The sequence below is a fragment of the Aphelocoma coerulescens genome, chromosome 1A, assembly GCF_041296385.1.
Source record: "Aphelocoma coerulescens isolate FSJ_1873_10779 chromosome 1A, UR_Acoe_1.0, whole genome shotgun sequence".
Classification (NCBI taxonomy): Eukaryota; Metazoa; Chordata; class Aves; order Passeriformes; family Corvidae; genus Aphelocoma; species Aphelocoma coerulescens.
This window is the reverse complement of record NC_091014.1, coordinates 18,468,143-18,540,231: the sequence shown is the minus strand read 5'-3', so window position 1 is coordinate 18,540,231 and position 72,089 is coordinate 18,468,143.

The window sequence follows — 72,089 nt, the reverse complement described above, 5'->3', positions numbered from 1 at the left end:
CAGCAGTAGGTGACAAGTCTACCTGGGGTAATAAATCAGTAGCTGTTTCTGTGCTAACTCATGTTGTCTATTTGAGTGGTATGCATGCCATAAGAAGAGGCACACAATCCTTCAAGAAATAATGAGTTAGAACAAAATTATATGTGTCCAGATGTTGGTGTTCCCTATTCTTTTTTTTTTTTTTTTCAGACAGTCTCTGGAAGCCTGAACTAAGGCCCAAAGACTTGTGTATGTTTGCAATAGCTTTCATTTGCACTTTGCAAATCTCTTGTTTCTTGAGATAGATAGACAGATAGAACAAACTCTATTTGTCTGTCTGTCTATCTATCTATCTATCTATCTATCTATCTATCTATCTATCTCAGAGTATATAACTATCTGAGAACAGAGTAGTTATTGGCCTATATTTATTCAGTCATGTGAGAACATTTCTGAAACACTCATAGATGTAAAAGGTTCTATGAAATCTCATCAGCTTCTTGGGCATTTTGAGACACTCAACACCACTCATTACTTCAGCAACTTGCAGAGTTGATTCCTTCCTAATTTGAACATGTTATTTCACTACCTCAGTACTAGCTTGCTTTCCTCTGACTCTCTGACACTGATTCTTCTTTTGAACCATGTAGTGTATTAGCAGAAGCTGTGATAATATTGATTTGATATAATTTAAAGTTGGGCATACTGCAAAGTACGGTCCCTCACAGGGGCAGGTAATTCCTTTAGTTTCATTCTGGTCTTAGGTTAATGTTACTGGCAGATTTGTTGTTGTTAACAGATTTATGAAGTAATGGAATAGTCTCTGGGGATAATTATTACAACTGTTTGTGGTAAATAATTAAACTATAGGGCAGAAATAATTTTAATTACTTTTACTCTACGTCACATGGGAAGGCTGAGTGTTTCCTATTTCCAGATGTCTTATGTGATTTGTTGTATTACATCTCCACAATTATCTTTATCCTTGTTCCCCAATCCTCAGTTAAGATTTCCTCCTAAAAGGACTTTTAATTTTCAGCTTGGTTCATATTACTGATTTTGTTCTAGTAAAGGAGTAGTAGAAAGAATAGGAAAACATGATTAAATTTCTTTGCAACATACAGAATACTAAAATAGCTTTGTTGCTAAGAGCTTGTATCTAGCCTCACTTTTGCAGCCCAATGCGTGAGTTAGGAAGGTTTGATTTTTATTGTTTTCTTTCATTTTCTCCCCTCCTGTCATTTCTCAGCACTAAGCTGTTTGGATTCACATTGCTGTAATTGCTTTAAAAACAGTGGTTTTCCTGCAGAGGGTGAATTTGGCCACAAATGCCTAATTAGAAAGATGTAATAGTTGCCCACAAAATGCCATGTTAAAAAAAGATCTACAGCCTGTATTTATGTCAAGTTAAAACAACCAATAGAACGGGCACCACAATCCAACAACCTGGAAATCATATAGAATTTATATAACCACTTAATTTGATTATTTTCTTCTTCATTTTTATATTATTTTGGAGGATTTAGCTGCACATCTTCAAGACTGTCACACACATGTAATTTAACAAGGCCAATGTCAAGTTTCATGATTCCTTAAGAGTAATTTTCATAAAAAACAAAAAGTTACAGATTTTTGGTTTAAGATGAATAAAGAAATGGCTTTATAACAAAGAGCTAAAGGTATGTGTGGTCATTCTCCGCGATGAAATAGATTTAAGGAATGATACATAGCAAGAATTTTTGCATGAGTGTGACTGTGTTTGTGCTTATCTGCCTTTGATGAGAAAGAGGAAATCATGGGTACCAAAGTCCTCTTCAGACAACTAGAGAAAACACCTCATACCTGTAGGTGATTTTAACTACCTCAACATCTGCCTAAGAACAATACTGGACATAATCCCAGTGGGTTTTGGGGAGCTGAAAATAATCTCTAGACACAGCAAATTCATGACCTAAGTGAGGCACTTTATTGAACCTTATCAGATCACAGGGTTTGGGATCAGATGATGTAGAGTGTCCTTCCAAACTTACTTGAAAATCCTCACAATTGACAAAATAAAGAACCAAGTATTTTTGTATTCTATAATTAAAATAAGCAATACTTCTGTATATGCATAAATGCATTCCATTTTTTCAAGCATAAATTATGTAAAAAGAGCTATATTTTTTCCCCACCCTGCTGGGTTTTTTTCCACAATTTTTAGTCATTTTCATCATAGATTTTATTATGTCTGCTTGAACTTTGACAGACTTATATTTTAGTTTTTCAGCTATTCATTTTTTTCATCCTTAAAGCATCACAGAATTAAAAGATACCTGCAGTTGACAGGGACCTCTGGGCATTGCCTAATTGAACTCATCTGCTCAAAGCAAATTCAGTCAGAGCAGGTTGTCCAGAGCTGTGTCCAGTTAGCTCTTGAATATCTCTGCAGATGGAGATTGCCCAACTCTCAGCAAGCCGTTCCTGTATGTGATGAACTTTGTATTAGAAACATTTTTTTTCTTATGATTAAACTAATTTTGCTGCATTTCTATTTGTGTTTATTGCATTTTTTCCTGTCACTGGATACCACAGGAGAGATGCTCTTTACACCATTCTATCAGATATTTATATAGATATTTACATAGTAAAGAATGCTTGAATATTATATTGCAAAGCTTTATGTTAATTCTATTTTTAAATTTCATATCAAAACTTTAGAAAGAGGAAATGAAGGAAACTAGGTGGATTTTGTAGATTTTTTTCTTTCTTTTTGCTTTAATTAAATGATCCTGACAGAAAACCAACTCAGAAATCCAAATCAAATCCATTCAAATTCTTTCAGCTAATTTTACAAATTAAAATGTTTTGGAGGTTAATGGGAGGGAGTATTCTGCATATATTCCTTGTATGTTTGTGCAGAACTTCCTGCAGAATTAGATGAACAGTATTTCATTTCAAAGAATATATTCCAGATAGTTAAACAGATATTAGATTTTTTATTTGTTGATAATGTGCTGATAAGTTTAGATTATGTATTTTGAGGCAAATGTAGTTCAAGGTCAATGTTACCATTTAAAATTAATATTTTTAAAAACACCTTTGAACAAATAGATAATACTTTGGTATAGCCTTATAATCAATGATTGTTATACTACTTTCATTTGCAAATCCTGGCTCTTCATGGAAAGCAATCTTTCCTGAGAACTAATAAGAGTAATGTGTAGATAAAAAAACAAGGCCTTATTACTAATTTCTCTGCTACCAAGAGAGAGAATGAGTCGTTTATATCTAATATTTAATTTCTTTAAAACCTTTTCTGTGGGATGCTATGTAGAAATGAAGAACATCAAACTAATAAACAGTATAGACCCACCTCTTATGTTAAACAGATCTGCCTGAAAAGCTGTCCCACCATTCCTACCATAAAAGTGGTGGCAAAACCTCACTATGTCTCCAAACTGTGAAGCGTTGCAGCACAGCTTATACTCAATTTGGCTTTCCTTAAGCACTGAGATCGTTCATTTACTGCATTTAGGCATCCCAAGGTTTTTCTGGACTTTATTGATCATCTGTTCCTAGATAAGACAGCTATTAGGTAGGACCCTGATTGTCCTGTCCCCTTAGGAACCCAGACTAAAAGATCAAACAGAAACCAGTCCAAGAAACTAAAGCAATATGTTTCAAGTGATATGTGGTCACCCTAGTTAAGTGGTTTCTGTTAGTGAAGCACACAAAATCTCTGTTGATTTGCATGTAATTTTGGTCTTCTGATATAACTTAAAATTAATCTTGCTCACGTTCATTTTATGTAAACAACTTCATATCCTATATAGGGAAATAAAGGCTGAAGTCTTTGTAAGGAGTGTGGACACTGTTTGAAACTCAAACATTAGTCTGGCTTCCCTTTAAACTTAATAGACTGAATACGTACATCCTAATGACACTGTTGTCCTTAGCTTTAAAACAATTTTATTTAATTGTAATAATATTCCACATATCCTTATAAGAACAAGCAAATTGCCATCACACTAATCATCTTTCTTTTATGAGCAGATATGTTTTACTAGCAGATACTTTAAACAGAGGAAAACTGTCACCAGATAATTGCTAAAAGGATGGGAATAAGTCATATTGTTTGTCTAATTCTTATGTTACTGGCTTGTGGCCTAATTTAATCTATTTTGAATGCACAGTAAATGCAACACAGTCATTTTAAAATCATAAACCTCTCAAAAAAGTCAGGCAGAGGTCTGCTAATGTGCTAGGTGATGGATATCCTATTTACTATTGATCTCTGAGTTCAGAACAATCCACTCTGTACTAGCAAACATTTTTCATATATTTTTAGAAAATATTGAATGTCTCTTAATCAGTGACAAGACTGTTTTGTGTGTTACTGCTCAAAGTAGATTAGCAACTATGTACAGCATTTCACCAGAAAAACAAAGCTTTTGGAGGCTGAATCTTGTGTGATATAACTTGAATGAACTGACTTCACATTCATATACCCTTGAATTAGAGGAAAGCTCAGAGTAAGAAATCCAGATGTAGTGGGAAATGTGCTGTAGGATTTGCATATGGAGATCTACCTAATCTTATATTGTATGGACAGAGTATACACTGTAGTCTGAATCATTGCTGGGGAGGACTTAATTTAATTAACTTCTTGATTTTTATAGTTGGTTTCTGTGTTATCTGTCTCAAGAAGCTTCTGTTATATCCCACTCTCTACTCATTCTATTTTCTCTTCTTCAAACTACCCCATTCCAATGACCAGGTTCCTGTATCTCTTTTATTTTTTTTCTATTCAAGCTTGAATGCAGAAATCCCCAATATACTAACCTAATCTCATTTTTGTGCTCATGGGCCACTGGTCCAGGCTTGGATGACATTAAAACAATATCACACATATGGTCTAGCTAAATATGGAATACAAGTGGATATGTACTTGTATTTAATAAAATAATATAATCAGTTTTTGACTCTTAAAATCTTTCAGAAACCTTGCCCTGCTCTTGAAATCTATTACTTCCTCCTTTACATCTGCTTAACATCTTTTTCCTATAAAGACTGTGTTATTATACTGTGAGAAGACTCAGAAGTGGCTAAGAATAGAGAGTATGAATATAAGAATGTGATTCAGTTCACTGGTTAAGGACTCTAATTTTAAGTATCTATCAGCACATTTTTGGTAGATGTTTATCCTCCTATTATAGCCAATAGAAGTTGAGGGTAGGACTAAATTGTGTAAAAGCAGGTATGTAGCCCCACACAATTCTCCCTAAGATGTCCAAGATATCCACACAGGACTAGCAGGCGAGATAGATAACAGACGGGAAGCCTCAACCCTTCTGATGCACTTGAAGAATGCCACACAGCATATTCTATGGCATTTCACATGCCTTTTCACTCTTGTTTTTATTTCCCTTGTTTTCAGCATATCCAGTTTATCACAGAAAATATCTGGGGACATTATCCCCTAGATATTGTCTACCTCAGAATAAAATAAATCCCCTCAAAGAATTTTCAGAACAAAGAAACAACCCCCCAAACAATAAGCAATAATGATTGAACAACAGCCTCTTTGCAAGGTTTTTAAAAATGACACATTTCTTTTAATTGTCCTCTTATTTGTAAGGGAAGGGTTTGTTTCTGTGCATGAAGAATGACAGATACTGACTGAAGAAAAACAAAACTACAGATGCTATGTAAGAAAACGAAATTCAGTGAAATATTTCTGAAGTTAGCTACCCCATCATGTTCAGTTACAGGGGAGTCAGGCTGTGTCTGAAGGTATTTCAGTTACACTTCTTGCATTGATATTAACATTCAATAAAAGTACCAACTTCTAACCCCAGTGTAGTGAGGAAATCTTTTCTGCCATCAGTCCATAGTCAATTCATTACAAACTATCATAGTTTCTGATAATTTAGTTTTCAAAATGTCATTAGAAGGCCTATGTACATGAACAGTAAATGCTTGCAGTTAGGAAAATAAGTATAGTGAATATTCTGAAAGTATGAAGTCTTCAAAAAAGTTTTACTCTATCTAACTGACTTTCTAACTATTTCCAAAACAAATAAAAAAAGAAAAATTTTGAAAATCCTGTGGCAGATGTATGAAAATCTTTTAAATGTCAGTCCTTAATTTTTATTTTTTTTTATAGATTGAAGATATGCCAAATTGAATTGATCATATATTACTTTTTTCTTCATGAATGTCATGCTCACAAAAAACCTTCTTGACATTAAACCACATGAAAGAAATAGTACTGTTGCTGGCTCGAAAATGCCTCTAAATCAGCCTACAGAGTAACTGTTCTCTCTATTGTTAAAGAGATGGAGCAGAAATTCGTTCCTCATCTCCCAGCTATATCACTATACCAACATTAATGCCAGCTAGTATCAAAAGGTTCTTTTTTGACTCTTCCAATCATTAAGCATTGAAAGAAAGTTTTCAGGTTTAAAGAATGCAAGTACCACAATAATCTGAGTTTTCATTACATTTAATTACATTGTCTCTTTTTTTCTACCTTGATAATACACTTTTTTTATTTCCTCTAAAAAATAATATTCCTGAAACACAATTCACTTAAATAGGTTTTTTTTTGTCATAGAATGAAAACATTTGAAGCTTTTAAAAGTATTTTGTCAAAATATAAATAAAAATTTCCTTTCCAAAGTAATTTAGAAGGATTTAGAAGGAAAAAAATGAAATCTTTTTCCTATAGTGACAAAACATGATGTTTCAATTCTAAAACATTGTAGATTTTTTTCTGCTTTCCTTTTAACTTATGGATTATCTCCTAGGAGAAGACACTTTACATTGTCAAACCAATTTAATACAAAATGATCAGTACTGCCTAGACTTATTTCAATTAAATGTGAAAGCTTGTGAAGACTGCAATCTAAGCAGGTGGCAAAAAATATTTCACGTAACAATGCCCTGAATAATAAAGGACAGTTATGTCTGCTGATATGGCTGGATGTGTCAGAAGCTGTTGTCACAATTTCTCAATTACCTGTATGCAAGATAATGTGAGGCTGGACTTGGCCATCCCTCTTGCTGTCAGGCAGTCTCTTACACCCTTTCCCTAAGAGTGCTGATCTTCAGTGTCCTACAGGACACTGACATGTCTCTTTTTTGAAGGGCTTTTTCAGAAGTAAATAATTTCATTTACTGGACTGAAGTGAGTCAATCACACACAACTTACAGACATGGCACCAGGCACTGGAGGGCTCCTCCAACAAGATATAGGCAACAGCAGCAGGGAGAGAAAAATGTTTTCAGAAACTTGAAAGGCTTTAATTTAGTATATCTCCTCATTATAAAAGTAATAAAGATTTAAAGGATTATTGAGTTCATCTCTAGACCATGACAAATAAATGTACAACTTTTCTTCCCACTATGTGTCCTCTGCGGTAGACATTTTTTTCACCCTTAATTTAATTATTAAAATGCTTTATCATGTAGATAATGCAAAAGACAATTGGAAAGTCCAAATATATACTATGTATCAACTCATCTTGAAAATGAGATCTAGGAGAAAGCAGCCTAAAAAAATCCTCTTCCTTTTTTCTGATTTCCTTATTTATTCAGGATTCTTAGTCTGGCTCCCAAAGAGAGTACAATCTGGAATGAGACGATGTTACAGAAAGACTTACTATCAAACTTGGAATCATAACTCTTTTTAGGGCACTATCTACACAAATAACCTCCAACCCAATGAATAATATTACACTTTGAGTAAACAAAAGATACTAAATTGTTTGTGAGGTTGAGAATTGAGGGGGTGGGAAAGCAGAGTACATTTTTAATATTTTTCCCTTCTCAAAGGCATCAGAAGCTGCAGAAGACTTGATATGGGGTATTTGACTGGCTGGTGCATCTAAAATTTTCATGTAGGCTAAATTTTAGTGTATGTTCTTTAAATTGCTGTACTTGCATCCACATTATGATTCTGCCTAGACATGACAAAAAAAATGGAGGAAATGAAAATATTATCAATGCTTTGAAGCCTATAAAACCATGAACATCATCTGTTAATAATTTCATTATAAGCTATTTATGCATAAAAAGATATTTTTCATTATATGTTCTATGTTTCATTTGACCTTTATTCTTGCTCGTCTCTTTTTCTTCTGGATAATTTTTCTAGGTCAGAAGTAGCTCATGAACCATGGGGCTTAGGAGTAATGGATTTAATGGAAAGACATTTTATTTGGAAGAATGGGAAATCAAGTAAACCAGAATCGTACTTGAACACTGTTACAAGAATAAACCTCTCAGTTTGATACCTGATTGTCTCGAGATCATAGATTACTAAACCAATATGGGTTGACATGGTCAAATTGTTTATTGCCTTGCAGACAATGAACAGGGTGGTATATGTTATTAGAACATTTTTCCTACAAGCAATGAAGCATCAAAGATAAAATAGTCTGAGCAAAATGGAAGAACAGAGACGTGAAAAGCAATGAAAGAGAAAACAGAACACAGAGTTCAATTTAACCTCTTTGTCATCAAAAAATATGATATTTAGGTCAGACAACACATCCTGATATTTGCCAATGACAGCATTCTAAAGTGAGAAAACTATGTTCTCTTCAATAATGCATAAGGTGCATTTGATCTGCTTAAAAAAAAATGTTTTTGGGATATAACATCAGAAGACAGTTTCAGTGAGTTAGGAGAAAAACAATATAAAAATAGTTTTGATTTTTTTAATCAATTTGAAAATTCAGACTAAAATCTTTTGTAGATTTGCTGAACATGTTCAAAGTTCAGTCCATTGAAAAAGTGACAGCAATAGACATTATTTGGGCCCCATACTGTAGCTCTGGTGCCTGCAACATAAGGACATGGACCTGCTGAAATGAGTCCAGAGGAGGCTGCAAAGATGATCTGAGGGCTGGAACACCTCTCCTATGAAGACAGACTGAGAGAGTTGGGGCTATTCAGCCTGGAGAAGAGAAGGCTTTGGGGCGACTTCATTGCGGCTTTCCAGTACCTAAATGGGACTAGAAGACAGCTAGAGGACTTCTTATGAGTGCATGCAGGTAAGGGGGAGTCGCTGTAAACTGAAAGAGGGGAGATTTAGATTACCTAATAGGAGAAATTCTGTACCATGAAGATGGTGAAACACCAGCACAGGTTGCCCAGAGAAGTGGTGGATGCCCCATTCCTGGAAGTGTTCAAGGCCAGGTTGGATGGGACCCTAACAAACCTGTCTAGTGAAAGGTGTCCCTGCTCATGGCAGGGGGTTGGAACGACATGATCTTTACGGTGGAATACACTACAAGTTACTCCGTAACATCTTACAGGATCTGAACTTTGCTCTAAAAGATATGCAGTGTTTTGCAACATTCAGAGTTCACAAACATCAAATAATGAAATAAATTATGTTTATGTTATTCAAGTAGAAGCTATGACTTTCTGCAGACTTGGCAGTAGACAATTTAAAGTACTGTTATTCATTTCTTCAGCTAAAATTTTTTACCAAATCCAAGAAAGTTATAAATAAATTTATGTTTAAAATCTATTCTGCTCCTACCTTGTCTTTTCTCAGAAAAAATTCTGTTGCAATAAGTGAGTAATTTTGTAGGTACTATGTACAAACAAGACCCAGATAATTGTTCTATTAGATTGTCGTCTTTTTAATTTTTTCATTAAAATTAATTTAAAACAACCTGCTAACTGTATATAATTGTTCCAGCACAGCCCACAATGATAGTTTTTATGAACACTCCCACTCTCAACTTCAAAACTAGGACTTTCTGTGGTAGTCTAAGAAGTGAAAAATGGCCAGCACAGGTCTCAGACTTTTCAAGTCTCTCGAACTGGCTGTGGGACCTGGACTATTTTTGCATTCCATAGAGGTAATCTCTCCTGGTTAAACAAACCTAAATTTTACAGGTGCCCTGCTGTAAAATACATGGAAAGCCATGAAACATTGTTTGCAACTGAACATCTTTCACAAATCCTTAAAAAAAAAAAAATTAAAAGTCTACTTATTATTTTATCTTTTTAAGTATTATGATTGTAATACTTGTTATATAACTTGATTTGCCCATATTGACACATATTGGTTTCATAATCTATGATCTAAGGACAACCAGTCAGTGAGCTAAGGGCTTTGTTCTTGCAATAGCATGCATGTGCAGTACTCATCAACCTTAACAAGTGTTGTTCAAGCATGCCAGTTGCTGAAAAGTCCCCCTGAAGTCTTAACATAGGACAAAACAAACAAATCAAGCAACAATATGATTGCAGCTACAGATGTTATTCCATGAACAAAAATTGCAATTGCGAAACTGAAAAATTGGAAAGCATACACACAAACAATCAGATCTCACAATCAAATTTTCTTTCCTTTTAGCATTAGTACTACTGTCTCTGCATTTAATAACATAATTTAATTTTATGTACAAAATTTCCTGAAAGAAAAAAATGCATTTGAGCTCTGTGCAGTGGTAAATCAGTTTTAAACCATGCCTAAAAACTCAGTAAAGAGCAAAATGCTAATAGGCTGTATATGAGCTATGACTTTTCCTAGCTATTTTTCAATATTTTTCAACAGTTAAGAAACAGTCACTGAAATACATTGAGAGTCTCTTAGTCTATTATTTACTTTAGAAAAATGAATGTTTATCAAATGCATTTGAATTGATAATAATATGATAGTTCATGCTTGAGAACCTCACAATTGCCAGTGTGAAGAACTGGGTATTGTCTTTCTGACATAATCACATGGTGAGTGGATTGCATTTACACTTTGCATGACCTTGAAAACAGTTTCCCAGACCAATGTCAGAAACATTTCTTTAGTATTGCTGCTGCTGCCAAGTGTATAGACTAGACAAGTAAAATGAAAAAGGTATAGTAAACATACTGATAGTAAGTTAAACAGTTAAGCTCTTTTTTCAGTTTTAGGATGAAAAAATCCTTGTAATTATGAACTATAATTTAAATTACAGATTTTGTAAGACATTTCATAAATAAAATTTAATATTGATGAGTTCTTATATATTGTAAACCAAAATTTGAATGGTTAATATTTTTTAAATGTGTTTTTAAATATTCACTGAGATTCCTTGATTTCATGATCCCAAGTTTCAGACATTAGATTTGATTCACAGTTTGCTCCATATTAAATGCTTTCAGTAGTTTTGACTTCTTTGCTCCACAATATATTCCTAAATTTATCAGAATATAATTTTCTTTATTTTCATGGCATTTTTCTCTTGAATGTATTCTATATAAGCATATTTTTGTCATTCTCTGGATATTTTACTGCTACATTTGACAGCTGCTAATAAAACTCTTGTGAGTTACAAAATATCTTATTTTTTTATTATAAAAAAATTTTTGCACCTTAAAATCAATATTTATCTATGCTGTATTTATTGATCTGTTACTCAGCAGTTCTAGTGTCCTTCTCTGAAGAAGACCAAGGAAGTCTTTATTTTCCCCATATTCATACCTCAACTTTACTGTAATATGATTCAGAATTATAAAATATTGCAACTATAGCTGGAAGAAGGTTAAATGTTCCATGTGAATATAAGAGCAGTCTTGCTTCCTGATGGAGACAACAAGAAGGCTCCATAGGTTGTTACCATGGAAGAAAGAAAACTGGATTTATGTGCAGCTATGAAATTCCTAAGCCTTACAAAGTTGTCTATTTCATCTTTGGATTTCACTGGTCTATTTTTCAACTGAATTTTTATTTCACCTGTTTATATTGCAGGCATGACAGATCCCTTTATCTATATGCTATTATATCCATATAGCCCATATTTTTATTTTATTCAAACTCTCAATACTGTTAAGTTATACAAATGTTCCATCATATTTAAAACTTGAATAGATTACCATATATTACTAAAGAAACATTCTTGATTTGAAATGGGGATTGGAGTTACAGACCTGTTAAAGATTTGTTGGTTTTGGACAAGAACATAAAGCAGATCAGTGTTTCTGAATTATATCCCCATTTAGAGGGAATCAAGCTCTTTGAGAAATAACAATCTACTTCACAATCATATTACAGCTATAGTTACAGTTTATGATGATTTATTAATGCAGTCTTGTTTGGGTTGCTCAAGCATTTTATTTTGCTTGATCTGAATGCTATCTTTGACACTGTTGATCATAACACTCTGCTTTGTCATTTATGAAATTATGTAGAATAATCTGGCGGTTTTTTGAGTTGGTGTCATTCTTATTTTTTAAAACACATGTCCATCTGTGCCATTATATATTAGATTTTTTTTATGTACTACCTTGTCAGATCCTTCAGTTTTTACACCAATTCATTTTTACTTAGTAAATCATATAGTCTTTTCTTTAGGTAACTCCATTCATCATTTAGGTATTTCTTCCTTCATGTAAGGTAATAAAGAACGTGGGGTAATGACATTGTACAGCTGTATAGAACACTACCAAACACTGGAAAGAACATATTTGCAGTTTAAAGATGTGTACAAGAGCAGAGGAATATGTGTGCATGTCCTAGGGCAGTGGTAAAAATGTTTTTCTACTTTAGATGAAGTTAAACAGGAAAATATTATGAAACTGGGATATGTCACAGGACAACATCATAAATCTGGGATGTCACAGCTGCAATAGACTTTATCAGGGGAAATTATGAGAGTTTTCACAAGTCTAAATCTATATGTACGTAATTCTTTAGAACATTTTTCATTACAAATACAATCTTTATTGATAAATAAGGTAAAATTAACTGCTGTAGCAATGCACATGGGACAGAAAAGGGAAATCAGGTTTCACTTATCACAGTGTTTATTTATTCACAGAAAAATCTGCATGCATGGCTTCAATTTGGTTTAAATAAAGTATTTACAGTGATTTCTCTTCAAGAACTGAATAGATACAAATATATGTGTAACCGAGCGGTAACACTGGTTTTCACTGTATGTCTTGAGCAACAAAATATTTAGGACACTCTAGACATTTATTTTCACATGGCAATCTTTTTTACTCTGTGAAACTGATGTGTTAATGGGACAAAAATGCTGTTGTGCTCAGGACATGAACTGTCACTTAGGAAATGACTTTGCCCTCCTCATGTTTCTAAACTGTGGTAGACCACTCAAACAGAACACGAGGCTGAGCCAAGATGTGTACAATAAACAAGACAACTCCAAGCTCCTTTGTCACTGTGGTTATTATGCCTTGGGTCTACCCCAGAAACTTTGCCTGGCACAACATTATCAGCTATAGATATTTGTGAATTTTTTATGATACTGCTTAGACCACTCAAGGGCCTAGAGCAGACACAGCAATTCTGAACAAAGAAAATTCTCTCTTTCTCACATAGCTTATTTTCTGTGGGAACCTGGTATCTGCAACATCCAAAGAAACATATTTTTATCAGTAAAAGCTGCATCTCCTTTTAAAACTTTTGCTGAAACAGATGTGTTAGCAATCCCCCTCTAGTTTAGACTAGCCCTTAGCAGTATAAAGCAATTAAAGATAATCCTGGCATGCCTTGAAAAAGGATAATGTTTTCTGCAGCTCTTTTGTTCATGATTTTCAGGTGTGTGCTTTTCTCTACTGCCTCTGCAGATCGTGTAATATAGATTGCATACTGATAATGCAGGCTGTTATCTGTAGGTGTTCCTAAATAATGAATAGTCCACTGTAACAGCTTTTCTTATAAATAACTAGCAAAATCTGGCTTCAGTCTGTTTTTTGAACAAAATAATTTATAACATTTCTGAAATAGAAGCCTACCTCTAGGCTTTTGAATCCATTCTTGGGCACCTAAGGGTGTCTTTCAAGTTCCATTCATTTCAACTTTTAAATTATATTTTGTCCAAAAATGGCAATATTTCTTTAGACTACACTGCGCCTGGACAAGCATAAATTCTTGTCCTGAAGTGTATTGTGTTTGTATGGGCTGGTTTTTATTAGTAGGGTGGCCACAGAGGTGGCTTCTGTGAGAAGCTGCTGGAAGCTTCCATTGTGTCCAGCAGAGCTAATCCTTGATGGCTCCAAAGACAGACGTGCCTATGTCCAAGGCTGGGCCTATTAGAGAAGTTGGTAACCCCTCTGTGATAACAGATTTAAGAGGAAAACAAAACAAAGTTGTTGTGCAGTTTTAATTCCAGATAGAGAAGAGGGGGAGGTGAGAACATGTGAGGGAAAACATGGAGACAGCAAGGTCAATGAAGAAGGAGAGGGAGGAGGTGTTCCAGGCGCTGGAGCTGAGATTCCTCTGCAGGCCGTGGTGCAGACCATGGTGAAGCCGCTGTGCCCCTGCAGCCCATGGGGATCCACAGGGGATGCAGAGATCCACCCGCAGCCTGTAGGGGAGGTGCCTGTGATGGAGCAGGTGGATGCCTGGAGGAGGCTGTGATCCAGTGGGAGACGCGGTGGAGAGAGAGGGCCCTGCTTCCAGGCTGGAGCAGCCTGTTCATGGAGGACTGCACCCCTTGGAAGAGTGACCCACATTGCAGCAGTTTGAGGGGTACTGTTTCCAGTGGGATGGACTCACATTGCAGCAGTTCACAGGAAACTGTTGTTCTCATGTTGGAGAAGTTTGTAGAGAACTGTCTTCCATGGGAGGGACCCCACGGTGCAGCAGAGGAACAACTACTTTCCCTGAGAAGCAGGAGAAACAATGGGTGATGAAGTGACCATAATGCTCTTTCCCATCTCCCTGTGTCGCTGGGGTAGGCAGTAGAGCTGGGAAGGAAGGAGGGGTGGGGAGAAAATGTTTTTAAGGGCTTATTTTACTTCTCATTATCCTGCTTTGATTTTGTTAGTAATAAATCCACTTCATATTTCTAAGTTGGGCCTGTTTTGCTCTTGATGATATTTGATGAGTGAACTCTCCCAGTCCTTATCTCAACCCATGAACCCTTTGCTAATTTTTCTCTCCTCTGTCCAGCTGCAGAGGGGAGTCAGTGAGTAACCTTGGTGGGTGCCTGGCATCTGACCTGGGTCAACCCACGATGTGAAGCTACAAGGACCCTTATACAACATTTCAGTCTGTAGGGAAACAAATCTAAGCACAACATTCTCTAAATATTCCCATCTTACATATCCATATGTGAGAGGCAGACAGAAGTTAGATGATGGCACATACAGAAACATGTTCTCTCTCAAGTGTAAATATGTGTCACACATCGCATTGCGATAATATTTATGTCTTATCACATCCTTTGGGAATTACTATGAAAAACCTTTGTAATGTGCTGGGTTGGAGAAGGTTCTGGGTTTCTTCTCAGCATGAGCTTGCTTTAGCTACTTTCTCAACAGGAACTCTCGTGTTATTACTGGCCATGACTATGTACATAGTAAGAGAAATCTCAAAACAGGGGGGAACACAGTGTTTTTAGTAACAATTTTGCCCCCTAATCCATTGACCTGTTCTTTGTTCCATCAATGTGACTCATGGGGTTTCTCTCAGAAAAGAATAATTTCTGAAAAAGCTGTACTCATTGTTCTGGTCTGTCCTTTATTTTAGACTAGAGATGTAACTTTTTGTAGTCCTTGGTGTTTAATTGATTTAATAGAAGATTTTCCTTATGGAAATTATGCCTGCATTGACTCAGATAATGTGAATACTTCAGGATAAGTGAGAGGAGCAGACTCTAATGATAGTTTGCACAACTGGAAATTGATGATCAGAATTTCTTCAAGCTCTAATTTACTATTAGATAGAGCCTATTAACTACACCTATGATTATGACATCACTACTTTCATTTATTTCTATGTCTTTCTATAACCATGATTCCATAGGAACATAACGAAGGATGAAATCTCCTTTTTTTTTTTGTCACAAACTTGCCTCTGTCTACCCAAAGAATTATTTCAATACATCATTAGTCATCTTGGAATTAATTTAAAAATTCTTCCTGGGTGATCATAAGGGATTTCAGCACACTTAATTTATTGATTCTTTTCTCTGCTATTCTCATCAGACTAAAATATACGAACCCTTGTTTATAAAAGAAAGCATTTCAAATTATACTCTTTTCATTCCCTATAAGAAACAGTTTTAACACAAGCACAAGTGTCTTAGTTAAAATCAACTTATAGCACGTCTACACTAAGAAGAAAGGAAATCAAATAACATAAATTAGGTAAAAAAGTGAAATATCAGAGAAAAAAATCAAAATGTCAGCATTTTCATTATATATCCTTATTTTTAGAGGTTTTTTTCCATGTTAAAAAGGCTATGTAAAGACTAAATAAAACCTGGCATATGAAATATGACATTTCATGTCTAGACATAATTTTATATCACATATATTTTTAATAGATAATTTGTGGCATTTTGATAAGATTATATGGTTGAATGAAAGGTGGCATCACAAGCTGGAGTAATTTCAAGAATTTCAATAAAGGCTAGCATAAAAAGTATCTGCAAGAGGAATATCACATCTTTAAATTTGGGTTTTCTTAATAAGTTTTGGGGTTTGTGATTGGAACTCTGGTATCACTTTTTTCTATCAGTATAATATCACTCAGTAGTACAGTCATTGTATGTTAGCTTTATTTATTTATTCTTATTGTGCTTTACAGTCAAGTTGCCCTCACAGTTAATGAATTATGTGTCTGCATGTATGCATGTAGTATAGGATGCTTGACACTCTGCTCTCACTTTAATTCCATTTTCTTTGCCAATAATCTTGTATTTGACTGCTGTATTGCTGAAGAGAACCCAGGATATTAGAAAACCTTCTGGTGTGTTATATACAGAGCCATCATGTCTCACAACATGAGCACGAGACTCAGACAAGTGGCACTTCGTTTGCACCTTCTCACAGTAACACCTCTGTACCATATGTTTTTACAGCACAAAACCAGATCATTTGTCATACTTTGTGATCCCACATGGCAATCACAACTGCATGCCTTAGCTGTGATCTGTCAAACTGTTATGCCTGTCACATAGGGGTCGGAAGAAGGAGAAATACCTTGCTGCTGTGCTTCAGCTAGAGGGAAGAAGGAAAGAGGTCAATGCACCATCTCAAAGGAGCTCCACTGCAGAGTAACATTACCCATCTCCAAGTTAGTGCTATTACACTCTTTCACCACTTGAATGTCTTGAAGAAAAAATTTAGTGGCCACCGAAACACAATTTATTTCCATGCAATCCCTTTAAGCAAAATGCTCATGCAGACGCACTACAGGGCTTTGAATGGAGTTTCAAAGTTTTGTTGTTGAAACACCACAGAAACTTCCATCTACTGATGCTTTGGCTGAAGCTGAAATATAAAGAAGGAATTTAGCTTTCCACAGAATATTGAAAGTGCAGTTTTCTGTGCAGATTAGTACATGGTTGCTAGCATAGCTACACATCCATTGTTCACATTCCTTGGAGTATGGCAATCAAATATTTCTGTTCAACATGGCAGACAGAATTCAGAGAGAAGCAGAATAAACACATGAAATTCCTTTCTGCCCACCAGAAGAAGCTATATACATATAGCTGAGATGTCTGATTATATTCCGGGTTTTCTTCTTCACCAGTTAACATCTCCTGCCTTTACCTTCTCTCTCAAGCTGCACACACAATAACACCTTTTCCTTTATGATAAATGTTACTTCCTTGGCTCCAAAGTTTTCCTTTGAAAGGTCTGAAATATTCTGAACCTACTTGGTAATTTCATGAAAATATCAGTTGATTCACTTTTATTCTTCTGTTCCTTAATGTATACATACAGAAACACATGTTTTAAAAAGGAAAACAAAAAATTTTTAAAAAACTACTATGCAGATATAGTCGTAAAAAAATCCATGTCTCTAAAGGACATCTGGAACTCATTTCTCAATGAATTGCAAACTGCTGCCTTACATGTCTCAATATAGGACAGAATAGTGAGTCACAAATTCTTTGCTGAGTGAGTAGTTCCATGCTCATGACCATTCAAAAGGGCTGGGTGAATTCTAAATAATTCGAAACCCTTTTAGCATGAGGTTTTAAACTGTTGAGTTTGGTAACCCTGCAGTGCTTTTTTCAGAAGAACTTAGGTGATTAAAAAGAACAATTACTATTGATATTACAAATAATCTAAACAATTTGGTCAAAATAATGTAGAGATGTTATGATATTTCCCAGGAAATGTCTAGAACACAGACATTTTAAAGAATGAGAAGTGGAAGGCAAAGGGAGCTTTAATGATCTAGACAGATCCAGTGCCTCTGTATGGTTGTTAGATGTAACTTATCCTTTCAATGAAGGACAGTTAAAAATTGAAAGTCACCAGAATGCCTAAGATATGCACCTTTGTCATTTGCTTGTCTGCACAAATAAACTTACAAAAAATCTGCAGTACTCTTGTGAGTCCTGCTGGTAACTCTTTTGAAAATTCTTCTTATATACTTGTAATTATTGACCTGTCCTTTAGGTATTTTATATATTTTCTGGACAGCAGCCACCACAATCATCCTTTAAATAAGCACCTGGTTACTTTATAAATTCTATATTGCCACTTACTATGTGTTTTTACAGTGCCTATCAGCATGATCCCTTATTGGACATTATTGTAATTTGTGTGATGTATTAATAGCAATTCAACGAATTAATATTTCCTGCAAAGGGAAATAAAATTGGTAACATGCATCAAGCCTAAAAGAGTCCAAGAAGAACATGGACAATACTGTCAGTCACTCCTGGGGATGGTGCTGAGAGTTGGACACTATAATCTTTGTGGGTCCCTTCCAACTCAATATATTCTCTGACTGCGGTTCTGTGAAGTAAAGACATGGGAAATTTTCTTACAAATCTGAACTACAATATAATATCCATGTATCTCTAGTGACAGACTCCAGACCTTCACAAAGACCTCTCCTCTGTCTCCTTCAGATACAGAAACACACAGCATAAATAAATCTTTATTGCATCAATGAAAGGTAATTATAACTTTAGTGGCATCAACAAAATTTGAGACTGAAACACCTGCATGCATTCAGTTTGTGATGTATTAGCCATTTAGGAGACAAGTGTGAAATAGGTCACAATTAAGGTTGTGACTACTTTGTTTCTTCCAACCTGACTTGCCCTTTGATTTTAGGATATCAAATGATTAATTTGACAAGCTATAAACAATTAACTCCTAAATTGTTGCCTTTTTTCAAGCATTGATGTCTGACCTAAGATTAGATTGAGTGATCTGAGAGACCCACAGCCAAACCTTGATATAATAATTTAGGGATCCTTCTAAAACAAGGAAGGAAATAGCTAATTTATGTCATCTTTCAATAAGACTAAGGGGCTTAGAAAATCAAGACAAAATCTAAAATTTCCAATTCATTTCCACTACTTATGCTTATACCATTAAAATTTGTATAAAGGATATCATATGTCAAACACTGAATTTTTTCAAAATGAAAGCATAAATAATATTTCCAGAGGACTTGAAGGAAATGGCTGTTGATCTGCTTTGAACTGTTACCAGCTGTTAACTATTCAAAGTCTTGATTATGTATTCAATTCCCACTTCAAATTCAATTCCACCTACATTAAATCCATACGCATCATGTCTTTCATGAGCAAACATGCAATAGCCTCACCTTCCTCTTTTTCTCAATATAAATTGTCATTCTCACATCTGATCTCAGCTTTGCCTGTATTTTCTTACTTGACTTCATAGTCCTAACCTATACATTCCCTGAGCTTTTCCATAGCTTCCTTCTCCCAACTGATTCCATATCTGCCATTATTTGTCTTCACAACTGCAGAGCCACAGCCCCATCCCCCATCTCACATCGTTTCTTCAGCATTTTCTTTGACACTTGCCATCACCAAGCTTCACTGCTTCTCTTGCTCACATTCCAGCCTAACATCTTTAGCACTTTAGTTTTATCTCCTCACGTTCCCAGACAGTAATTCTTTGCATGATTTTACTTATTCATTTTTGTTTTGACTACTTGCTGTGTTCTATTTGGGCAAGGAACATTATATAATCATGTATGTTTACAGGTTACTGTCAGTCATCCCAGAAAGGTGGGGTAAAAGTACTATTTTGAATTAATTTTCTTCCACCTGCAAAGACTACATTACCTATGTTGTCCATGGCTGTAATGAAAGATTCCCAGCATCATAGAAATTATGTTGGAAATATATCTCTAAAAGCTAGATAGTAGATTTCCTCCCAGGAGCATTCTTTGAGAAACTTCATTGATTTAGACAAAATGGTGGAGAGCTTGCTGAGAAACTATTAAACATTTTCTCTCCAAAGATATCTCTAAGTTTTACCATGATTAGTTCAAAAAATAATTAGATCAAGTTAAGGTAACCCCAAGATTGGTTTTTACTGTCCTCCAGAAAAATAAGTAAGATTCTTAAGCACAAAAAAAATGTACTTATCTTTTTTATATATCAAAATTGGTGTCTTACATGAGACAAAGTGAGTTGAATCAAAGAGAAAGTTTACACTTTAAAAAATGTTGCCTGTTTAAAATTCTAAGATAACTTTTTACTAATGCAAGTGTTCTTAATAAAAACAATTGATTTATAGCTCTTTTAAATATTGTTTATAAGTTAAGGACTTTGAAAATCAAGGCACTTTTGACAAGGAATTTTTTTTTCTGCAACGCGTCCTTCTGTAAATCTTATATTTTATAAGCACTTCCTGACTTGAGACAGTAAGGAAAATTTCAGTTATTTGAGACCATTTCAGACTGGAAATTTCCAAAAATATATTATTTCCCTTTGGAGGTATTTAAAATTAATCCCTTTTGAACTACGGCAGTGGATTTTAATTAAGCTAGAATTAGTACTCCTGACAAGAGGAAGAAACACTATAAGCTTTGTCTCTTGACCTTTAAAATAATAGTTAACTTCAGCTTAAGCAGACACTTTAAACAAGACTGGAATTAGGGGATACTGTTAGTGCTGAAAACCAGGAGATTGTATCTGACTTAAGCTTATTAGCCATAAAATTTGCTTTGTTGCTTGTCAATACATCTAACAAAGATGTGTGAACAAGCTGGGTCTCTATGAGATTGCCTCTATTTCCCAGGTTCTGAACCACTGAGTTTGTCAGCTACTCATTTGTAGTGGGACTGGAAGCTGCCACGGGCTCTCTACTGTCAATCTCTTAAATGTGTAAAAAGAATGTTTGAAAATCATTGAATATGTCTTTTTACCTATTAGCTTTCACACTCACATGCAGAATTTTCTTTCTGATGTGACTGTTTCTACCTTCTTATGCCTTTGGGAAGTCACCAGTGAAAAAAGAATCAGCTAACTCCTGGCATGGAAGTTTGCATAGCAGCAGCCCAGGCAGCTGCTACCTTCACAACAGCTAATGGCTTGTCTAAAATTGTTATGACTTTCTAGAAAGGAAGAATTTAATGTTTTCAAATGAGTACAGGGTTTGTTTTTTTTTTTTTTCTGTTCTTAACCTCTGTGTTTAAAAATAGCAACTGTTTTATTTTATCACAAACTCACAGAATTGTTTGGAATATATTTTTCTAGATCTCATATTCAGAAGTTATTTCCTCCTCATAAGATTTACCATCAGTGACAGAAATGATATATTTGAGTCTTCATTTGAAATCTCAAAAATATTTGCACAGATGCAGATGTATCTTTGGATACACACCTTGCTTATTCTGTAACAGGATTTTTATATTTTCCATTGTTTTATCTTCCTGATGGCAATCACAGTTGAAATACAGTAAAGGACACAGATCTTTAATTCCTACTGTACGACTCACTTTGCAGCTTTTCTCCTTCCTGTGCCATTTAGTATCTTACCTGTTTAGAAGGCAATTTTATAAAATGACGTTTCCTATCATATGTTATTAAAAGCCAGGACCAGATGGCCTCCTATCTTGTTTTGTCTTTAGATTTCACTATAAATAGATAATAATGAGTAGTATTACAAAGATATAATAGCTGATGTCATAATCATGTGTGATTATGACATCAGCTATGTAAATAGAAGACTAAAATAATATTTTAAATGTAAAAAATTCTGTGCATGAGAAAAATAATCTAAAAGAAGAACTCATGTTAAAGTATTTTTATACTTTCATTCTCTATGTATAAGGAAAGAAAAATACCTTTTTCCCTATTGTCCTTGATCTGAAGAACATAGTATCACCCTTTGTCCTCCAATATGGTCATATCAATTCCTCTGGATCTGGAAAGTTATTATAAAACACTTGATTAAAGAAGCCTGATGAGATATGGACTTTTGCACTGGAAAATGAGCTCAAAACCAAGGGCTAGGCTAAAAACTCATTGTAAAAAGAAAATCTGAAAAATCTCTTCCCAGTACTTTTATACATTTCTGGAACTTGATAGCAGTTTGAAGAATGGACTGAATAATAGAAAAAAATCAAAGGTAAAATATTGTGGGTTCTGAAGACTTTCTATATTAGAACAAAAAAAGATAATAACTTCTGCATAATCTACATATGCATAGATTGAAGAAGAAGCAGACAGTGTTCCCTGAGGAAATAAGCCAATGGAGAACTGACAGTCAGTAAGAGCTGGAGTTAATCACCTTCTGTAAGGTACATTCCTAATATTCAAAAAGCTTAGGAAAAGCATTTACTCCTCAAAAATTATGTTATTCAAGACCACTGAAATGGTCATTAAAAAAAAAAAAAAACAACAAACCAAAACCAAGAGAAACACAGAGCTCCAGATATTAATCATTGAATAGAGAGTCTTGGAACAAGGAAAAGAAACTTGATATCAAGGAAGAACTATTATCACAAGACTACAATGATCTGAGTGAATCTGTAAAAATCACTGTCATATTGCAAGAAGATGTTACCATGACTCCTGGATTTCAGTATGCTACATAAAATCTTTTACAAGCAACAGTGAAGGCTAATGCTGCTACTAAAAATTATTTTTAATGAGTCCTGAAATGTTAGTTTAGGTCAGTTTCTCATATTATTCATTAACTACAGTAAAACAGACTGAAATTTAATTTGAATTTAGGTTTCATTAATGTTTCCTGTAGAAACATTATAGGGTACATGAGTTATAGGGTACATGAGACTTTAAAAAATGTTACTATTGTGGCGTATTTCCATAACTCCATTAAAACTTAGTGTTATTTAGCTCATTTCTCAGGTTACTGAACTTGTAAATTGGTAGAAAAAATTCCTTATGACAAACCAAACACAAAATGAGATCCAGTCATCTGGCAATAAACCATTTTTGTTGTTTATGATAATTAAACAAAATCAATATATTAACTATGAGCATAGTCATCTCACTTCACTTTCCTCGACTGGAATAACAAAGACTGTTGTTCTGTTTGCCTTTCAAACTTCATATCAAATTAAGATGTCCAAAAAAAGGGAAAATCGACTCTATTAAAACAAACAAAAAAAACCATCAGAATATCATACATTCTTACTAACAGGCAAGGAATAAACCAGTGAGATCAAATGGTAAATTTCAATTAAGTATCTCAATCCCAAAAAAGTGTTTTGCAGAAGTAACAAATCTGATTGTCTTGAAGATAGCCATTAAGATTATTTAGAAAAAAAAAATAAGAATTTAAAATAAAATAAAATGCATTTCAGTCATCTCATATACCCTTGGAGAAAGAAAGAAAAAAAAGCTCCTTTTTTTTCCCTTATCTCATTATATCCAGTGTTACAAGTCTGCAAAAAGTTCAAGGTACTGATGGATTAAAAGGGCATTAAAAGGGCTGCTAAGCCAGTTAGAGCAGATAAACACATTTCCATGGACCTAATAGATTGTCTTTCTTTTATCTTTTTTTTTTCTCTTTTTTTTTTTTTCTCTTTTTTTCCTGTTAATCTCAACAGCTGAAAATGCAGACAAACTCTGAGGGCTCAATTCAATTGTCTAAACATCTGTATCTGGCACTTGAGAGTTCTTGGGGCAGTCACAGGGGTCTGAGAGATGAGAACCAGCATTGTTTGGGGGTCCAGCCCTTCCAGAGAGGCAGCTGGAGGCCAGGGCAGATTGGTAGGGATGAGGCACAGCACAGAAATTTCTGTTTAGGCAACTGACTTAATGTCACCATGTTCCTGTTCCTCTTTGGTGATAAAGTCACTGTGACAGTTTTTACCACAAAACTTCAGGTGGACTTATGGTTTACTGATCATCTGTCATGAACCCCAATTTTATTTTGTCATAGGTTTACTCCGAGATTTGTTGAAAAGACAATTTTAGGGAATACTGCTTTTGACACAAAAGCAAAACTGTAATACTTTTCAATCCTGCTGAAAGATCACGTGAACTAGACCGTCTAAAGCAAAGTAACTTGGACATAGGGCATTAGTTGTATACCATCTTTGGACAAAATCAAACACCTCTTAATTCTTTTCTGTTCAGCAATGCAAAATGGGATTAAAAGATGGAACACAATGAAAAGACCAGAGAAACTATTCTAATGTTGAAAATAACCTTGACTGAAGCATATTATATATTTTGCATATTTTGGAATAAAATTACATTTGTTTAAAATAATCTGACTTTTTGTTCAAATAGACACCAGCATTAAGAGGAAAAAAATTTCATCTTCACTCATCCTTGTTTAATCACTTGATACAATTCTTTCTAAATAGCAGAATCTGTAAATGAACCGTGCAGAAATACTCTTGTTTAAACCAAGATACTTAAATCCAGTTTAGCAGAAACTGATGCGTGTACTAAAATACAGTTTTAAAAATTAAACATATCTGGCAAGTTTTGCTTCAGAACTCCAAAAATACAGTAGAAAATGCCTATAAAGGTAGACAAGTCTGCTTGTCTAAAATAAATTCTGAAAAGTCCTAATGCCATGAAAAAATACAATCAATAAATTATTTAACCCCTTCCCCCTCCTCCTCCTAAAAAGATAAAACAAACACAAATCTGTGGAACTTGGTCACATTCTGTTAAAATACAAACCTGGCTGCCCAGAAAATGAGAAAGGGCAAATACTGACAATCTAATGGCCTTTTCTAATGTACTATACCTATGCTCAGAATCTATCTTGGCCCCAAAGGTGCAGCTGTGTTTCAAATATTTCATTCAGCATTCATTAGGATTTGTTCTCTTTTTTTTTTTTTAAGATAAGTTTTGTAGGTTTTTAAATTAAAATATAGAACTGGAAGCTTGGGGAAAATATGCATTGGCAGTATTTTGTTCAGTTTCCTTGGCAATGCTTCTTTCCATCTCAGAAACATGAGAAAATGAGATGAGAAGACATTTTTAATAAGCTTTTGTCCTGCAGTCACTTGCTCAGTTATAATCACTAAGTTTTGCATTAATTGTATTTTCATTTTATTTTATGTCAGTTTCCAAATATATTTCAGGAAAAAAAGAAAGATGTCCTTGACACTATTTACACTAATTCTCAAGTTAGTGACCACTTAAAAATAACATCATGAGGTTGCTATTAAAATGTAGTTCAGAGTTTCAATAGACTGCTTGTGCCTGACAACCAATTTTTTTGTTGCTCCCTTGGGTAGTTGCTAGAAACTGTCCTCAGTGTAGATTCATGCTGTGACTGAAGCACAGAAAGGAAAAGCTGAAAAATGAGCAACGGGAACAGCTTGCTGATGAAGTTGAATGAGGAGCTAGTAATGATATTGATGACATTACTAATTACTTAGCAGGCAGAATTCAAAATGAGAATTCATTTGTCATCATGATATCATCAATCAGCTTTCTATTGCCTTGGGTAATAGGTTTGTGCTTGCTTGGTGCAAGATAAACTTCGCTTTATAACTCATTTTGGTTTGTACATATGTACTTAACTTTTCCCTTTTAAAGTTTTACTCTTCCCTGTGTTGCACTGTGGTTTTATGAGTGTCCTATTTCAAAGGTTTTGTATTTCACACTTAAATCAGATAATTAAAGACCACATAATCTCTGCCCCTCAAAATAAGCAAATGTTGAACAGATTTTTGTATAAGGATCATAACCTAAAGCAACATCCATCCCTGATGCAAAAGGAAGCCTATTCAAACTTGATACTTAAAAAAAATTCAGATAGCTTTCTAGATACTTTAAGGAAAAAAATACAGTAAAGATATGCAGATTCCCCTAATTTGGGAATAGAGGATAAAAAGTCATAGTTCCTGAGTCCTTGAGTAAAAAAATCTCTTGGTTTAGTCTTTTCAAGCAATCCAGTATTCCTAATCCTTCAGCCTGTGGACCAGTATCAGGGTCCCAAGAGCCTGGAAGCTGTACTATCTCCTCCAAACAGCTGAGATTCCTGGCTGCATCATCCTGTTGGAGAGAAAGCTGGCCAGACTTTATCAATTGTGCACTCCAAGATTTTCCTCTTTCCTGTCCAATTTGGCATCTCTGTCTTTTTCATCTGCTTTGTGGATCCTTGAATTCCAGCCGTGGCTTTCACGGGGCCACTTTCCACTTTTATGGGCATACACTGTGATCATTAGTGCTTTGCTGTGAAATAAGTAAAGAGAATATATGTTTACTCACAAGGGAACTGCTAATTGTCCCCTTGGAAGCCACCAAAGCAGTCAATGACTCCCCCTACCAGCCCAATATCGTGGCAGTGGGGATTAACCTGAGAGTTACCCAGGGTCCCAAATGAAAATGTGGTCACCTCAGGGATCTGCTAGCCAGCTGTATTTGCCCAAGGAGCTAGTGATCTGAATCAGCAAGTATATTGTCTTTTAATATGCTCATGGTAGTAGAGTCTAGTAATATATGCAGCTTAGAGGTACTCTCTGACTCATTAAACAACCTAATGGATCATCTGACAATTGGAAAGGTTTTCTGTGTGAGTGAATATTAAAGTGAATGTGTTAATTTGAGCCTATATTATTATGCCATCTCATTTGCACTGTTTTCTATCATTTTGATTAATGCCTAGGTTGTGACTAACACATAGAAGGAATGAGAGATAATATGCATAAAACCGCAGTCTATGGATGTTCTTACCATTCTAGCTTGAGCATCTACTGGAAGAAAATAAGTAAAAATGGAGAGGGGGAAAAAAGTGTTTCTTTTGTCTTTCAGTCTTATAAAACATATAAGATTACAAAATATTGATTTTCTCTATCACCTCTACAAGATGGGAATGAAGTAGGTTTTATTCAGTTAAATATCACAATCAAGAAAAAGCAGTTTACATACTTTTTTAGTCAAAAGTAGAGGAAAGCTTTAGAATGTTCTTAGTACTTAGAAACGTTTCTTTATTGAGCAGGTTCTGAAGAATTAAGGTGTTCCAATTCAGTGAGTTTATAATCATGATTTGGATTGTAAATGTGAAAGTAGGCCATTATGAATGTGTGTTGTGAATGGACATGTAGGCCATTAATTTCTCCAGGACCCCTTGAAATACATATGTAGCTTGTTATAGCATCTCCACAGAACTGAATTTCATTTGTTGTATCTGCATCGTTTCACATTACGTGACATTTCACAGGAGCTGAATAATTTTTTATTTCTGTTTATGAATGTTGGTCATATTAAATCATAAAAAATAAATATGACAAGAATTCAACAATTTTAAAACACGTAATACCTCCTAAGGATACAATCCTTAAGATAGTTTTATATGTATTATGTTGTAATAGAGATAGAATTTTTAAAGCACACCACACCTCTTCTATATCAAATCCTTGTGAAAAGGAGAGAGAGTTAGGTAGAATTCCTATTTTTCTAAAACAGTCTGACTCCTTAAAACAGCTACCCTGAGCAGAGTTCAGAGTACAGTACCGTTTCTTCTCTGAAAATCTAACTTCAGGAAACACTACAGAGAAAAGCAGGATGGAATCCTAAACCTCATAAGAATCATACATGGAAATGTCATTCACATAACTGTCCCAGAAGAAAGAGGTGCCTCTTAAAATGACAAACAGATGACTGCAAATGAGAACTGCAGTTCTAGAAAACTGGTTTGAAGGTGCTCGAATACTGCATTACCAGCACATTGCCTGGCTCTGTACAATGGCAGTAGAACAGACATTCTAATTTTGACACACTAGCCCTGACTCTCCTGGGTCTGTTTCCAGCAACTGCCGTGATAAGCTCTTTCAGAGGAAAGTAAAAAACCCTCCATAATGCATGTGAGTCAACATTCTTGTGAGATATGACAGCTTTAAATATAGACTTATTTTTCTGAATGAATGAATGGTGTTTTCCCTACTTGCATGAGGGGGACGTGTCAATTACATTGAAAGCAGGATTATATTTGCCATTAAGTGCAGTCATCTTAATCTGATAATTAGATTTGAATGAAAATGCAGTTTGGAAAACTACTTTTTATTATTATTTGAAGTTTTTATTTTCTTTCCTGAAAATTAATTTTCACAAAAGCACTGAAAGTGGCCTTCCCTTTGAGTAATGGAAGATTTGGAGCAAGAAAAATTTCATCTCCACAGCTCAGGCTGCCAGCCTTGTCAGAGGTTCCTATTGGCAGCAGTCCACTATGAAAAAAAATGGAGCAGAAAGGAGCATTTCTCTGTCTGGTTTTTGATTTGTTTTCTTTTTAATCTTCAGTCATGTTATTGTGCTGGGAATAGCTTATTATCGCTAAATTTGGTCCTATTTTATAAGCAGAGGTGACTGACTTTGCTCTTTGAAAGTACTCATTTGCTTTTCTCTGTGTCATTATCTTTTCTTTCGGTTTTTGCTGAACACAAGAACCAGTACTCTAAAAAAGCTGTTGATTAATTTAATGACATTTAATGAGATAAATACATGGCATGGAAAAGAGAAGAAGGAGAGGCCTTTGATCTTTTCAAGTTAGACTAAATGATAATGGAAATTTCTCACTACAGGTGGGAAGGTTGTTTTGGCCTCTTAAGTCTCTAATATTATCAGTTACTCAAAGACACCTCCTAAGCTTTTAACTTTAATTTAATTAAAATATATATTATAACAATTTTTGTTTCAGCATCAGAGAACCCTTTAATGCCATCATTATCTTATGTAAATGGGTTTGTTTTACATAACGTGCAGTAATTATAGTAGGGTTCATTAGAAACATATCTTTCTGAATTAGTGAAAGGTAAAGAGGAAGGGGTTTTAATATATATTCTAATTCAACCTTTCTATAATTGAGGGTTTTTCCAGCTGAAAAGCCTATTCATTCTATTTACTTTTTTGTTTTGTTTTGTTTTGTTTTATTGTGGGGTTTTTTGTTTGTTTTTTTGGGGGTTTTTGTTTGTTTGTTTTTTTAGGAAAATGTATGATAGCTATTAATGAAACAGAATAACTTATTTCAATAGCATTCTTTCCTGGAAAGCAGGAAAATTTCAAAATTAAGGTCAGTATGAAAAAACTCTAAAGCAAATGTTTTTCCTGAGAAATTCTTAATAGATCTTAATTCATTTTTAATTACTAAGTGTCATGCAATGGGCTAATCATAATGGAATATTTTTCTTTTTTGTTTTATATGACAGATATTTATTTGGGCATAGCCTTCCTTGAAAATATTTTTTTTTCCAAAAATACTTCATTTATATCTTCTTCACTTTCAGCTTTGTGATCTTCTATGATTCCCATGGAAAACTGGACAATAGATTGTCTGTCAATCTGCCCTTGACGTTGTATATGGATACAAGTGCTGATCATTATAATCTCATCATTTCTTCAGGGATATATAGATACATTGAGGAATACTTCTCCTGGATCCACCTTTTGCCTGGACTGTAAGCTTTTTACCTAAGGGACAATCTTTTTGGTTGTTTCTTTTACACTGCCTGACATAATGGAGTCCTTATTTTCTGTAAGTGTTATACAGATTGGCAGTAATATTAAATATTGTATGAAGATAATATTTTTGCTTCTGGATTTTTGTTTTCTTTTATTCAGAAACCTTTTGGCTTCAGATTCAGATTCAGAGATTCTGCCATGATGGTACATATTCACAAGTAAATTATATTCATAAGAAAAAGTGTCTATTACACACTATGTTTTCCTGTACATTTGTACATTAGTCTTATGTAGGTACTGCTTTTTGACTGCATTTAACTGAAATATATTATATTTACCAATGAGTTTTAAAACTTATACTCAGTAAGTTTAAAAACATTAATTATCTTCTTCAGTATTCAAATTAGTAAAGTTACTAAAAATGAAAGTGACACTGAAATTTTTAAAAAATATTTGACACTAAATTATGTGTTATATTTCCTCATATTTTTCCAGTGTTATACTGAAATCTACTGCCTTTTGTACCTGTTTCAATGGCATTCTTGGCAAGGAAAAAAAACAAAACAAAACAAACTTAGTTACTTTTCTGAGTTTCACAGGATGTTCCCACCCTCACTTTAATGGTGAGTAGGGTGCTTGAGGAGCAGTTTCCGAAGTTTGACTAAATGAATCTTTATTTCAGGACTGATGTAATTAATCAGCTATACAAACACAAAAGAGAACACTATCAGGGCTAAGTTGAGGATAGCACCCAATCTTTGAGGTGAATTATCCTTAAGATGAATATCTGGGTTTTTTTGTCTACCATGTACTATGTGTGATATTCCTTTAAATGACCTGCGGCCGTACAGCAGGAAAAAAAGGGCTGATTGTTTGCTTTGAGAGAGAGAGCCTCTGGAGGCAGGGGCAGGTTGCTCTTCAATGGAAAGTGGCTAAGAAAGCCAGGAAAAGGGCAAGTAAAGGAGGGAGACAAACCTCTGGAGAATGGTTTGGGACAGGGAGATTGAGCCAGACACAAAGGGAGGAAAAGGCTGTAACACAGACAGATGTTTAAGAGACTTCTGAGAATAGGAGATGGACAGTCAGGTCTGATATGTAATGTAAAAGAAAAAAAAACTAAACCAAAAACCTTTTATTAGGGATCTACTGGGGACTGTGTGGAACATGAGATACGTGTTTTGCAATCCCAAGCATTGCACACCACAACTACTTTTTAAACACTGTTGCTTTCTTGGGAATAAAGCAGCTGCAGTTTGCCAGACATCCTGGAAATCATTTAACATTAGCCAAACATTAAAGCAGACAAACGTCTGGTTTGCTGCAGCCCAGAAGAATACTGAAAATTGCTTATTCGAGTATAAAAACTAGTGGGAATTAATGATAACACAGTGGCCAGGATTTTGCTTTCAAACTTCTTCCAGCCCACTACATTTTATCTATCAGAAATGAGTTGTCTTTATTCTTTTTGTTTTAATGATGATGAAATGTGTCTTTAGAGAATAAAAACCCGTTTCTATTCTTAAAAAGTGTAATGTAAGGAGAAGAGGAAGGAAGATTTACCTCAAAACTCTAGTGAAGGTAGAGAACTCTAGGCTCCAGCACAGAGAGAACTTGAATACCACTTGTTAGAAACCAATCTAAATCAGGTTTCCCTTGCAACAACCTCTGTGTTTGCCAGTGGCTGGCACTCACAAACAATATCCAAAAAATCATATATTTATTCACTCATTAATTTATTTTCTTTATTTTGAAAGACTAAGGAAGAAATATATTATCTCAGAACTTCATTCTATCAACTTTCCTGATGTTGACAACACTGATATTCATAGAATATTAAGAGACCTAAATGAGTACTGGGATATCTTGAAGCAGACTTGAGGATGTTCCTGTATCATTCCTGTGAGCTCTAGGGGGAAATACAATTAAATCTGCTGTTTTGCTTTAAAAAAGCTCAGCAAGTACATTTGAAAACCTACCTTCTACTATTCCATACTCATTTTGCTAAAATGGAATATGCCCAGAAGAGAATTTTCTAGCTTTTCCCGGAGCTCTTTGGTGGGAGCAATTTACTTCCCATTAGACCTAATAGTGTGTGCCTGTGCTGCAGTCCCACACTGGTCTCTCTCTTTCACTTTCCTACCTTCTTTTCTCTCTGTAGGCATTAAAGTAATTCTAGCTTCCTTACATGGCCCTTATGACTCTTTACCAGTCTCACCTATGACAAGCATATGATCTTGTGGTGAAATACCTTCTTTGATATGTGAGATAGGGCAAAGAGGGCAATAAAGAGTGCAAAGTGCCAGCTTTTTCTTGTCCTGTTCTCAGCTTTTATTTCAAAGGGAATATAAATCACTCTTTCATACAGAGATCACAAGAAACATTGATTATTTCAGCAGCTTAGGCTGTCATGAAGAAGACACAGCTACAATAACCAGGATCCTAGAGTATCTTAAGAACTTTGACTATTCTTGAATTTTAAAATATGCCACACTATATAGATAGTTCCTGTAACCACCTGTTTCTGGAAATCATTGTGTTTCAATCATTGTTAAAAAAAAGTACTAAACTACTAAGTCAATTTAAACTCAAGTCACTAATTAAAGACTTTTAATTTGGATCACTTTGTGAAAAATACACTTCTACCAAAATAGTCAACCTTTTCAGCCTATGAGCAAGTTATAAACAACCTGAGAACAGCTCATGAGTGTGTCCCCCAAAGCATGTTCCTTTTACCACTGCCTGAGTTGCAATGCTGCCCTCTCCCTGCACCTTCAAGGAGAACCTGGTCCATACTTGTAATTTACAAACCTCTTCAGTTTATGGATCCAAAACCATTTCCCGTCTAGCTGAAGATCCTTGACTGGAAATTTTAAGCCTGATGGCAAACTTGGGATTTTGTCCTTATCTTTCAACACTTGACAGTACTCCACTGCTACAGTACTAGGAAATGAACCAGGCCAGTAACTGATCCTTGGTGTTGGACTTCAGTCATAAATATCAACTATTACTTATTTTTGCCAACTAGCATTTTTCCAAATGATCTTTGGGCAGGATTTAGGGTCCAGTACATGCCAGGAACTACTCTTAGCAAGTGATTTGTATGTAGTCTCCTTATTCTGGAGATTAAGAGACTTTATTAGCATGGACATATTCCCCTCTGTGCCAGTTGGCCTCAGTAGTCAGAAATTTTCCCAGACATATTTAATCTACTTTCATGGGTTAAAATTTTGAAGGCCTTATATTGTAGTAATTTACTGTAGTACAGCCAGATTGTTGACTAATTTTTCCTTTCTTTTTCTTTCCTGCTTATGGTTGTATGAGACAAAATTTTTAGATGTTTCAGTCTTTGATTTTTTACTGTGGTAATCTTGATTTCTGTTTTCATTTCATTGTCATTACAGTGAATTCAAAAGTTGAAAGCATTGATCTATTCAGACCCATATATATTATAACCTAATATGAGGAAATGTGAGGCTTCTCAGGAAATACAATAATTTTATCTTAAGTATATTAATTGATAACTTTAAATATTTATCAGGCATCCATCTTAAGAAAGAGTCAAAAATTATTTGCACATATTTTGCTCTCAAAAAGCAAGAGGCTTTTTAAAGAGAGCTGCATTCATTTGCCTCAGGCTGCATGAAAAGAAGCTTGCTCTTGTTATACAGGAGGAACTATCAGGAATGCTCTAAATTGTGCTGGTTTGATTGAAGAATTTCTGAGCCTTTCTACAGCAACAACTATACTTGTTAGAAGAGCAGAACAAATGCCCAGCTCCAAGTGCAGCAAATCTATTTCAACTCTTCTTGAAATAAAGTGGAAAGTATATTTCTATTTAATATTTGCTAACTTAAATGTTTCCTGCATGTGAACCCCAACTCACTTCATCAGTAAACAAAATGAGCAGTAGTGCATATCTGATTAAAGAATGGTGGGTTCCCTCTTTCTCGGGATTTTATTTATTTTTAATATATATGGAGGATACCTATATTACCTATATACCTGAAGTCTACTGAAGTAGGCAAAATATCAGATAAAATTTCAGAATTCTAATTTAAAAACCTGGGCTGATATAAGCGATATATTTATTTTGTTTTCTCATTTAAAGAACAGCTCAACTAGACACTCCTGAATTACTTGAGGGATTACTTGTACTTATTTCAAAGTTATTTCTGAACCCTTTTGATGTCTAGCTAAATCTACAGTACATCAAATGAAAACTTAACTAGTAAGGCTTTCATACAGGTGGGTGAGAAAGAGACAAGAACAAAAGTATATGTAAATCAGATACACTCAATTTATCTTCTGAATGAAAACTTAATTGTATTAAACTGTATTTCTATATGTTTCTAGCATATATCTTATGCTAGTAGAGTTTTGTTTTTCTATGGAATTACAGTTGAATTATAGAACTCAAGGTATTGTATTAAAAACTACTAATTTATAATATTCAGGAAAAATAATAGTCTGATTACTGTAACACCCAAGATAAACAATATTTTTACAATTAAATACTCTCATAATACTTCTGTATCATATTTCTGCACATAAGAATAAATGGACCAACAATTTTTCAACATAATAGAATGTCTTGCCGTTAAAAATTAAAATTTGGTTATGTTACAGAATGAAGAAATAATTTTGTCTTCTAAAAGAAATATTTCTAAAATGGAATTTCTGATAAAGAAGGTTAGATATTTCCACCTCAAATAGCCAACTTTGTAATTGGATTTATATTTATGCGATCACTATCTATGTGTCAAAATTCAATGTCCTGTTCTGTGGGAAGGTGATCACAACTTTGAGGATCAAATTATTCCAAGGCAAAACTTACTTATTCTGTCTTATGTCTCTTTTTCACTTCAGCATGTCTGAGCAGAGATTTCCAATTTCCAACTTGTGCTGGATATAGCTTCTATACTATGGACTAAAATTAATGCAGAGTGATACAATTTTCATGTAATGCACAGATTATGCCACCCTAGAATGCTCTCTTGGTTCTTACCCATACCATCAATCTAGAATAAAAGAAAAACATTATTTTAAGAGTTATGCTTTGAACTTACTTCCTCACATATTGATTGATTGCATTGTTTACATAACAGTTGATCCCTTTCTAACATATTTTTACTGGATTAATTTTCACTTTAAAGAATACTTCATTTTACATATCCTTATGAATCTTATCTATAAGTTATGGTGCAATTCTCAAAGAATGGAAGAGAAGAAAGAAACAAGGCAAATAGATGATCAACATTCAGTTTGACTGTGAAAATCACTATGAAATACAAAGATTTTGTACTTTTTGCATAGGATTTTTTGTTGTCATAACATAAGCATAAAATAGTGAGTGTTTTAAGATCGGTTCCAAAAACCTTCCTCTGAATGTTCAATGAACAAACAATTCTTTCTCTGGGAGAAAAACACTTAGAATAAAAAAATCCAAAAAGCAAGGGGAGTAAGGAAAATGAAAAAGAGGAAAGTGATGAAGAGAAAGATAAAGAGAGAAAGAGAGAAAGAGAAAGAGAAAGAAAGAGAAAGAGAAAGAGAAAGAGAAAGAGAAAGAGAAAGAGAAAGAGAAAGAGAAAGAGAAAGAGAAAGAGAAAGAGAAAGAGAAAGAGAAAGAGAAAGAGAAAGGGTTTAGTTTATTTAAGCACTTCCTTTGGGGCAGCCATAGACTCTGCCAGAGTTGGATGTTTTCTGATTGATGATATCTCTAAAATAGCTATTTGGACTACTCTTCTTGCATTTATGTCCCATTTTCTATAAGGTATTTCTGGTCTGTTCAGAAGTTCTTCTTTGCAAGTATCCTGTAAAACATAATTAAGGTACCCTATCTTGTCTTGGCCCAGTATGGCGTTTCTTATAAATGGAGAAATAAAACATCAAATGTACCTCCATAACCATCTCAAACTGGTTACTGTGGACTGCACTCTATCTAAAAGCTGAAAAGAGAGGTAAGAGAGGGAGCTTCCCTCATTCCTTCAATCAGTCTCAAAAAATCACCAAAGAAAAAAAACATATTTTATTAATTAATTGAGTTTCTGTTTCCTGAACTTTGTAGCACAGGGAACTTTACTGTTTCATACACACAATGATCAAAGACAACCTCACTGCATCCCTTTTTCTACCCTGGCATTGAGTGTCAGGGCAAGCCAGCCATGAAATAGGCAGCAAGTTATAATATTCCTGGAGCGACTGATCTGTACAAGGCTCCAAAAGGAATTTTTGGAGGATTGCCAGCCACTGGACTCCAGCTAAAAATCTCTTTTCTGTACCTGATAGCAAAGAAGTAACACTCCTACCTTCAATAAAATTGTTTACTGCTTTTTCTCCTGTCCAAATGCCTAAATAGACTAGACACTGATCTTATCTTCTGGTATATGAATATAATTAAGAATATGCATATTCAGGAAATAATTATGAATATGGATAGACAGACAAGCAGACAGATAATCTCACGTCCAGGATAGACAAAGAACTGAAAGTTGAAACAACTTAGAGAAGATCAGGAAGTTCAAGGAATTAAGGGGAAAAACTGAAGAAGTCATAGAATCACGGGATCAGTCAGGTTGTAAAGGACCTCTGGGATCATCAAGTCCAACCTGTGACTGAACACCACCTTGTCAACCAGGCCATGGCACTCAGTAACACATCCAGTCTCTCCTTAAACACCTCCAGTGATGGTGACTCCACTGCCTCCCTGGGCAGCCATTCCAATGCTCAATCAGCCTGTCTGTGAAGAAATTCTTCCTAATGTCCAACCTAAATGTCCCCTGGGGCATCTTAGGACTGTGTCCTCTTGTCCTGTCACTGGTTTTCTGGGAGAATTAACCAACCTCTACCTTGCTGACCGCCTTTCTGGAAGTCATAGAGAGCAATAAGGTCACCCCTGAATTTCCTCTTCTCCAGGCTAAACACCCCCAGCTTCCTCAGCCAGTTCTAGAAGACTTGTGTTGCAGACCCTTCATCAGCTTTGTTGCCCTTCTCTGGAGAAAGAGATGAAGAAAAATGAAAATGAAATTTACAAAATTTACAGTGAAAAGGAAATGAAAGTGTTAATTCTAAAGATTTCAACCCCAAGGACACCAGTAACTTTATTAATCTCTTCTATTTATTTTTGTATAATTGCAAAATATTTCCACATGCTCTTCTAGGTTTAACCTAAGGAACTTCAGAATCTAAAAAAACATGTGTATTTGATATACTACTTCTCCCAGAGTCCTGACAGAATTGGTTGATGCAGTTGCCAAGCCACTCTCCTTGATATTTGAAAGTCGTGGCAGTCAGGTCAAGTCCCAGGTGACTGGACAAACTGGAAATATCACATCTCATTTTTATAAAAGAGTGAAAGGAGTAGTCTGGGAATTACCAACTTGTCAGCCTCACCACTGTGCCTGGGACAATCATGGAACAGACCCTGCTGGAAGCTTAAGCTAAGGCACATGGAGAACAGGGAGGTAATTTGTGTCAGCCAGAACGGTTTCACCAAGGGCAAGTTCTGTGTCACCAGCCTAGTGGCCTTCTCTGGTGGGGTGACTATCAGTGGGCAAGGGAATGGCTACAGATGCAATTTATTTGCAAAGCCTTTGACATGGCCCCTACAACATCCTTCTCTCTAAATTGGAGAGAAATGGATTCAATGGGTGACTGTTCAGTGGATGAAGAATTGCTTGAATCATCACATCAAAAAAGCAGGGATCAGTGGCTCGATGTCCAGACGGAGATCAGTCATAAGTGATGTTCCTCATGGCAGGATTAATTTGTGTTGGGAGCAGTTCTGTTTAATACTGTTATGAATGGTGTAGATGAAGGAATTGAGTGCACCTTCAGCAAGTTTGCAGATGGCACCAAGCTGAGTTGTGCAGTTGATGTTCCTGAAGGATGGGATGCCATCCACAGGGACCTGGACAGGACTAAGAAATGGACACATGGGAACCTCATAAGCTTTAACCAAACCAAGTGCAAGCTACTGCACCAGTTTCAGGGAAACCTTCCAACCTAAACTATTCTATGAGTCTATGATACTCTACTTTATATTTGATACATAAATATAAATGACCCAATATACAGATTTAAGAAAACAGCAGAAGAAATTCGGTACAAAAAGTACATTCAAACAACCAATGTACTTGCATACATGTGTTAAATGTGTGTATGCTGTAATAAAATTTTCATCTGAATTTACTCATTTAATTGTTCTGAGTTGATCTATCTTAATTAAATTGAGTCTCTACAGTATATCTAAAGGCCATATAGAGAAATATGATTGATCTAGAATTCACACTGTGCTGAAATGTCCATCTTCTGTGTAGATGTTCAAATCAAATATTTATCAGGAAATTATTGCAATTTTTAGGTTTACTGTCCTCATGCTGGAAGCAGTGGAACAAATTCTGTGATGTATCATGTTGGCTAGGTTCTTTCATTAGAAAGAACATGTCTGACCCTGATATTACTACTTTTTCTTTCAACTTTTTTATTTTCAGAATGACAGCATTTAACTTCAAGGGAAAACAGGTGTCCCCTCTGCTATACACAAATGCAACAGCTCTTGTCAGCACTAGGTCATCTGCAAGCTCACTTTTTCTCCTGCTGTTGTTAAACAAGTGCAAGGGCTCTGAGATAGATTGGTGATATTGCCGCTAGCAATTGCAACCAAACCCTCCTGGGTGCAAACTTATGGCAGTACCTCCTGGTGTTCCCAGAAAACATTTGCAAATATTTTCACCTTGACCAAATAAGTCAAACTCATAATCTTAGTGTGTTTCTTGCTCATGGAGTGCACTGTCTAACTACCAGGAGAGGGAATTGTCTCAATTTCAGACCTCTCTTGTTTTATCAGCTTTCACATCTGCCACTTCTTTTGTATCATATGCCAAATATGACATAAGAACTAGAGTAAAATCCCAGGGCAATTTCATCTAACAAAGTTTCTTGCACTCTCTGATGAAAAAGAAAACAAGCAAAGTGACAAGTCAACTTTCTAACTGTGTTTATTCTTTTACTATATAATTTTAATAAGCAGGATAGAAAGGGAAAACACAAGATGGAGGTTCAAGACAAGTGTGTGGTGGATAAAGTATAAATTGGTGTCAGTTATAAAATTTGTAATGAATAACTGCACTTGATTCAAATTCTAGCTGTTATCATTTATGCACATAACTAATCCCTAGATTACATCAAGACTTTTATGAAATATTAAATCTAAAAAGGTATCAATTGAAAATCAAAAGAAAAGATCCCTGCTCCTGAAAGAAGTACAGCAAATAATTTCAGTCAGAGGCCCATGGTCACAAAATTTAGTACTGTGTCAGCAGCAACAACCTTAATGTTAGAGCATTTTTAAAACAAAAGTAGGGAGCTGTGGGTGTAGGAAAAAAATTCTCAAAGGAGAAAGGGCTACGGAATAGAACCAAGCAATTTTTTATCTAACGTATATTAGTTTCTCATTTTCTTCTGTTTGACAAGAAAACAAAATCAAAATATCTCATTCATGCCTTTTTTTTTTTTTTTCAAAATGCTCTTTAGGGTTGTTAAGAAAGGAAAAGAATGTTTAAATATTAACATTGAGAAGACTAAATGGTGAAAGTAACATGCTTATTAAATCCTATAACAGTGTCACTGAAAACATCAAAAAAAAGTAAAAATTTGGCATACTGCAGGGTTTCCCAGATACTTATGTAAAAAGACAACCACCCTCCCTGTCTTCCAAATTGTCTAAACTTGAAGAAAAGCCAAGAGATTAATTAAGGTAATGCTGAACCATATTTCAAACCTCTGCCTCTATGGTACTTGTCTTTCTCAAACCCAGGACAGGGACTATTTTAGAACTGAGCAATTTGCTGAATGGAGGTGCCTGTTTTCTTGTCCATTTTTTTGAGGTTGTACCCGAAACCACTGAATTCAGTGTTTTTCTGGGATTGTAGGAAGAATAGACGCCAACTCATACTGACTTTCAGTGGTATCAGGATATGCAACTCCCAGCAAGGCTTGTGAAATGTCATTCTTAATTGATATTGAAAAAAACTTACATTATTCTACATTAAAATTGAGATTATTTTGTAGGATTTCCACAGAAAATTATTTGAATTACACAGTGATGCATGTTAATTTTTCCATATCACCACCCAATAAATTCTGCAATTAACCCATATCATTGCTCTAATATCATGTACTTTGGGGAAATCTTTTCAATTAGAAACTCAACACTAAGAGTGGAGAATCGGAAGGGATGCCTAAAATTGGATTTACTTTGCTTGTTTTCCCTTAAGGTTAAAATAGGCTTTTGTAAAAAAGCATTTTTTTCTTTATGTCTTTTCTTATGGGTTTTTTCTCTCCTTCCAGTGGAATTAATGAATTGCACAGGATGCATAGGAATCAAAGAATATTTGAGCATTTATTAAAATGAAGAATATAATTTAGAATAGTCACAAATGAGTGGTAACCAATTTAATCATCATCATAAATTGAACATAGACTTTTTTCTGGTCCATTTAATTCTTGGCAAGGACCTCAAAGTGAATAATTTTCACTAGGAAATAGAAAAAAAAAAAAACAATGACAATGACAACAATTACCAAACAATATTTAATCTCTAAAATGTGCGTTAATTTCCGTTTGTAAATAAACACAGTTAAATACAAGGTGCTTATTTTAACTCAGTCATCAGCTGAACTTTCTCTCCAGTGAGAGAAATAGGATATGTTTTCTATTCTAAAGCGTTCAGCACATGAGAGGACAAGTGCAGACATATTTATGGAGTGTTGCCAGAGGGGAACAGTTTAGGTGTTTATGACTTTAGTTCATTTGTTTTGGTGTTATTTTGTTCTGGGTTTTTTGGTTTGCTTGGTTTGGGTTTTGTTTTTTTCATTTTTGTTCTTTGTTTACCTATGTTTTGCTTTTACAGCTGTTTTTACAGTGTTATTGGCACTGACTCAGAAACTATTGTTCAAAGTCTGCATTTTGCATTAGTGTGTTTCCTCACCCTAGCCTGGGGTTGGTTTTATACAAAATTAGAATTGAGGTCCTCAATATGCTTTTATGGTCTTGGTACAGTTTTTCCTTTCACTTTCTATTTTCATGTTCTCACACTGAAGGATACAAGGAGATGTCATTGATTGCAAAGGGCTAAAACATATGCCCTAGTTTTGGAAAACATGGCTCCAGAAATTCTGTAAGCTAGTTCTAGAGTGATTGTGACAGCTTCATTCAGACATACTGCTAGTAGTCAACGGAGCCTTTACACCCTGGATGCCAGAGCAAAAGAGCTGTGCAAAACTTTATAATGGTGCTTTGCAATACTCCCGTTCTGTGACTGCTCTTAATATAGGGAATTCCCAGGACACAATACATTGGCAGTACAATAATCTTCATTACTCTTCAATACACTTATAATGATGACTATTAAAAGTTTAATTAGCCTTTAGAGAAGACTCTTCAGCCCATTAAAATAAAAAATGAATTCTGGCATTAAACAAACTTGGACAATAATCATTAGTTTTATGAAACAGAAATATATTTCTTTTGCCAAATGATATGACAATATCTGGGAAAAAAACACTCAAGATCTAGTTTGTCTTGGATACAGGATTTCTCATTAGTCAGGCAATTATGTCCATTTTGCTGGAAAAGCTCCTAAGACTCAGGATCAAGTCCAGGTTCCTTTCACATTTATGTAGCTCCAATATGGAAAAGTGAACAGTTTATAGAATAGCAGTTATTTCTGCTGTCTCAAACAAGAGTTTTGTTGACTTTTTGAGATTCTGGGAGAGAAATAAAAGCATCTGCCCTCACTGTTTACAGAGCGAGGTGTCTATTTCAGAACTGAACACGCCTTGATGAGAAGAGTTTTAAGAGTTTGAAGTTATGAACTTTGCAGTACCAAGGGCTCCGGTACCTATAGTATGTGACATTTTAGCTAGAATTTAATTTATAAAAAAGTATATTTTTTTTCTGTAGAGGTAGTTGTGATTCTTGCATGTTAATTTGTATTGTGTATTTTTATTTCTCTGCCTCCAGAGACACCTCACAGAGAAATAAATCTGAAGGAATAATATGTGATATTAAGTCTAGTTTGAGAAGGATTCTAACAGGAAGACAAAGTGTTTAGTTTGAGATACTGTTAATAGATTTAGGTATATTATGAAGACACAAATTGCCACAGAATGTCACCTCTGTGTTAATTGTGATGGTGGAATTCTAATTCTTAACAAAATTGTCACAGGTTAAGAAACTAAAAATGCCAACCCATATCAGCTTAATATCAGGTTAATATCAGCTGGGGATAATTTCCATTTGTTTAACAAATATAAGAATAGTAAATAAAAAAATAACCTCTAGAAAATATTTGAAAATCTATTTGAAAATGTTGCAAAAAACTATCTCTTTACTAATAATATCAATAATGTCACTATAATTTTTCTTTCTGGTAAATGAAAAATAGATGTCAATGCTTATTCTTGTTCAGTGCAGACTTTAATTGCTTTGCTTTCTTGTTATTTGCATTGCTATGCAAAATCCAATGACCTTTATCTTACATTAGAATATCAGAAAAAAATGGAGATACATTTCTGTCTTGAGATGAAAAATGCTATTTGTTTTTCATGTTCCAGTCGGCCGTTGGGACTTAAATCCCACATGGATGCATTTTAAACTAAGATCCCAATAGAAAACATGCTTATTTCTTCTCTCTCCATAGGGATGAAGATGAGTCAGAAAAATCAGTATTCATGATCATGCACAAAAAGATCCTTTAGGTTTTTAATCATCCTTTCTTGCCCCTTGAAATTTTAGACAAATGCATCTTGATTCATTTTTTAGCACTTTCTTAGGAACATATTTCAAGTTTAAATGTCCTTGGATTTTTTTCTCCTTTTTATTTTGCATTTTGTATTAAAATTACGATCTAATCATTGGTATGCTAGCAGGAAGAAGCAGAGAGGATTTTTGTTGCTTTTTTTCCTTTTTTAAAATTTTAATTACTATTGTAAACTGATTATGGAGAGGAGCTTCTCTGTAGACCAAACTTTCCTCATTAAGAAAGAGTGGGCTGCTGTCTAGCCTAGTGTTGTGTTTTAGAATATGGACAGTGTCAAGAAACTGCAGTGAGAAATCACTAAAGAGTTCAATATTGTGTTCCAATGTAAAAATCCTGGTTTCTGTTAAACATCAGGTGCTTAAAAAACCCTTTTATGCTGAAGTTATTATTGGTGAGTTTAGCTTACACATCTATTTTTTCTAGCTTTTCCCAGTACACAGCTACATTCTCCCCTGCAGTATGTAGGAAGCTATCTGAATTAATGCTTCTGCAGTTTACAAAACCTCTTGTGCTACATAATTTTGCTGGATGGAAAAAGATGGAATTAGATCTCTTTTGGCAGTCTCAGAGCAACCACTCACATATGAGCTGTCCTGCTGTTCCCTCTCTGAAAAGCCATTGTGTCTCTATCATTGTAGACTTCAATCTTGGCAAAACTGCATTGCCACAGTGTGATTTCCATGGGCTTTATTTTAAACAGAATTATTTATGCTATTCTTACAGAATCTAAATCATCATGAGAGCCTCCAGAATGAAGGTTAATTGTGTTGCCAGCAGCTGTAGCTTTGCCCTCTGAAGTTGAATCTGGTGGTGGCGGCAATTACTGGCCATTCCTGTTATGATAAATTTGTGTTTTCCCTTTGATCAAATATGTCAAGCTTTTCATTCTGTATAATCATTGATCGCATGAAGTGCCAGACCATCTTGTTTTATCATCGTTCACATCTGCTGCTATTTTCCAGTCACACAGGTAAAATGCATTGACCTAGAATGTGCTGTTTTAACCTCAGCAACCTTATTGGGGAAGAATGCCAAATGTATCTGAAATACTATTCCCAAACATTTGTAATCTCAAGAGATGGCATACTAGATGCAATTATTGAAAATAAAAAAAAACCCAACCCAACCCAAATTAAAGTAATTGTCCCAAAAATAAAGTGCCAGAAACTAAAATAAGGTAGAGAAATTGTATCACAAGGAGGAACATAAGGCCTTTGATCTTTAACAATTCCGTGGGTCATGCAGAATACCTCTTAAATTTATGTCACACACTAGAGATCTTCTGGAATAACTGGAGCATGCTACACTAATGCTAAGTAAAAAATAATATGTAAAACTGCAAATTTCTTTTTTTTTAGTTAGTACCAAGTTTGGGCAGAAAGTCAAAATTTTAATAATAAAATTAAAATTTTAATAATAAAAAATAATGTGTGATAATAACTGACGATTACAAATGCCTAGTACCTCACATACCAGTTTCTGCTGTTTATGATATTTTGATTTCTATATTATATATTTTCAGCTCAAATTTCTAAACAAAAAAACAGTTCATGTGTAAATTTTGAAAAATTTTGAAAATTGCCTAAATGGGATTCTATTTCAGAACTGTTTATTTCTTCTCTTCTCTCCACAGTGAATAAATTAATGTAACAAGAACATTTCCTCCAAACTTTGTTTCATTAGAACTGTCTTTTCTGATACTTTCAAGAAATTTTATAGTTCAACAAATATAGTTTAACAGTCAGGTAGCATCACAAAATGCTCTGATAAAATTGAGCTATTTTCTACCCATTTTCTCCCTATGTACATCAGTTTTAAGCATTTACTAATTCAGAAAATGGGAAGCTCCTAGAACGGGCACATGCTTCCACTGCTTAGATAAATCCCATACTTTTACAGATGTGAACATTTTGCGTTCTTACTATGCCACAGTACACTTTCAGCTCTTCAAGCCAAAAGTGCTAAAATAAGGTCAGGTTATATGGGGGGGTTTATATTTGTTCTGAATTGTATCAGTTCAATTTTTGCATTATTCACTCTCAGAATTTTGCACCTTGAAACATAACTTAGAAACATAATTTTTAGGCATGAAAGGATAAAATGTTGTCATATTTTCAAACAGGAGAGGAAAATTGCTAGGCTGAACACCAGACAGGGTGGTATATATCTTTTGACCACATCCAGTAATGTATACTTCATTTTATAGTTACTTCTAGGACTGTTGTACAAATTTAGCTGTAGACTTGCTCTTTAACAAGGACTATTTACTGTATGTGACAAGTTTAGAGGTTCAGGCATTTTTCAACAGTCTGAGTGATAAAACATGGTGATATTTTTGAGATGGAAGTTCATCACTGAAAAATTTCTAATGGAAAATGGGGTCTTTTTCAATGGCAAAACCAGAAAGGATTAGGAAATACATTTATGACTGGACAGAAATTAACAAAGAACATTTCCAAACAGGTGGTAATAATCAGAAAATTTTAATGTATTTGAAAGTATTTGAAATAATGTTTTTTGGGGTTTTTTGTTTTGTTTTGTTTTGTTTTGTTTTGTTTTGTTTTGTTTTGTTTTTTGTTTGGTTTTTTTTGTTTTTGTTTTTTTTTGTTTTTTCCTGGGGTTTCTTTTGTTTCTTTCTTTCTTTGATTTAAGTTGGCTTGTGTTTTTTTTTGCTTTGGTCAACCCTCATTCCAACTCACACTTGTTTTTATACACTCCAGTAGAACAAGGAGATTTGAGTTCCCTCCCTGCTGTTAAGATGCACAGGAGGAGTAATTCTGATAAAAGCAGCACTGCAAAGCAGAAAAGATTTAGCAATGACAATACACATATAGATTAATCTCACTTAGATAAAGATTTTTCGTCTCTTTTAGTAATGGCCTTTCTTTTGATCTGAATTGCTTTTGATTAACCCCTACATTTGAGGGTTTAATTCTTTGGTAATGGAAGGAATGATATTTAGCCATTCTAAATTGTCATCATTTTTGGGAAGCATCTAATTATTTTACTTGCTTGCAGGAGCTATCTAGGTTTTTACTGTTTCACTGGCTGCTGTAAATACTTTTCAACACATTTTGTATTCTCCTGTACTCTCAGTAGGGGCCATAAGTAGACTTTGAAATTCCATATAAATACCATAGTGTGGCTATGCACTTTTCACAATGTAACAATAGTGAACTAGCACATGGGAGTTTAAACAAAAATGTATATTTTTATAAGGATAGCTAACATAATCCCTTGGTTTCCTCTATGGGGTTATGGACATCCATAAAGTAAACAGTTATGTCACAGGAGTTTGACAGGAATTCGACAGAAGTTTGACAGAAGTCCTTTTTGCTTACATTGGAGATGAACAGACATGCACAGATATCATTCAGTTCATCTTATGGTAGACAGAAAAAAATGCCAGAGAAATCATATCCTATGAGCACACCTCCATTCTCTTTAAAATGGAACTTACAAGACTGTAGCTCAGCTACAGATGTCCAAATTGTAGACACTAACATCAGCCAAGACAATTTCCACCCTTAATGTGTTTCTCAGTACATAGATGGACGTGTCCTAGGCCAGGCCAGTCTTTCTGGGTTTATCAAATAACTTCCATCATATCTCTAATGGAAGGTTTTAAAATACTTAATGTCTAATTAATGCTTTCTCTGTCAAAATTAGTTTTAAAAAATCCATGACATATATTATTTTAAGTTTAACAAACACTGATATTTCTGTTGTCTCTGTCTTCTAGAACTAAAGCTGTATTTTTATTTAAGAATGAGAGGATGACATTTATTATGGAATATGCTAAAAATTAGTCTAATAAACACCTATTTTCCTTTACAAACACCTGTCACCTTTTATCAAAACACAAACTTTCAGTGAAATTACTATTCAGCAATTTTTGCTGCAAAGTTGTTATTTGGGGAATTTAAGCTCTTAGTAAATTATAAATTATGTTACCTCAATGCACTAGTTACAAAACCACATATAAAACTGCAATGAACTTTATTAAGAAGATGCTTAGAGTTACTTTTACAAGCCTTCATTAGCTTTTACAGTACATGACAGTACATGCATATAAATGTTTTGTGCACTTGGTTATTTTTTCAGCACTAAGCTGAATCAGAGAGAAATAATATAATTATAGCAATATCTTCTCAATTCATATACTAAAAAAATGTAAACAGACAAGTCTTTCCTTTTGTTCTTAATTTTGAAGACTTTTTCAAGCAGAGGATGAAACTTCCTCTACAGAAAAATAAGTGTAGCAAATGCGAAGCCAGAGATGATCTAGAGTATGTTATCCTGTTGCCATTTCACTTCTGCTGAGGTGAGATTGTCACTACAGAATTAAAACAGGGCTCTTTACCCGCAGAGATTTAGAGGATTTACCCACTGATTTCCTTCAAGAAATGGATCTGCATATCAGGAGTTCACATACACTCTCATGTTCAGCCTGAGGGTTCAGTTATACAGCACTGCTTGTCTATACGAGGGACATAGTGCAAAGCAAAGCTGGCAATGAGCCATGCAGCTAATTACTCATATGTGCACAAATACAGCTTTCCTGAGGGGTAGATTTCTCACCTTCAAAGAAGGAAATTGTTGCAGTTCTGATTGCTGCAGATGTGCTCTCAGAAAGAGAGCATAAACCATAAACTCAGACCTAACTCAGCTGTGCCCTCTGTGCAGTGCACTGAATCACAGGGTGGAGGGAAAATTTTCTTCTGTCATTATTACTCAAAAGATCCAAGATCCTCACAGGGAGCACATTTTTAGAGCTGCTTCCTAGAACATGTGGACTGCAAGCAAGGCCCAAGAGAGGAGCCGATGTGCAGACTACACCAATCTGTCACCAGCAGAGGCCAGTAGCAACAAACTACTGCCCTGTGCGGGAGCAAGGGATAAACGGGAAAAGAGCTGTGGGTCCTGTCGGTGAGTCTGGGAGGGAGCAACAGCCAAAATGAGACTTGCAGGGCAGTGAGGTAACCACAGGGGAGATTAGCAGTATCAAAGGCACCGCACAAGACAAGGGACAGTGCATACATACAAGACGAAGAGAAAACTTTGAAGGAAGATACCAAAGGTTCACGAGCACTTGGCTGCCACTTCCTTGCAAGAAATACTAATGTTTAATGGGTAGGTGTAGAGCAAAGAGCAGAAAAGACTTTGACTACTTCACTTGAAACCACTACAGCTCCCCTGTCAGAACCTCTAGCAGTAAACCATAATGCACAACAGTATGAACTGCAATGTAACGCTGAAGGTATTACTATTGGCAAGAGCTTATATTGTAGAGATAAGGGACACACATAAATAAACTACCTTAGTGGAAACTACAAAGTCTTACAAATAAGAATTAGCTTGTGTTTAACATAAAATTTTTTTGTGAGCAAAGGGAAGAACATATACATAAGAAAATTAGGATTTGCTCTTAGTCCAAATACAGTTTAACAGTCTATTAGTGCAAGATATCTGATTAATCTAGAAAAGCCCTTCACAGGTAATATCAAAAATTCTTATTCACACTTCCAAACTAAAATCTTAATGAATGATAAATAAAGTTAAGGCTACCAGGGGGATTTTCTGCCATGCCAGGATATTAAATACCATCTGAATAATTTTTTTTTAATAAATAAAAGAGAAAGTGGACAGGCTTTTAGATCATATGACTTCTTCCTCCTTTGTCAAAACTTCATATACTCATAAAAGTCATACATTTGTCTTTTAAGGTTGTTGACTGTGGGCTACCATATCTGTCTGATTCTGATACTTTATTTTGTTACAAGAACATAATATTTTCTCAATATTGTTCTTCTTAAACTAGCATTGAGAAATAAGTAGAGAGAAACTTAAAAATAAGCAACAGTTAAAAGAAGTGAATGTGTACTGCTATGTGTTGAATTGATCCGACCTGGTGGGGCCAGGAAAGTTGGTGTAAAAAGGCTGGTGAATCAGCCGGATGGTACTTTTCCAACAACAAGGGTTTAGGAGTAAATAAGGGTCTTAACTTTCCCCCTCTTCCTATTCAACCTCAAGAATTGGATATTTTTGGGTCCACGCAGTCTTTTGCATGTTTTTATGTAAATTATACTAACAGTCCCAACAGAAAATTCGGCCTAGATGTTTCAGGAACAGGAATTTACGCCAATGCTTCTGCCTGGTGTAACCATACTTTGCCCCAACCAATTACTCCTGGAAGTGCTGCTATTAGATTGTTAGACAACATATTTTTGATATGTGGAAACAGAGCTTGGAAGGGAATACAGGGTAGGGCCATAGGGGGTCCTTGTATTTTGGGCGACTAAACGTTTCACTCTTTTTGGGGAAACTTACCATCTTTGCACGAGCTGATGCAAGTAAAACGCAGCACACACACATATAGCCAGGATTGTGATGAAAATGTTGAATCTTGGAACCTAGGAGCCCAAGTGTTTGCCTCTATTATTCCATCTACTGGAATGGCACATGCACTAAAAACCCTGAATAACCTTGGCTGCTGGCTTGCTAATGCTACTAGCTCTGCTTTAACAGGCTTATTAACAGACGTTGATAGTGTGAGACATGCTACACTGCAGAATAGAGCTGCAATTGATTTTTTGCTTTTGGCACATGGGCACGGTTGTGATGAATTTGAAGGCTTATGCTGCATGAACTCATCTGATCACTCTTTGTCTATTCATGCTAACATACAAGCCCTTCAAGATAATGTCACCAAATTGAGAGTTGTAAGTGATAACGACTGGCTTGGAAACATACTTGGAGGATGGGGACTTACTGGCTGGCTTAAGCATTTAGCTAAAGCAGAAATCTATATTTTAGCCATGCCGCTGTTTATGATGATTTGTCTGCCATGTGTTTTGCAGTGTGTTCAGAGACTGATTGACAAGTCAACAAAGAAAATTTTACTCATAAATAAGAAAGTGGGAGATGTGGAGATACAGCTAGAAAGCAGAAGTGAGAACACTGCTAAACTCATGTCAGAAGTGGATGCGCTAATGCTGCTAGGCCACAAACCATGGCAGGCAGTGCGGCCTACCACAAAATAGCTAGTATAAGGGGATGGCATGTTTGGTGTGTACCTGTGTCGTTTAGTGCTAGCTTTTAGTTTTGCAATGTTATTAAGAAACATAGATATGGTTGTTATAGTGATTGTTGCGTATATAAGAATCTATTTTTAGTTACTGCTGAAAAGGTATAAATACTCAGCTCTGTATCAATAAAATCATCTTATTGCATCCAAGCAATCTGCCCTGTCTCTTCCATCGCCAACTGTCCCGCACCAAATATGTTTTTTAATCTTTCAGGTGGTCATATCAATTACACTTCTGATATAGATCTTTTTTGATATGCATTATGGATGACACTAATATTTTAATTGTGGGGATATATTCCACTGTAAGATAACGACAGCAATAGAGAAGCACTTATTCTGTTTCCGTTGACTGATTTCCATGAGCTCCATTACTGATCTAAACAGGAATAATCTAGAAAGAATTCAAGCTCTCCTGGAAAAGGAAAAAAGTTGTTATTACTGATTTCATTGTGATCCGGGTTTTTATCTCATGTTACAAATAGAATCTTTAAATTTGCATGTGTTTTAACCTAGCTGTAATTTTATACTGATGGATAACTCTAGACTTCACAATTATAAGTGGATATTTGATCTTTCAAGACTTTGAATGTGATACTGGAGACATTCTTTCCCATTTGTGAAATATAATTACATCTTTTTTTCTATGTGTGTTTAGCTACGGACAGTTCCATATTTCTTCACCATGTCCAGCCAAGAATTAAAAACAAAACAAAACCAAAAGAGACCTAAACAGAACAAAAGGGAAAAGAAAACCCCAACAAAACACAGGAGAGTTAAACCATTTACAAAACAGCTGAAAAGTTCCTGCTGGATGAAAGAGGAAGTCTGCGGACCAATCTAGATTTTCCTCTGGGGTGACAAAAACTATATCAAGTATGTTAGATTTGAGAAGACAATTCACAGAGACATGGCATGAAAGACATACTAAAGAGACATACTAAAGACATGGCATGAAAATGCACCTCAAAGATAGGGTAAAACCTTGTTTGGCAGCTGGTCTTCTTTCAATGTATGTGTTGGGATCAATCTTGTAAAATTTTCCACATCACACCACATAGTTATCTGATGAAAGGTTTCATGGATAAGTCTATTGTTTGTCTATGCTATACCTATTAAAATGTAATCAGAAAGCCTTTGCTCCATGAAAGAAGATAAAATTATAAAACTAATATCCCAGTGGTGAAAATTGACTAGTAAAACTATTCAAAGCTTATCTGATTGAGGAAAATTTCTCATTTTCAGCTCAGCAGAGAACTGACTCTAAAATGATGGAATTCAAATTTCCTTATGCCTCTTATATGCTGAGTAACAGCAGAAAATCCCATCTTTGCAGTGGAAAAGTTTTAAATGCTACACTTTTCCATAACCATGGAGGTGGAGTTACCTCTTCCCAATCATTCAGTCATCAGAACAGGCCAAAAATTTATTTTGCACATTTCCTTGGTTGCAAAAGGGAACCATCAAGTCCCTAGATTCTGCCACAGCATGTTCAGTAGCTGTCACTGTGCTCCAGATGCAGAAGTGTGGTTAAGAATCAGGAAACCCTAGGAACAATCAGTTTTCAATTTTTTGGAGGCAAGCTAAAGAATAATTTCCCCACAATTAGATAAAAATATTCTAATTACAATTCCATGTTATTATTGTGTGAAAAACATTAAGCTACTCTAGAAACCATAGGGAAAACAGGCAACTATTTTGACCCCAGATCCTTTAATATATAGTCACAATGCTAACCCACTATCCCACTTCTAACAGGGGCAAACCCATTAGTTGTTGGAAATAAGAAGTTACATTAAAGAGGGTTGAAAATTTCATGGAAGCACAAAAATACATAAAATGAATTTAGTGCAATAATAACAACATCCTTCTACACTAGAACTATTCTAGGACTTCAAGGGGCAAAGAAGTATCTTACTTCAGTAAAATTGAATTATACACAATGTAATAAAAACATTCTTTAAATATAGATATTACTCTTAATTTCAAGATATGTTCACTAGCATGTAAAATACTTTTTTTCCAAATAATTAAAACTGCTTCTTAAGATGTTCTGTAATGAGTAGTGACACACTAATGCTGCACAGTTAAAATAGATTATTTGAAAATTGAACCTAAATGTACTGAAATTCACATTCATTAAAAGACTAGACATTTTTCAAGTAAATGAAACTATTCTATAAAAATCAATTCACTGTACAACAGTAACATATTACAGACCTGCAGTTAAAATTCAGTCATTTAAATGGGAGAAACACTAATCCAGCAGTAATAATTCTATTGAACCAACAAAACATACTCAAATTTAAGAAAATAAAATACCCACCCTGCATCCGTGACACAGTCCAGAGTATCTTTAGACTCAGCAACTGTTTATTAGCCATGAAAAGACAAATTATTTTATAGATAACAAATTTGAAACATACATTGAGAATTGGAGAAAAGAAATTACTTGGAGAAACACTTAAAACTTTCATCTATAGATTTTGGTCCCAGTACTGGATATTTGACATAAAATAAATTTGTGTAAATTTATTAGCTTAATGAAAAGTATCAGATGATCCATAAACATAATTGCATGCAAATTTATAATTAATGATATATTTTTACTGAAAACATAAGATAATACATGCTATTTGAAGCTTTTCTATTTTAAGAGCATACTACATAAAGTTGCTTCAGCATGAAATGCTTTTTGGACAAATGACATCCATAACTCTCAATAACCATTGTCAAGTTAAGTTTCATCTGGATGTTACTGCACTTCAAAAGATGCCTGTTCATTCTGCAGTGCCACAACATTGAAAGACTGAAATCTAACTTTTCCAAATATTGTTTCAGGCAGGCAGTTGAGATTCTTAGGACCATGACTTGTCAGAAGAAACTTAAATTGTTACCAGGGCCACATCCCACCACAGATAAGAAACATTACATTCTCTTACACTTTTATATTCTAGTGGAGTTATTTCCTACCTATGTTTTAACATGTTTAGCTGTTGAGATAATTTTTCCAGGAAAACACCAACCTGCCTTTGGTAAGACACAAACAAGGTTCAGCCTGATTAAAGACTTCACTGTGAACAGACAAGCACTTACAGTTTGATTCCATGTTACCTGCCATTATGACATTGGTTGACAAGACAGCAGAGCTGGCTTCACACCTACTCAAGCTCATGAAGACAAACCAAGAAGAACATTTATGCCAAGAACATTTAAAGAGAAGCAACCACCAAATTGTATCCCACTTGTGAAAAAGAATCACTGTATTGTTTAGGGGCTATAGAAAACTGAAGTAACTATCTTTGGGTATATACATTCTAACTGCTATCAGATCAAAGCTCTTTGATGACACTTAGCAATAAAAGGATTCAGATAAACAGGAATGCAAATTTCCTGATGATCAGTGAGAATACTTCCATTTATGTATGACAGAGAGTATAGAGCAGAAACTGAAATTGTGATGACTGGCTGCTTATCTCATCTGCCCTTATCTCTACCAGATGCCCAGATAAATGATGATATAGAGTGCTTGCACAGACTGCAAGCATATGTACTACAGTGCAGGAGAGCAATTTAGGACTACAATTTAACACATCTCATTCATCTAAAAATTATGTGTTTTCCTGATAACAAGGTGGCCCAACAATCCCAGATATTTACATTTATTTCTACAACAGCATTCTATTCTATAAAATGAACTTTTCTTACAAAATATTCATGACAGGCTTGGTCTCTGTTTCTTTTTCAATTGATACAATTGTTTTATGGAAAGCATCAAAAACTGTTTGGACAAAACTGTACATATGAGAAATCTGCTGGTGGCCAGAATTGCATGTTGAAGTTAAATTTGTCTAAGTTTGAAGCCAGTCTTATGCTAAAAATGCATGAATTTATATACTGTAATTACAAACTCTTCCTCAATTTTGGACAAGATTAGAATATTTTTGGTTGCACTTAAGATCACAACTGACGTATTTGCTATCCTACTGCATTGGTAGATCATCTGAAATAAAATTTATAAACTCAATTTGAGTCACATATACTGTTAAAATTATAATATTTTCAATATACAACAAATGGTCTCAATTTTTTCAGAAGATTGGCAAAATCTTGTTTTTCTCAGAAGGAGAGGTTTTATATACAGGCAGTGAAGAACATTCTGCCTTCAAGAAAACAGAGAGGTTGAATGCCTGAAAAAAGCTTTGAAAAAAGATTTCTAACCAGGAAAGAAAATTTTGAAAATTCTTCTCTACAGACTTTCTACAAAGTTACAAGGTTACATGTCTTCCAGCAATTCAAAGAACACCTGCGGTTTTACTCCATGGATGGAGAGGGCATACAAAGCAAAATATTAAATGTTAATGGATTACCATTGTTTTATCCTGAAAGATCATAATCATTACAGGACAAAGCCAAAAAACAAACAGTAAATATTCGAAATATACACAGATTGGCATAAAATATCTTGAAATACACATTTGTGAAACTATGGAAACCTAGAAAGACTATGGAAATAAGGTTTCACAGAGTATTTCTTTGCTGTTGGTTTGATTCCTCCTTGTTTCATTCCTCAGCAATAGGAAAGATGGATGGGGCACCACTAAATTTTTCTCCCTCCTCGTGGTTCAGATACCCAAAAATATTTTTACTATTCACCATCAAATAGACTCATGTCACAGCTCTTGTCCTGTATACCATGCTCTTCACACTGTTCTATGAAATAAAAAAAAAAAAAAAATTTTGACATCCATCAGAAGAACCATTTTATGTGCTTCCAGCACTGTAAGTACTCTGCAGCTGCAGTTGATCAGCAGGTAGGGGGAACAATGATTCAGTGTCCTGGAGCAGATCACAAAAATGTGAACATCTTTGTTTAAGCACCAAGGGAAATGATTGTACCTCTGCACTCAACCCTGTTGAGACCATACCTCAAATCCTGTGTTCAGTTCTGGGCCCCTCACTTCAAGAAATAGAGTGATGTGCTGGACCCTATCCAGAGGAGGAGACTGGTGAACTGTTGAAAGAGTAAGTCCTGTGAGGAGCAGCCGAGGGAGCAGGAGGTGTTTAGCCTGGAGAAAAGGAGGCTCAAGGGAGACCTTATTGCCCTCTACAAATTCTACAAATGAAGCTGTAGCCAGGTGGGGCTGGCCTCCTCTCCCAGGAAGCTGGTGATAGGACAAGAGGAAATGGCTTCCAGCATGCCAGGGGAGTTTCAGGTTGGACATCAGGAAGACTTTCTTCACTGGAAGAGTTGTCAAACATTGATATGGACTGCCCAGGGAGGTGGTAGAGTCACCATGCCTGGCAGTATTCAATCAACAACTGGACATGGCACCTTGTGTTTGGTTTAGTTGACAAGGCGGTGTTTGGTTGAAGGATGATTCTATGATTCTCTGAAGGATAGGACTAGATCCTGCTTCTCAGTGTACCTAACATAAAAGGACTGCAATATCCAGGCTCTATCTTGTGTAGGTATATAAAATTGCTCATCTCTTACTTTACAGAAACAGTGTAATGCTTTTACTCGCCAGCTGTATTTTGGTAGGTTACTCTCTGCTATTCAATGCAGAACATGGAGTGTGACAGGAACCTGACTCTAATCAGCATTCTCCTACATAAAGAAAATGGAGATTAGGCATGTGTATCCCAAAAGAGAGTTGGTTGTTATTCCTGATGTTTAGTCTTAAACCATATGTCATTGCATTAGTTGGCCTTATTAGCTGGCTAGCTGTTTACTGACTGTATAATTACTGAGTATTAGAATAAAAAAAAATTCTAATTTCTGTACAGTAGCTCTGTCCAAAAAAATATATAGAGTTGTTGCATTGTTACTTCTGAGTAGAGGATGTCACAGTTGCTGTTAGCTGAAAATTGAAGCAGAAGCCTTAAGATGGGATATGGATCACTACTTGTGATTGGTTTTCACATGATTTGCAATTGAAAGTCATCTATACTGATGTAATAGACTTATTATAACCTATACATGCACTTTCAGTTTAGATATGCAGTGTTTACATAGAAAAGTCATCTGCAGCTAGAAAGACTAGACAGGGTTCTTAGCTTATGTGTTTGAAAAGCTTTTAGCCTGGCTTCATTAGACTACAGATGGATCTTGGCTCAGAGTTCCTGCTGAAGAGCTGCTGCCTAAAATCACTATCGTGCACTGTCAGCAGGTGTTAGCAGCTAAAATCCCCTCAGATCCCAAACAGATTGAACATACTCCTATTCCCTGAGACACAGGAAGCTGTTCCTGCCATTCTAGCTGTTCCCTTCTATGCACTGTGCATTGACTCTGATCAGGCCTTAGAGGGGAAACCACAGGACAGCCCCCTTGTTTAATTGCAATGAATTGCTGTAGTCATTCCCCTACACTTCTTCTTAGCAAGAAGTGAAAGGAAAGGAGCCTTCCTATCTGGAATTCAAAATTTTTAAAAGAGAGAAGAGACCAGAGAACAGAATTTGAAAAGTCTTTGATTTGAAGATTATCTGGAGGCAAGGTGCTGGGTGGGATCATAGGTTGTTAAAATTTTTACAATGGACAAATGGGACTGCAAGAATATTTGACTTTAGGATTAAGGAGATTTTTAATGTAAAAAGGCTGAAAACCTTTAGTGCTTCAAATTGTGCCAAATCAACTCATTTTGCTAGTACAAGATTTTACAAATTGCAAGTTAGATAGTGGTCAAGACAAATTTTATATCAAAGAAAGTAATACATCTTACCTTTCTGTTTTTTACAACCCACATATAAGATAGAGGGAAAAGAGTAATGGCTAAATGGAAAAGAACTGGAAATGTTTTTCCTTCCTTTTATTCAGCAGGGTCAAAATCAGAATACCAACATGATTTATGGTACTTCTGAAATAAATAAATAACATTTTGTGAAGTATAATCAGAGTAATTGCAACCTAAAGCTTGTTAATCTACAGTGGTTTTCATCTTCAAAGCACTACAAACAACAAATTCCTAACTATTTACCAAAGCATGGAGTGTGCCCCATGGGAGGACTGATGAAATAGAGGCAACAGGCACAGAATGACCTCCAAATTGTTCTCTAGAGTCTCAGCTATCATTAATCACAACAGAGTGTAGGTAACATTTTCAGAAATATCTCTGTGATTTAGGAGCTGCCAGGCTGGTAGATGAAATCTGGCAAAATTTCTTCAGCATCTGAAGATGGCAGCAACCCACAGTGATCTGTTTTCTACCTCAGTTCAGAGTTAATTCCTCTAAAACAACCTCAGCTGTTTGCTTCTACACACATGAATGAAAATCCTGTATTTTCTAAAACTTTTCAGACACAGGAATATATAGATGTGTGTCCTCAAGGCACTGGTGTACATTGGGTGACTAACTCTTGTTGTCTCACATCATTCAGACCCAAGTTCTCAAAGGTGTTTTGGTGCCTACCTTTGGGGAAAGAAAAAGAAAAGGGACTAGACTTAGCAACCTGGAGGAAATTATTGATTTTCAGAAGATGACATTCAGTATTTTCAAACTTTTCAAGCTTATGAGTTAGAATCTCAGAAAACTGTTTCAAAGGTTTCCCAAAATAAATATGCTTTCTAGGATACTAGCATGCACTAAATAAATCTTTTGAGCATAAACAGGAATCTCAGAGCCTATGCTGTTGCACAGCCCAAAATGATAATTCGTCCTAAAACCTACCAAGAACATTAGGATTTGAAAACTCTCTGGCTTTCTGATTCTTACAGTGTGAGGAGCAAGTACGAGGGCTTGTCCTTCTGTATCTGCCAAGGAGAAAGGGTACTTCGGTGGTCATTTGATTAACAATGGGAACAGTTTTAGGAATGGGAACTAAAGCAATGCCTCCTTTATGTTCCCTGCATTACTCATTATACTTTCTTCCAAAGGGAGAGTGAAAGTCAAGGTGAGGTCTAAGAGGAGAGAGCTATCAGTTCAAATCTTCCAAGCCTGAAGGAGAGGAGATCTCAACTTTCCTGACACAGCACTCTCCCTGCTGAGAGTTCAATGACAGAAGTATAGTTTAGGTTCCTCTCAGGCCTTTGATGACATTTATGAGATAGATTAAAACCAGTATACTTCTATAGTGGTGGTGACTTTTTTTTGCACAGTGCATAAACTAGATGCCCCTGAAATGTTCATGATAACAGCAAAGATGTGGAGTGTTATACAGTGTTAGACTTCTGTGCCTATGCTTGCCTTCAGTTCCTTTTAACTGGTTAGTCTCTGCTAAAGTATTTAACATTATGGTCATTAAAAAAGCATTTAATAATGTCATCACATTGTTTTTTCTCTTTATGTTTGTAAAAATGAAACGACTACCACTTAGAAGACATTTACATTTAGTAGACAGAAAGAAGACATGATGTGGACCTGAAAGTTTGCTGAATTGAATTGAGGGTGCATGATTTTCCTAATAAAAAAGGGTTTTTAAAAAGTTTTCTTATTAAAGTTTGAGTTCCTGACATGGTTCTGACCATAATGGTGCTTTCTTGCAAGCACATTTTGGAACGTAAGTAAAAAACCTCTAAGAATACACCATAAAAATGAACCCAAAGGAACCCAAAGATGACATTATTACATGAAGCTTTTGTTTCAGCTCTGTGTTAAAAATACCTTATGGAAAAACAGAGGAGTTATGAAAGTGTGTATAAGTGATAATCTCAGCTGCTCAGAAACTGAAACAAGATCTTATAAAAAGACTTGACTGGATTAAAGTACCTGCAGATTTATTAATTCGTAAGCTCTGTTTATTACATATTTCTTATTTGTTTTCTGAGTTTTGAATATTTAGCAGATAAACATGCTTTTCTCTAAAACTCAATACCAATAAAAATATTTTTTATTTTTAAATTAAAACTGAGTCTCATGAAATGTAATAATGTTGGAATCCACAGCTTCAGGAAAACCACCAAATATTATAACAATAAAATTGTCAGCACAGGCAAGACCGTTCTTGCACAATGACTTTTTGCTACTCATAAAGTTCATTTTATAGAAGTAAATCATGTACCTTAAATTATAATAGCAGTTAAACATTTTATAAACATTTGCTTTGTTGGTTCAAGTGCTTCACAGCAAGTTTATCCTTTAGAGAGTTTCTCATGTTTCTTTACCATTATCTGAGACATCATTTTGGGTTTGTTTTGTTTTCAATATCTACATTAAAACATTTCTTTTTCTTCTTTCCTCTCAAAAACTTGAACAGCTTCTGCTATTCAACAGCTTAGTGGTAGGAAAGAATAGAAAATACCTATGCATGTAGGAATTTTTAATCCTTTCCTGAGGATGAATATACAATTACATTCTGGAAACAAGTAATGGACTAGACATTTCACCTTCTTGATATGTATTATGAATCAAGAATCTGTATATTGACAATGGGCATTAGTTCACTTGAGGAAGGTCTAAACATCCTTAAATCACTGAAAACAGCTGTCCTATCAACACACAGATGCAGGCAAGGTACATATGAAGAACTGGGAATTGGGAATTAGACATAAATCCATACAATACTCGGCAGGAAGGGAGGAAAAATTCAACCCTTACCCTTGGGGCATCTACTCGGGTTTTACGTGCAGCTTGTCAGCAAGGCTTAATAGCTCAAGATCATGCTAACCTGGCAACATGTCTTCTGGTTTGGAAATTATCCCATCCTTCAGGCTCAGAATACATCCAGAGCACACTCATTTCCACCTGGAAATAACTGTGCAGCTGTACCTTACAGCTGAGATATGGGATACTAGGGCAGAAGGGAGATACTGTATTCCCTGGTTTGTCAGCAGCAGCTGTTTGGCTCACAGCAGTTGCCAGAAATCTAAAAGTTACTGTCAGTTTTCTCTCTGATTCTGTGTATCCTGTGGGGTTTTGACTGCTCAGGAAAATAATATTCCCTTTAGCCTTGCTGTTTGTTGGTTTTACTACATTCATAGATCAATTAGAAAGGACCTTTTATTCCTGGGGCTGTTGTGGCCATAGTATAGCCTGTATGTATGTCTCCAAAACTGATGTTAATCCCTGGAGCCTTTTAGCAGTGTCATAGCACCAGCCTGCTGTATCAGGCTTGACTGAACTAGGGTTTTTCAATTTACAGTGAAAAGAAGTGGAAAAAAAGAATGGATTCTCAAGTGAATTCTATGTATTCTAAACAACAACCAAAAAAAAATTCACAATTTAAATAAAACAAAACAAAACAAAAAGCAGGAAAAGGGTAGGCCAATCAGAAGTTAATAATGTATAAAAAATCCAGAATGCAAACTCTATTCCATGAAAAGAAGAAAGAGCTCTGAAATCATGGCAAAAAACTCTAATGATGTGCATTTGAAGTGGTCAGATGCTACAGCACAAGTACATATTAGAAATCTTTTAGAGGGATAGACAGTGAATGTGTCAGGTTGGTGAGTACATTAGCTAGGCTTAATGACCCAAATCAGCCTCACTTGAAGACGCCACCCAGAGCCATGGGCCAGGAGAGCTATTTAAGCTCTGCCCTTGGCACCTCCTCTTTTCCTAAGACATAGTACTGTATGTTACTCAACAGGGCCTGGCTACATGAACCTTGGGACTGGAGTTGGATCTGTGGCTGGCTTGACCTTGGTTCTGCCTGGCAGGCCCAATGCACATGACCATGACCATGTCCCTGACCTCAGACTTGTCTCATCACTGTGCTATTGCCCTATGATCTGGGCTTTGGGTTGAGCCACCATCTCAGGTGTTGTCCTGCTTGCCTCGGTTTAGTACTGTGAGATGAGGCTCTGGCTTCTGTCCCTGCCAGCCATGATATCCCCGTTGACTTCCCAGCCCTTAGGGAGATGCTGGTCCTTGATGTTCCCTGAGAGGGTACATGTCCAAGTACTAAATGGTCTCTCACAAACTTTGTCTTTCTTTCTTTCTTATAGTGACTTATTAGTTTTTATACCAGAATTAACAACTGTAAGTAAATAAGAAGTGTGTTTAGCAAAATGGAAGGCTGAGTGCGTGAGATTTTGGTGTCTAGTAGTAGGAGTGAAAGTTATGTTTGTAAAGTGCTATAGAGCCATGCCAGGACTGAGCCCAGTCTTCTGCTGCTTCCCTGCAGGAAGCATTTCTGGTATGTAATATAAATATTTCATGTGCACTCTTTACTTTAGCCAAGTTGAGATGATGAAGTGAAAAGCATGCAGAGTTTGAACTGCTTCTTAGTTACTTGTCAACAGACATTCTTGAAAGTAAAATAAAAACTAAAATGCCTAAATCTATATGAGTCATATGAGTGATGACAAAGGAATGTGCTAAAAATGTCTCTAGGTATTGTGAAACATGAAAAACAGCTATTTGCTTGAGGGAGGCTCCTGGATTACTTCTGTATACACTAGAAAAGCTAGAAGACACTTGAATTCCCGGTTAAAAGCATATCATAGCACAAGAAAATCTTGGTAACTCTCAGAGGGTTTAAAGGGTTTTAATAGCTTCAATTTTTTTGTTGTGGTGTTTTTGTTTTATTTGGGGGAGTTAGGTTGGTTTTTGTTTTTGGTCATTTTTTGTTTATTTGTTTTTGGTTTTGGGGTTGTTTTTTTTTTTTTTGAGATCTTGGAGTAATAATGTTGTATAATAGGTGAATGATACCACTGTTCCTATATGCAAGTTGGTATGGAAGCGAGAAGGAACCCCACACTGATAGCTGTCTGCTCTACCTCAAAGAACTGGATTTCAGTTTTCCAGCTACATTCAGGTGTGCTCTGTAACCCATGAACATAAAGACAGCCCTTTTGATTCTTTTTCCTTTTTTTCTTTGCTCATTTTTATAACAGAGAAAAGTCTGTTTCGGTTTGGGACAGCAAAGCTTTGTTGCCAATTTTGATACTGATGGTTACGAAAATAGAGAAGAATGAAATGCACTCTTTCTTGAAGTTGATGTACAACTTCTACTGAGTGTAGTAATTTATCCTTTCATAAGCATTTCCTAACTCAGGAGAATCCAAAAGATGTAAAAGAGTTGGGAATTTGTTATTTTGTTACATCTTTTCGTCCTTTGCATCCTGGCTGTCTGAACCAAGGAGAACAGTAGGAAACAAAAGATAGTTTTTGGTGCTCTGCAGTGGCTGAGAAACTAAAGAACTCTAATGAAAGCTGAAAAAAACCCCAGAACTGAAAAATATTTTCCATGTCTTCCTGTTGCATCCAGTATTTCTAAGACCTAGCCCATTGCCCTAGTGGCCTGGATTGTGATTTCTGAAATCTAAGGGCTGAAAAAATTATTAGTAATTTTTTTGTGTTTTGGGTTCTGTTCTTTAAACATATGAATTTGAGTTTAAAAGAATAATCTATAGAAAATACAGAAACTATTCCCTCAGCTGTATAAAAGGGTTCTACCATTTTTAAATGTGAAGATTTAGAGATTAAACTGCCTTTGGAAGGGCAGACTGTAGATAAACTCTGAAAGTTTAGTCAAAGTTTTACTAAATATTTATACTTATGATTTTGGAGTATCTATAATATAAATGCATTTTAAAAAAACTACTGATATTTGCATATATTAGCTTTTTGAGCCTTGTTGTAAAAGACATAACATGGTCAGAGGAGAATTCTTGATATTTTGCTAGTTATTCCATTAATAGCTTCTTGTATGAAGACTACCAATTATTTCTTTAAATTTAAGGTTCACAGGCAAAGCCATATTTCATTAAATCAGTGTAATTAGAAATAAGGAGACTACTATTTTATTTCCTGTGTCTTACTGAAAACTGAAGTGTCCAAAATTAGAGGGGCCTCTCTGAGGGTGAGGAAACATTAGATGACCAACCTTCAAAGTCAGATGAATTAATTTATTGCACAGAAATAGTTGCATAGCACATCTTGATAAACACTTTATTTTGGAGGTTGTAAAGGAAGCAGTGAGAATCAGCTCTTTGACTTGCAGAAATCACCAGGAAATGGTGCAGTCTGTTTACTCTTCTTGCTATTTCTTACTAATTAGCCAGTTAACCCATGATGTTACTGAGTCAGACTGTATATAGCTGCTGTATATGGGACATGTTAGGCAGGTAAACCAATATAGCTCCTTTTCTCTGATATTAACATGCTTTAGGATTTGCTGGTTTTACTGCACTGGACTCAGCTTTGGAGTTTTCATTAACTGGTTTTTTTTATGTGCTGGTAATAACAGCTCTAACACAACATGGATCTCTGAAGCTCCATTATAAGCCTACAGAGCCAGGGATGCTGTACTTCCAGGAAATACTGCCAGACCCTTAACTGAAGGGACACAAGCCTCATCTTCTCTAATAATCTACTTGTTATTATGTCCCAGAAAAGAAAGAACAAACTTAGAGGCCAGAAAAATGTATTAAATCAGGGATTTTTTCTTAAGCATTTCATGTTTCCAGCTACCATTGCCCCATAAGCCAGTGCTAAATCAGTAGAGGCAGTGTTGACAGGCATTTTTATGATTGCATGATAAGACATGGTCTTTAATTTATAATATAATAAAGTAATATCATCTATAATTGACATAATATTCCATCTATAATGGATATCTATCATAATTATTGTCTCAATGGCTTGTTTTATTGCAGTCCAATGCAAGGAAAAGCAATATATAGTGATGTAATTTTTGAAATATTAAATCAGGAAAGTAGACCATGAGTACTTTAGTTATCCACTAAGATGTACACTTAAATCTCAACAGTTTTGGTGAGTGACTGCTCAGTGGGTGACTAAGAACATCTAAAAGGAGAATATCATTGCTACACTTCAGACTGCTGTTTAATGTCGTTTTGCAGAAATTCATAAACACTTTACTTAAGATAGACACCTTTTTCCTCTCATCAGGAGGTTTTTTTTCGTTTTTATCTTAAGTATCTACCAATACAACAATGTTACCTCGAAATACATTTTTATCTCCTACTACCAGAAAAATGAACTCTAAAAATATGGGTTTAGTTTAACATATAAGGTATGAGGCAAAATCTCAGTTGCAAATAGCAGCCTGAAAAATATCACTTGACATCTGTATGATGATTTGATTCCTAGAAATGCTATTTTGAAATCTTTTCATTGCAGGAATGTTATCACTTATGTCCAGTTTTGCTATGCTTGAAGCAGAAACATGTTTCTCATACCATTCCTGGAATCTGAATTTCATGGAATAATGGTAGCAGTGTTACTCATTCTTTTTATGACCAAAAGAGATCACATTACATATGTGAGGTTAATTTGGTATTCCTATTATATTTTCATCTTAATAGTCCTAATCAGGAATAGCCTCATATGCAATAAAGTTAAAATAGTTTTATTTACCTATCTTGCTGGTTACCCCTTCCACTGAGCTCATGCTCTCTCCCCAAATGTCAGTAGCGTGATCTTCACTGATCAGAAGTGAGGATATCACAGAAAGCTCCTACTGCCCTGGGACCTACACAGGGAGAGAGGCTTATCCCTGATGGTGCATTCCCTTCATCCTCAGTCTTGGCATTTCCTTGAGATTATTTGTTTCCTTGTCCCAGGCTGCTGCCTGCTTCCTGCTCCCAGATGAGGTGTAAGTGTGCCCTCACAGCCTTCTCCAGGGGCTCTCATTTGCTGAAGTGGACTGCTTCCTCAGAGGCACCATCAGAGCTCAGGCAGGGGAGGTACCAGGCACTTGGACCTGAGTCAGGATCTGAAAGGAGCTCAGGCCAGCCCTGTGATATATGCTCCCAAGTCAGAGCAAAGCTTGGGAACTTAAGGCTGTGTTGAGGGGTAACACTGGCAAGCAGCTAATCATCCATACAGCTGCTTGCTCATTCCTTTGACTCCCAGCAGGAGGGGGAATAGAAAGAAGAAAAGGTGAAAAAAAACCCCAAACCTCAACAAAACAAAAAGACAGCCAACCCATAAACAGTTAAAAAACCCCAAATCCTTGTGGGCTGAGATAAAGATAGTGAAGTAGGTGAAAGGTTGGGGTGCAAGGGGTGCAAAGGCAGTCATAGCCTTTCCCAGCTGAGATGGTGACTGAGTAGTAATCATCTTGAAAAACAGAAGTCCCCCACTTCTTCCTCTAACTAAGGTTTTGTTGCTGATCATGTTACATGATATGGAATATCCATTTAGCTGACTTTAGTCATCTGTGCTGGCAGTGCCCCTCAATTTCTGGCCCACCTGTAGCCTAATTCTGGGATGCCACAGTGTGGGAAAAAACCACCCTGATGCTGTGCAAGCCCTATTCAGTAACAATCAAAATACTGTTGTGTTACCAACATTGGTTTAGCTATAAATCCAAAATACAGCACCAGATGGGCTGATATGAAGAAAGTTAGCAGCTTTCCACCCAGACACAGTACAGCTTGTAATGGTGGAAATCACTTTAACTAGGCTGTAATTGTGATTGGCAGTTGAGTAGAGGAAAAGATGGAAAAAATATTTTTTGTTTCTTGTAATACTGCGTTTTCACAAGGTACTGCAGAGTTCTGCTAGAGATATTTGAATAGATTCATTCTCATGTGCTTTTGTTTCTACATGATTTCTGATTTCCCAGGAAGATTTTACTTTGTGAAATATAGGAAAAATGTAACATAATAAAAATGAACAGCCCACAGTCTTTCAAAATGAAGTTCACTTTGAATTAAGAAGAGTTAAGAAGGAATTCAGGAAGAAAAAAAAAATTAATCCCATGAAATGTTGTTTTCATATACTCAAATAAAACAAAGTAGTTGGAGAATCAATGTAATTGTAATACCTTGGCAGAATTCTCAGAACTAAAAATATGTGTTATCTGCAACCCTTTATTCGATAAGTGAACTTACTATTGGGAAACTGATAGCTAGGTGAGAATGAAAAAATTTTGGATCTCATGCTGCAGTGCCAGGTTGTCCTTGAGAAACTGATGAAAAATGATTGCCAAGAGTTAAATACAAGAATGAGTTTGTGCTCTAATTGACATAAAAACATTATAATAACCAATTATTTAAGGGGTCAGAAATCTGAAAGTAGCCTCACTTGAAAGATTATTTTACTATCATAGCCTTTATGCATTCTCAAGATCACTTTTTTCAACAAAATGTATCTCACCTTTCAAAGAATAAAAATATAATTTTAAAATCCCCTTTCTAAAAAAGAAAATCACAGGTCAAGTTTTAAGATACTTTCAAGAACTAGATGTTCCAATAGCAGTTCATCAGAATCAGTGCATACAGAAAACAACTTTGTCAGAGGGACAAAACAGATTTTAGGGAGTGTATTGTGATCATAATGATCATTATTATGACTGACGTAAATCAAGTAACAGCTCAACTTGGGTCATGGTGGATAACTTTAGTGATATCAGCTAAGATTATTAGATGTAAAATGGTATACAATTGTGGTTTAAATATAGATACATTGAGTTATACATGAGAAAGATCACCAAGTGAGTTAATTTGCCCATAGAAAAATAAACACATATCCATTTCTCATTCAAATTACTAATCTCTAATATTAAGCCACACACATCATAAATTCTCCTTACTCTTAATACACTACTTTAAATTCATATTAACTTTCTGGTCTGCAAAACCCTGGTAAGATGAAGCACTTGAATTTAGCTCAGTTGAAATGGTTAAGATGTAAGTTTTCTTTCTTTGGTTTTCTCTCTGGCTTTTGTTTCAAAAAACCACAAGCTTAAATGTTAGGTCTTCTATGGTCTCAGTAGAGTTATATTATGTGATGCCAAGGACTCAGAATTAATACGAAATATATATTTTTGTTAAAGACTAAAATTTATTTGTGTGTGGATATTTCTCACATTGTTCAAGATCTCCAGAAAACTGGGGCCAGTTTACGTTACCAGTGGACAGATCTCCTCATTGAAAAGTGATGACATTTTGATGACCAACGTATAGCTCTTCAGCCCTTCAGGCATTTTCTTGAAGTGTTTTGTTTTTACTGATTCTCATTTCACCATTTTTTCCTATTTCTCCTGTGTTCTAATGGTAAAATGACAAAGATAAATAAAGCAAGAAGATAAGTTAAAAATCACTATAAATCACTATTATTTGGGCATTTTGGTATGTTGGCATGTTAATGACAGATGGGTAAGGTTGGAAGAGACCATAATGGGTCATCTGGTCCAACCTTCCTGATCAAGCAGGGTCATCCCAGAACAATCAAAGAAGTGACACAGTATCTTGTTACATTATTATTCATGTTACAATTCCCCCCTTATTTTCTTTTGTATGTCAGTGCTCTTTGATGTTTTTCAACATTTCAATCCTCTACTCTGAAGATTTGGGTCTTTATAAAATGTGTTGTCTTGTTTAATCCTTAATATTGAAATACTTCTCAATGTTCTTGGCAAGTTTACCTGGCTAGCACAGGCATTATTGAAAAATCCCCAGTGCTAGTGATGGATATGATATTAATTTAGACTAGTGAAAATATACATGGTAAATCCTGCTTAGGCCTGGTTTTCATTCCAGTGTCTCTAAGTCACATCCTCTGTTGTAATATGTACCTCAAAAAAACCAAACCTGTTATTTTCTATGTATATGTTATTAAAGAGATCTTACTAAAGATAGTGTCATCCAAACAAAAACAAAAAAAAAGCAAAAAAAAGCATATGAATTTCTTCTACAATTAAGTACTCCATACCTCCTTTTCTGATAGAAATCTAATTCTTCTTTGAAAATTAGAAAGTCTTACAGAATGAAACTTCATTTTCCAGTAAATAATTTACTTGCATTCTCAGTATAAAAATGCATGAGGCAAAAAAACTATAGATTTTTAACTGAATTCAAAATATATTCTAGAAGCAAATAATTTTTTCTGGTTTGTTGGGGCTTCTTTCAAGAAATCATTCAACTTAATATATAGCCTCAAAGACATGAAGCATACAACAATTTTATTTCTTTTTACTGTTTTGGGGTTTTTTTTGAGTATTCCAAGCTGTTACTTTGTATGTATGAAAAAATCACCTAACTTTTCACAGAAGACAGAATGAAAAATACTGAAGCATTAGGGTACTTAGCTGAAAAAAGATGAAACAGCTGTGCTATCTGCTTTCCTGTATACATTCTTCCATTGTCCATATACAATAAACAGGAAAACAATGCTGAAAATAGTTATGCTCATGTTAGGCTGACTACTGATAAGAGAAGGGAAGATGCAGCTAGGCTGTACTACTGATAAGAGAAGGGAAGATGCAGCAGTGTTTTAAATGTAACATAGATCACAAATACTGTAAATCATGCACACATGGAATACTTCTGGTTAGTTTGCCTTTGTTAGTAAAATTGCATATAGATTCATGTATATAACTCTGTATATATAGAGACAATACTTTTGTAAGAAAGGATGAAATTACAGTTTATTTTAAACTATAAATTTAAACTATTAGAAACAAAATTCTTCTGGTGGAAATAGGGATTAAGGAATTAGAGATGGGCTATTTTCAAAAGTTGCAACAACCTTGTTAAATACTCAAAAAATACTCTACCCACTGGCAGAAGCAGGTAAAAGATAAAAACGTGATTCATCAGAAGAATAAAGTTTTCACTTTAATTATCCTTAAAGATCCAAAATGTACACAATTTTGTCTGCAGCCTGGTTCACATAGTTACTAGGCATCAGATGGAGAATTATTGCAGGTCCAGCTGGATGTGCTGCTTTTTTTCCTGTGTTACTGCTGCTGGAACTTCTGGGTACATTGGAAAAGCAGCTTATATATTTAAGAAGGAATATATTCCCTACGTATGTTTAAAGTATACGACATTGTACCAGGAGCTCCATTAGGTGAGAAACAGCAGTATTGCTGTGACTTGAATGGATGGGGTAGATCTTAAAGACTGAACTTTAAAGCTGACTACAGGTGGATCAGCCTTTTCTACGGCCTCTGTATGGACTCTCTATCCAGAAGGACTTGTTCTGTAAGACTGTTGCACTGTGCCCCTGCAAATATTTTCTCAGTATCCATGTCTCTTTGAAAGTCTTCAGAAACTTGGTCAACTGTAAAGAAACTGTATGAAATCCAGTTTGGATTCTGTTGTTGTTAGTGCTGTTAGAGAGCTATAGAATTCAAAAGGATAGCTAATAAGTATATGGAGTTAGTTGCTAAGATTCAAGCATATAAAGCTTGCTTTGTAGGTAAACTTTGCTGGGCACTGCTGATGCTTCCTTGTGAAGCAATTTACAACAGTTTTAATACAGGTTTTTTTGCTTTCTAAAAGAGGTAATACAAATACAGAAGCATGTTAACATTTTTATATTGACTACTATTCACAGACCTGTTAGACACTGGTCTCATACAAACCCCCCCCCCCAACTAAGATAATCCATAGTCTTTAAAATTTCTCTGTGCTTTATGCTTTGCAGGTTACTTTTATGACAATAGTGTTCTATAGGTTATTTCTTTTTACTTCATGGTCATTTTTCCCAAGTTAACATATGTATTGCAAACAAAAAAATAAAATCATCAGGATAAGAAGACATATATGTAGAATGTAGTATTTGTAAATCTAGTTCACTGAATTCTCCCCCACTTGTTTAGTGGTTATAATAAGAGACTGTTAGGTCCTGGTTTTCATTTTAACTAGCATCCTATGCCAGCTTGATAAAACACTTATCAAAACCTGGATACTGCAATGCACAGACAACTGCCTGCTCAACTATACTTGTCTCTGGGTACATAAAAAAGGGGTTAGGGCCACAGGCAACTTTATTATTGCATTGCTTCTGGGGTTGCAGCTGGCTCCATATTACTGCCCTTCTCACATTCATTTTGGCTGATCTAGAGGTACTCACCATTCCCATTATAAACTTATTTAGCACTGTGGTTTTGGAGAGGACTTTTGCTTGTTATGGATATATTCTTTCTTTTCTCTTTACCATGCAAGGAAATGGAAATGTTTTCTTTAAAAGAGAAACTAGTCACTGCACCATTGCGAAAAGACTTTGAAGTCAGTGGCAAAGAACTACGACCCTCTGACAGTGGCTGCATATACTTGACACCTTTTGCTCAATCATAACTGTTTTTTCACTGTGTAATGATTTTGCTCCATGTAGATGTTCAGATAGGTTGTGGTGAAGTGTGCCTCAGCCAGCTTTGAGAACAGTAGGCTAAATCTCACTACAGATGGAGTCTGGTGGAGAGCTATTAATCAAATAGCCAATTAGCCATCTCTCAAGATAGCAGGTTTCACCACCATGTGATACAGGACATACCAGCTGTAATTATACAGGACTGATCATCTTTTGGGAAAAGTTGCACACAGCCACTGAAGTCTTAACACCCAACCTTTCTCTACACGTGATGCTTTACCATCCATCTTTCTGCTGCGATGAATTTAGTAGAATCATTGGTCTTAGAAAGTATCATCCATTTGAAATTAAAACTTAATATGCAGTGTATCTTGTTAAACAGAAAATAAAGAAGAAAATTGCTTGGGATTTTTTTAACAAATTGGAAAGAGAATTTCTACTAAATTTTATAAATATAAATTCTACAAGTTCTTCCTTGAAATATTTGTTATTTTTCTTGTTAAATTAGTTGCTTAGTCAAAGGCATCCACATAAAGAAAACAACAGCATCATAGGGGCATCAGTACAGTGATAGAAGAAGAAAAAAAGAAATATCATTCTTGGAGACATGGAGATTAAAATAAGAGAGGGACTTAGGGAGAATAAAATAAGAAGGATTTATCACTGTGAGTAAAGTAAGAAAAAATTTAACCTGCAGCCAAGGAAAGAACCATACTTGCCCATTTCACCTTTGGAGAAAAAGTGGTAACAAGACCAAAGAGGCCTGCTGTAAGTATTCTACTCGAGGGAAGCAGCTCTTAGTTCTGCCTTGGGCTTCATAAGGTCTGTCTGCCAAAGACAGCACAAGAGATGCTGAGAAACAGCAACACTTCTCTCTGAACACTTTGCCCAAAAGTTATGTTTAGCTTCCTTCTTTTGTTTTCACTGCCTGCATCCCTCAGCTTGTTGAAAGACTAGATCTTGTTTCAGAAGGAAAGATGAGGAATGAAGATGTTTCACTGAGGATATAAAAATGAACAAACTGTATCCTACCATACCATGTCCTTCTCATGTTCTTACCCTGTTCTAGAATGGGGTGCCTCTCACAGTTTTAGCATGACTTCTTTCTGGACGATACATTCCTTTGGTGTACAGACTGCTGCAGAGTGGGTCCCTCTCAGGGTCACAGTTCCTGCCAGAAAACCTGTTCATGTGTGGGTTCCTCTCCATGGGCTGCAGTTCCTGCCAGGAGTCTGCTCTTGCATAGGATTCCATGGTCTGCAGCTTCCCTCAGGGAATAACCATTTGCTTCAGGGATATCCTTCACAGGCTGCACGTGGACCTCTGCTACACATTAGATCTCCATGGGCTGCAGGGGAATCTCTGCTCTGGTGCCTGGAGCACCTCCTTCCCCTCCTTCTTCACTCTTCACTGACCTGGGTACCTACAGGGCTGTTTCTCACTTATTTTTTCACTCCTTTAACTCACAGCTGCTCTGCAGTGCTCTTACTTTTCCTTAAATATGTTTGCACAGAGGCACCACCACGGTCACTGTTGGGCTCAGATTTGTCTAGCTGGATTTGGAGCTGGATGACACTGCCTGTGTCTGATATGGGAGCACCTTGTGGTGTCTTCTTACAGAAGCCACTCATGGTGCTCACCTGCTATCAAAACCTTGCTATGTAAACCCAGTTCTTAAGCAAATAAACTAATAGAGACATAGTATCAATTTAAGTGTAAATTTCACAAGCTCTTCCAAAGAAAAGAGAGCCATATGGAAGTCAAGGATTTTATCACAATACAGGCCTGATTTATGTTTGACTATGAGGATCTTGTATGAAAGAAACAATGGCCTGACCCAAAGCCAAATTAACCCATTAACTGTGTTTCTGATGAAGGCAAAATACATTAATAGAAATCAGTCCATTAATTTTTCACTGCCTCAGGCAATATAATTTTTTTTTCTTTTAACTTCAAACATTCCTAAAAAAAAAAAAAAATCATGTTACTGGGCACTACTGAAAGGCAAAAAAAAATTTAAATGGTATAGAGAAAATCATACAAGTATATTATTAGCTCTCCCTTTCCCACAAGGAGCAATGGCTCATCTTGAAAAAACAGCCACCTGGTATCAAAAGGATAACAGGAATCCCTAAACCACCTGAAAAGTAAAGTATGAACAGCAGTTTTCTCTTTTAGCAGTTAAAACTAATTGTTCATTTGGCCCTAAAATCTTGATTTTTTAAGCCTGTAACCTCCTTACTTTCTATTCTCTCCGTTAAAAAGAAAGAATAAAAGTAATTATTGTCAGAAATAGTAAACTCATATTAATCACAATTACAAGGAGTAATGTCTGATTACAACTTTTAATCAATCATGCTATTCCATGTTTAACTCAGTAATGTTGGGACCACTAGAGTGGACAGCCATCTGTGCCTCTGTAAAATTAGAAATATGATGAATTATAGCTACTGGTAGTTTAAGACTATACTATGAATACAAATCATTAGAGCTGTGGCAATTTTAACATACTGCCAAAAATATTTTATCAGCTGTGTTTGCTGTTCTCATGGAAAAAAAAAATACCAAGAGAAAGATCCACACTTTACTCATCAGTTTTTCATAGTGATTTACAGTGAATGAAAAGACAAAGTTCTGACTTTCTCTTTACATAGCACAAATCCCTTTAGTCA